This window comes from Lactuca serriola, chromosome 4 (genome assembly GCF_051521515.1).
Source record: "Lactuca serriola cultivar US96UC23 chromosome 4, Lser_US96UC23_V15, whole genome shotgun sequence".
NCBI lineage: Eukaryota > Viridiplantae > Streptophyta > Magnoliopsida > Asterales > Asteraceae > Lactuca > Lactuca serriola.
Window position 1 is genome coordinate 188132604 of NC_136411.1, and position 72089 is coordinate 188204692.

At 37.1% G+C, this 72089-nt stretch overlaps 1 protein-coding gene across 1 annotated transcript; it reads right to left on the minus strand.

The window, feature by feature from the left end:
- Window positions 1-10302: 10302 nt before the first annotated feature.
- Window positions 10303-42520, minus strand: LOC145099074 (protein FAR1-RELATED SEQUENCE 5-like). The gene is made up of 5 exons (XM_079036660.1): window positions 42409-42520; window positions 11702-11958; window positions 11277-11566; window positions 10621-10879; window positions 10303-10329 (listed from the first exon to the last, which is right to left on the minus strand). The coding sequence occupies exons 1-5, from the start codon at window positions 42518-42520 to the stop codon at window positions 10303-10305; spliced, it is 945 nt and encodes a 314-aa protein (XP_078892786.1).
- Between the last annotated feature and the right edge of the window lie 29569 nt (window positions 42521-72089).

Below are 72089 nucleotides of genomic sequence, written 5' to 3' on the forward strand. Positions count from 1 at the left end.
CTTTGATGGTACTTTTCCCTCTCAAGTCTTTTCACATCTCGTACGACCAGTAGTCCTCGTAAAACCGTTGCAGCTCAGGAGTCATAGTGGCTACCATTATACACGACACCTTTCTTATGCAGAAGATTTAGTTTTATCTATCTCTTTGAGTTTTTCATCGAGGTCAAATTCTTTCTCCTCGCACCGGAGGGCCATGCGGATGTTGCGCATCCAATCATTGAAATGGGACCGATCGGCGATGACCCTCCCACAAATGTTCAAAAGAGAAAAGGAGTTTGAGGGGTTCGAGCTAGAAGCGTTGTTTGAGCCAGACATCTGAAAAAGAAAAGAGACTGAGCTTTGATTAGATAATCAATCCTTAATATAACACCTAAATGAAATATTAAGGCTAAGACCCAACACTATAATTCACAATTCAGAAGAGGGATGTCGTAATCTAATTGCAAATTATACGAAGGTAGGTAAATGACGATTTACCAATTTCAATCATGAAAAACGAAATGAATATTTAGGTTTTAAATGAAATGAAATTCCTAGATTGTTTTGAGATTTAATGAACTTTTAATGGCATCTTTAATCTCGATTATTCCCTTCAAGTTTGTGACTGGGATACTGATATGTGTATTTTTATATATATTTTTATACATTATATCTTAATATTTTGGCCTTTATTATTCTCTTTTAGAACTAAAAAGTACCTACAATGCTTTGAATTATGATTTGTAGCTATTCGTTTGTCGATAAAGCATAAAAGAAAAGACTGAAGCGGAAATCGGGCTTAGAGGTTAAAAGAAAGGAAAAATGTTGGAGGAGCCGTTTACGCCCCGCGTAATGGACTTGTACGCCAAGCGTAATAGCCAAATACGAGTTAGGCCCAGCGTAATATATGGTTACGCCCCGCGTAACGGCTGGCATCCAGATAACTCAATCGCATACTAATCTTCACTACGCCCAGCGTAATCCGACTTACGCCCAGCGTACGTAATTCGGTTACAAGGGTAATAAAAAGCGATCATCAGCTATCCATAGGGGGGATTCGACTTCTAACCTAATTTAGTCGGTAATTAACTTCTGTTAAGCCGTTTTGAGGGTCTAGAAGGTGGCCGGGAGGCCGTTAAGCTAACGGGAGCGGAAATCGGATGGATTGGAGAGCGGATACATGTCGGTAATCATATGGGTTGTTAACGTGACCATGTTTAGCATTCCAATGTGTTACTATTATGTATTTAGTTTCTGATTTGGGTGTAAAAACCTTTTACTATGTGTTTATGATTGAATGAAACCTTGATTATTAGACTAATTGCTATATTGAATTGTTTGTTTATGTTTAATTTATCTTGCCAAGCTTTTTAAAAGATCCTTACGTGTTAATGATAATTATTTGTTGTTAATTATTAAGTAAATTGAGTTGTATGAACATCTGCTTGATCGCTTCTCTCTTATGATTTTGATGACCATCGAGATTATAAGTCTAGGAATAACGAATGTGAAACTATGATTAACTTGGAAATAAGTAAGTTAATGTGTGAGCCTTGTTTGATGACCATCAACAAGAGGTTAATTGAATGACTAATTTGATTAACTATTATTACAAGTCTTGCTCGATACAAACAGAACACTAGGAAGTATGTTAGTTAAATCAACTGATCACTGTTTGAATTGACTTGTTTGCTAAAGGATTAGTTATAGTGAACGCGAATCTAATCATTTTAGGAATCGGTGAACATGAATAAATCAATTTGTGTATGCAATTGTCTATGTTTTTTAAGGTGTAATTTATCTAAACTAAAGTACCTGAAGAGATTTGATTTCCTGTTAGTTTATCGAAGAGCTGTTAATTAATTGTTCGTTTGAGATTTATCAAACTACTTCTTTATTCTTTTCGAGTGACCTGTAACCTATAATCAAATATTTTAAATTAATTCACCACCATTCCCTGTGATCGACACCCAACTTACCTAAGCTATACAGTAATTTGACTAGGTACACTGCCTATAAGTGCATAGTTAGTCTAAGTTTGTTGGGTTATAAATATTAAAATTAGTGGGTACTTTTGTGCACATCAAGTTTTTGGCGCCGTTGTCGGGGAACGACTTGTAATTCACTTAGTTTATTTGATTATTCGTTATTTGTTTATAGTTAGTTTAGTTAGTTTTTATTTTTTTAGTTTTATTTTCGATGATATCATTTCACTTGTCGGGAAGGTTCTTGTTGTTAATTTACAGGAATTTGGGATCGTACATATTGTTTGACTTTACCTTTTGCATGGGTTTCGAGAATGCAAGCGATTAGGGGATTCTTGACCTGCTTAGCCTACTACTTTGTTGATTTGCCCAACTCAATCCATGAGGCGTAGTATAGCAAGGCGTATTGTGGTGGTTAAGTGGAAGACCGAGCTCTTGTTGTTCTTGTCTAGTTAGGTCACTTCTTTTTCTACTTTTTGTTAAAGGTGCAAAGAAAACAAAGGAAATATTCTAACGGGTCCCGAAAGTGGTTGTTTTCACAAACCAATTCTTGCGTGAAAGGGTTTTAATCAACCATTGTTGTTTGATCTCGACAAAGACAAGTGATCATGACGTCTCATTTTTTTATGTCACTCGTCGGAAAGTCATGGCTGTGTTGAAGCAATTAAAAGAAAAAAAAATTATATTTAGAAGCTCCCAAATTAATTAGTGGAAAAAGGAATTTCAAATAAGGAAAAGGAGATATTTCAGTTCAATTACGCCCAGCGTAAGTGTATTTACGCCAAGCGTACTCAACCTCTGATCGCGGATGACTTCTTCTCGGAGTTGGGGTTACGCCCAGCGTAACTTAGCTTTACGCCCAACGTAAATCGGCGACAGATTATGGCCCGAAGAACTCAAAGGACCAACCCACCCGAGGACGTGAGCGATCATCGTTTCTTACAATTTCAGCAAACTCTGAATGATGCAACCCGGGCACGATATGTCACCAATTTGAGTCTGTTGCTCACCAAGGAGATCGACATAGCACCATCATTCGAATGGGAATTCGCGACCCAGACTGGACTTGCTACGCTGATCTAGGATTTTTTGCAATACACGCACTCGGACGCGAGTGGAGTGCATTTGTTCGTATGTCAGGGATGGGCATGATTGTTCAGGATCCAGGAGCCTGTTTATCAGGAAATTTTGCTGGAGTTTCACGCTACAGTTTCCTTTGACCCTAGGAACACACCCGATGATAGGACATCCTTTTCCTTCAGACTGGGGGGTGTGAGCCGGGAGTGCAGTGTGATAGAGCTTGCCACTAGAGTGGGGTTATATACAACAGATGAGACGAGGAGTGTCCACTTCCCGGCATTCCTTGCTGATTGTCTCACGGACCGGCCAGATGACTATAATGAGAGCACTTTTTGGGCCGAGATTACAGGGGGAGTATATACGCCATCTACTGCACGGGGGAGGATGATTCGGTCGACTACATACAGACTGCTGCACCGTTTGATTTCCATATCTCTCACGCATCATAAGAACAGTGAGAGAGTGCCTTCGACAAACTTGTATTTCTTATGGGCACTTGTTACTCCAGGGATGCACCTGAACCTTCCAGTTGCTTTAGCCGCGTATTTGGGTAGGAGGGCCAGGGGACTTCGGGAGGATAGCCCGATTTGCGGGGGGAATTTTATCACGCGATTAGCTCGATCATATCAGTTGTTGACGCGTGAAATCACGAGATCGATGGTGTTTCATGATATGAGGCCGATGAGCCTTCAGTTATTGGAGTCGATGCGTGTACTTAAGCGGGGCAGAGATGGTGTCTTGCGGGTACGACCAGATGACGTGGCGGACGAGGAGGGTGCCGTCGAGCCACAGCCGAGACGGGTCCAGCAGCATAGACCTGCTCCTCGGGGAGCGCAGCAGGGACCTGAGTCGGAGATTGATATGCGTTACCTAGCTCAGCACATTGACCGTATTGACGTGGGGGTTCAAAACCTTGGTGAGTATGTTGCACACGTGGAGAGACAACAGCAGTGGTATGGGGATGCGTTGACCGCATTCTTTGCCCACCAGGGGTTTCAGTACTCGGTTCCTTTCCCTCCACCATTCCAGTCACGACATGATGGAGCCGGTACTTCTGGGTCACAACAGCATGATGACGGGGATGATTAGTGATTTAGTTATCCTTTTTATTTTTATTTTTTGTGTTATTTTTAGTTTATTTTTTGTTGCTTAGTATTAGTATTTTTATTTGGAATGTAATTAAGTTTAATTTATGGTGTTTTACTTTTTTTTCCATGTTGATGCTCTTTGGTTGTTTAGATCTCTGCATAATTTTCGCCCTTAGAAAGCTGGCAGTAAGTTCAGCAGCTAGGTCCGACTGTTGCTAGAGAGAGCCGTGTGAGAGTTCGAAGATTATAGTCAAGACCCACAGTTTGTCATAAGTATGGGGTGCATATTGATTTCGTGAGAGATTATTTAGAAGATTGGCATTTTTATTATATTTTGACTCTTATGATATGGATGAGCTGTTCCCACACCATAGAGTTTTATTTCGACGCGAGGAAGAAGTATCATCCCAGCTGCCACGACATGGTTGACACTTTCCTATGTTGTGGGGGAGTTTTCATCACGAGAAGAGGATGTCTTTCTTGACGAGACGATGTGGTGGACACTTTCCCACGTCATGGTTACGATACATTGCATTTGTTTTCAATCTTTTGCACCACATTTTCGAAGTCGGCAGTCCTGATTTTATTGGAAAATTCAGAAGCAACAGTTCCAGTTTTCAGTCTTTCAGCAATATTTGAAGCAACTTGTAGCAGCCCCATTCGATCTCGCCACAACTACCCCAGGGGAGTCTGTTCCTTTTTCTTCCTTTTTATGTGCTTAATTAGTTTTATACATACAATGAGGACATTGTATGAAATAAGTGTGGGGTAGGGGTCGAAAAAGTAATTTAAATTGAGAAATTAAAAATTGCTAGAGTTAGGGAAATTTAAAAAATTTATAAACTTGAAATAATAGTTTAATTTAGAAAAATCTAGTGATAATTCAAAATTATTGCTAATATGGTATGAGATGATCCGATGAGAACTCAAATGTTTAGTTGAGCCAATATACGTTATAGTGCATTTGTGGCCTCCCTTATTTTAGTGAAATCATGGAACAAAAACACAACCTCGCTTAGTTTGAGGGATGCAATATGTTTAGCATCGTGTACCAGAAATGTATCCAGGAAAATTATTATCGTTAACAATTAAAGGTTGAAGTTGAGCACCCCTGCTTAAGCATGTAAGTTTTGAGTGAAAAAAGTGAAGTACATGTAGAGAGAGAGAGAGAGAGCGAATTGCAAGAAAAGTTTGAAGAATTTTGGAGCAGTTAAAGTGAAGATCAAAAGATCAAAATTCCAAGAGTTCAAAAATTAAAGATACCAGAAATCAAATCAAATAAGGTGGTGAATTCAAAGAAATCAAAGATCAAATTATCAAGAAAGTGAAGAATTCAAAAAAACTCCATAGTGGTATCATAAATTGTAATTCTAGATTATGTATGCTTGGGTTGCTCAACCAAAAATACCTTGAGGTTAGGAGGTTTTCTGCGGATGGATTCAGAGGGATGCATAAAATGAGCATTGTTTGAAAGAAGTGGGCGAGTGTTTATGAAGATTGTGAGTATTTAAAGTATGCGGGTGTACTTTAGGGAAATTTTAGACACAAATGCATGCGTTGCGGTCTTGACATAGTGGCTGAGTTTTAAATGGATTGTTTAGTACAATATTGGTAAAATAAAAGTAAATTTTCTTGGGGGCAAGCAAAGACTAAGTGTGGGGTATTTTGATATGTGTATTTTTATATATTTTTTTATACATTATATCTTAATATTTTGGCCTTTATTATTCTCTTTTAGACCTAAAAAGTACCTACAATGCTTTGAATTATGATTTGCAGCTATTCGTTGTCGATAAAGCACAAAAGAAAAGACTGAAGCGGAAATCGGGCTTAGAGGCTAAAAGAAAGGAAAAATGCTGGAGAGCCGTTTACGCCCCGCGTAATGGACTTGTATGCCAAGCGTAATAGCCAAATACGAGTTAGGCCCAGCGTAATATATGGTTACGCCCCGCATAACGGCTGGCATCCAGATAACTCAATCGCGTACTAATCTTCACTACGCCCTGCGTAATCCGACTTAAGCCCAGCGTACGTAAGTCGGTTACAAGGGTTATAAAAAGTGATCATCAGCTATCTAGAGGGGGGGATTCAACTTCTAACCTAATTTAGTCGATAATTAACTTCTGTTAAGCCGTCTTGAGGGTCTAAAAGGCGGCCGGAAGGCCGTTAAGCTAACAGGAGCGGAAATCGGAAGGATTGGAGAGCGGATACATGTCGGTAATCATATGGGTTGTTAACGTGACCATGTTTAGCATTCTACTGTGTTACTATTATGTATTTAGTTTCTGATTTTGGTGTAAAAACCTTTTACTTTGTGTTTATGATTGAATGAAACCTTGATTATTAGACTAATTGCTATATTGAATTGTTTGTTTATGTTTAATTTATCTTGCCAAGCTTGTTAAAAGATCCTTACGTGTTAATGATAATTATTTGCTATTAATTATTAATTAAATTGAGTTGTATGAACATCTGCTTGATTGCTTGTCTCTTATGATTTTGATGACCTTCGAGATTATAAGACTAGGAATAACGAATGTGAAACTATGATTAACTTGAAAATAAGTAATTTAATGTGTGAGCCTTGTTTGATGACCATCAACAAGAGGTTAATTGAACGACCAATTTGATTAACTATTATTACAAGTCTTGCTCGATACGAACTGAGCACTAGGAGGTATGTTAGTTCAATAAATTGATCACTGTTTGAATTGACTTGTTTGCTAAAGGATTAGTTATAGTGAACGCGAATCTAATCATTTTAGGAATCGGTGAACATGAATAAATGAATTTGTGTATGCAATTGTCTATGTTTTTTAAGGTGTAATTTATCTAAACCAAAGTACCTGAAGAGATTTGCTTTCCTATTAGTTTATCGAAGAGTTGTTAATTAATTGTTCGTTTGAGATTTATTAAACTACTTCTTTATTCTTTTCGAGTGACCTGTAACCTATAATCAAATATTTTAAATTAATTCACCACCGTTCCTTGTGATCGACACCCGACTTACCTAAGCTATACTGTAATCTGACTAGATACACTACCTATAAGTGCATAGTTAGTCTAAGTTTGTTAGGGTATAAATATTAAAATTAGTGGGTACTTTTGTGCACATCAAGTTTTTGGCGCCGTTGCCGGGGAACGACTTGTAATTAACTTAGGTTATTTGATTATTCGTTATTTGTTTATAGCTAGTTTAGTTAGTTTTTATTTTTTTAGTTTTATTTTCGATGATATCATTTCACTTGTCGGGAAGGTTCTTGTTGTTAATTTACAGGAATTTGGGATCGTACATATTGTTTGACTTTACCTTTTGCATGGGTTTCGAGAATGCAAGCGATTAGGGAATTCTTGACCTGCTTAGCCTACTACTTTGTTGATTTGTCCAACTCAATCCAAGAGGCGTAGTATAGCAAGGCGTATTGTGGTGGTTAAGTGGAAGACCGAGCTTTTGTTGTTCTTGACTTGTTAGGTCACTTCTTGTTCTACTTTTAGTTAAAGGTACGAAGAAAACAAAGGAAATATTCTAACGGGTCCCAAAAGTGGTTGTTTTCACAAACCAATTCTTGTGTGAAAGGGTTTTAATCAACCATTGTTGTTTGATCTAGACAAAGACAAGTGATCATGACGTCTCATTTTTTTATGTCACTCGTCGGAAAGTCATGGTTGTGTTGAAGCACTTAAAAGAAAAAAAAATTATATTTAGAAGCTCCCAAATTAATTAGTGGAAAAAGGAATTTCAAATAAGGAAAAGGAGATATTTCAGTTCAATTACGCCGAGCGTAAGTGTATTTACGCCAAGCGTACTCAACCTCTGATCGCGGATGACTTCTTCTCGGAGTTGGGGTTACGCCCAGCGTAACTTAGCTTTACGCCCAGCGTAAATCGGCGACAGATTATGGCCCGAAGAACTCAAAGGACCAACCCACCCGAGGACGTGACCGATCACCGTTTCTTACAATTACCGCAAACTCTGAATGATGCAACCCGGGCACGATATGTCACTAATTTGAGTTTGTTGCTCACCAAGGAGATCGACATAGCACCATCATTCGACTGGGAATTGGCGACCCAGACTGGACTTGTTGCGCTGATCCAGGATTTTTTGCAATACATGCATTCGGACGCAAGTGGAGTGCATTTGTTCGTATGTCAGGGATGGGAACGATTTTTCAGGATCCAGGAGCCTGTTTATCTGGAATTTTTGCTAGAGTTTTACGCTACAGTTTTCTATGACCCTAGGAAGACACCCGATGATAGGACAGCCTTTTCCTTCAGACTGGGGGGTGTGAGCCGGGAGTGCAGTGTGATAGAGCTTGCCACTAGAGTGGGGTTATATACAGCAGATGAGACGAGGAGTGTCCACTTCCCGGCATTCCTTGCTGATTGTCTCACGGACCTGCCAGATGACTATAATGAGAACACTTTTTGGGCTGAGATTACAAGGGGAGTATATACGCCATCTACTGCACTGAGGAGGATGATTCGGTCGACTACATACAGACTGTTGCACCGTTGGATTTCCATATCTCTCACGCATCAGAAGAACAGTGAGAGAGTGCCTTCGACAGACTTGTATTTCTTATGGGCACTTGTTACTCCAGGGAGGCACCTGAACCTTCCAGTTGCTTTAGCCGCGTATTTGGGTAGGAGGGCCAGGGGACTTCGGGAGGATAGCCCGATTTGCGGGGGGAATTTTATCACGCGATTAGCTCGATCATATCAGTTGTTGACGCGTGAGATCACGAGATTGATGGTGTTTCATGATATGAGGCCGATGAGCCTTCAGTTATTGGAGTCGATGCGTGTACTTGAGCGGGCTGGAGATGGTGTCTTGCGGATACGAATAGATGATGTGGCGGACGAGGAGGGTGTCGTCAAGCCACAGCCGAGACGGGTCCAGCGGCGTAGACTTGCTCCTCGAGGAGCGCAGCAGGGACCTGAGCCAGAGATTGATATGTGTTACCTAGCTCAGCGCATTGACCGTATTGACGTGGGGGTTCAGAACCTTGGTGAGTATGTTGCACACGTGGAGAGACAATAGAAGTGGTATGGGGATGCGTTGACCGAATTCTTTGCCCACCAGGGGTTTCAGTACTCGGTTCCTTTCCCTCCACCATTCTAGTCACGACATGATGGAGCCGGTACTTCTGGGACTCAACAGCATGATGACGGGGATGATGAGTGATTTAGTTATCCTTTTTACAGACCGCTTCCTTAAACACCCCTTATAGACCAGCTTCGTGAATGAGGTCTACTAACGGTTAGACCGACTCATCTTATATATATATATATATATATATATATATATATATATATATATATATATATATATATATATAAGTGTTAAGCTTTTGATATTATAATAGTATAAGGGTTGTAATTTAAACTTTTAAAACACTAGGGTTTTGGAATTTAATATATCAACATTAAAACTTTTTAATCAAATTTTAAATTCCAAAACTTGAGGGCAAGTTATGAAACTTTTCAAAACTTTTTGGATCAAATTTATAACAATTAAATTGTTCATATAATTTTATCCTTATCAAAATTTGACCTAATCCAATTTAATTGGTAAGATAAATACAAATCAAATTCTACAAATTATTAATTCATCACATAATCTTTTAATTATCTTAATATTTGACCATTATATTTCAATTAGATGAGGATATTCATTACCATATCAGAAAAATTGATTTTAATCAGTTAAAACAACTTATGGTAATTATCCTTATCTAATTTATGCTTAAAATCCGAAAATTTTGCAATCAGACGAGTCAACTCGTCGAGTTGCCTCAACTCGTTGGTCCCACATTGGACTCGTTGAGTTCATCTGGCAGAGTCCAGATTTTGACTACTTTCAGCTTTGAAGATCTTGTTGCAGATTAGTGCCTCAATTGTTGCACCTCTAATGAGTTAAAAACACCAAGTAGTAATTGGAAGAATATGAGAGAGGTTGTGAGGCTCAAAAAATCGGCTAGAGTTCTATTGCTAATAGCATTCGCCGATTTCAAGGAGCCAAGGGGTTCCTTATATAGCTAAGTTGCTAGGGTTTCATGTAAAACCCTAATTTGATTGCTTAAGCCTTAAGCAGTCCAGTAGATCCTTCCAGAAGGCCCCCTTGGCGAAATCTACGTGGGCTACACATAGAATTTCGTCCACCCTTCCTAGGGATCCATAAGCCCAACTTGCAACTATCATATAAATGCAATATCAGTCCCCATAATTTAATCAGTCTCTTTTGATTACCAAATTAATTTTTGATCAATACTAATTAAATAATATGATTTCTCAATTAATATATTATTCTTATAATATATTAATAAATCATAATTAACCTTTTTCCCCATAATCCATCCTATCTAATTGCTATGGTGAAGGCAACCCAAAAGGACCATGCTACTATCGGGTCAAGTACATACCAATTATAGTTATGGGCTTAGACACCTAATCCAACAAATCAAACTTAGAATAAAAAAACATACCTTATCAGAAAGTTTTTTGTTGATGTGCCACATACGTAGTCTATGTCTAGACTGAGAAATGATAATATTAATGGCATTCTTCATTTCAACATCTTGATCAGTTACAATCATACATGGCCAACTACCAAGAGCTTTTACAAATACTTTAAGGAGCCATATATATGATTCTGTTGGCTCATTAGTTAGTAATTCAACCCCAAAAGTTACACATCGCCTATGGTTATCAATTCCAGTGAATGGAACAAATACCATACAATATCTGAAATAATTAATCAAATGTAAATAATGACAATGGCAATGAAGTTTAATAACAAATTCTAATAATTTGTATGTAATGCAGGAAAAACATTCACAATGTGAATGATAATGTGATATAAAATTCACAAAAATGTGATCATTCACAACGTGAATGATAATGATAATTAAAATAAACATTAAATTAACAAGATAAGAATGTGAATGATAATGTTAATTAAAATGAACATTAAATTAACAAGATAATAATAAGAATATTACTTGTTGGTACTATAGGTGGCATCAAAAGATAAAATATCTCCAAATTCTTTGTAGTTTCCTCTTGATGCCTCATCAGCCCAAAAGAGACAAGTAACATGACCTTTACTATCTTATGATCAAAAAGGAAGTTTGGAACATACTGTACTTTATCTTTCATTCTGTCAATAAGCATTTGTGCATCACTTTTACCAACTAAAACATTTAAATCCCTTTTAAAGTTCTTGAAATCAGTTACAGTTCCACCACTAACATTATAACCACCCTTAATTGAACTTAAGAATGTATAAGCTCTAGCGACACAAATGTTATAAGCTCCAAGTCTGTGAATGAACGATTGTTCAACAACATCAAGCTTCCGATTAACACGTAACAAATGAAGATTTTCTTTTAAAAGCAATACATGGTTATGTTTTTCCACAAACACATATACCTAAAATTGCAATGAACCAAAACAACACGCTTGAAAGTTATAACAACTGGACATCCATCTTCTTTGATGATGTTTTCCTTTTACGTTTTAGTTGCTTTTCATTGTTAGAATCATGATTAACACATTCAGAAAAACCTGATTTGTACATATCACATATCTAAGTGAAATTTCTCCTTTACAATGTTTTATTGTTGACATACTAGCACCAAATCCAACTTCTTTAGCATACTGCAAGTAAAACTCAACACCGTCCTTCAAAGAATTATAAAAATCTTTCTCTTTTGGCTTCATCTCATCTGGAACCTCAGGAATAAACATTTCATCATCATTAGAAGAAAAATCACTTTCATTCCTGAACTGTTTTGATTCACAACTTGATGCATTACTTTTGCCTATATTAAATTAATAAAATTATTAAAAATAATCGCATGGTGATCCTTAACTGAATAGATGAATTGTAACACCGTAAATTTTCAAACAATTTGTTTCATTTTAAAATCACAGAATTCTCATAACACATTTCTCAAAAATCTCATTTATTTAATTTGCAAAACGTGACTCTATAATTGTTTGATTGATAATCTAGGATCCTTAAAACATAACTCTTTCTCTGGTGTGTACATTCAAGCCGGTGCCTTCCCGGGATCCTGAGAAAACCTGGAACACATATCACATAACACGGTAAGCACGAAGCTTAGTGAGTTCCCCAAAATACCACACATATCTCAGTAGCCTTCATGGCTATACTCAGATAAGACCCTCCGGTCAATGTGTCTCAGTGGGACTCTCCGGTCCCAAAACTCGGGTGGACCCCCCGATCCTAACTTTATAGGCTCATAATAATAAAACTCATCATAAATCACAAAGACATAATGCAAAATATCACAACACACAGGTAAGCACATAAGGTATCTCGATCACACAAATAAACCACTCACGGTATGTATAGTGAGAAGACTCACATCGGATGATGAACAACCCCTATAAACGTTGTTGCTGCGCACCGACCTCTACCCCCGAGCCAAACCCACAATTCACCCAATTAGGAACTAAGTCCAAACTATCACTCATTAGATCTAAAGGTAGTCCACTAACCAGCCCATCAATAACCTAAAAACCATTAGGCCCACCAAGGCCCACTAATAAATGGGCTCTCCCGAGGCCCAACTCTTAAATCTAAATGGCAAGCCCAACTCAAGGTTCCAAAGCACAAACACACACACACACACACACACACACATATATATATATATATATATATATATATATATATATATATTGTAACGGCCCGATCCTCAGGTATTAATTAATTAAGAATTTAGGGATGAAGCTCTACTCGACGAGTTGGTCGACCTACTCGTCGAGTAGCAGCGGGGTGAGAACAGGTGTTTAGTAACCTACTCGGCGAGTCCATTATTGGGACTCAGCGAGTAGGAGCTGGCAGATGAAACCCTACATCTCGGGGTTTGCACCCCTATTTAAAGGAGCCTCAGCCTCTTTTGGGCCTCCGTACAGTCTTTGAGAGCCCTTGAAACCCTAATTTGTGTGTGTGTGTGCTTTGGTGTGGGTTTGAAGCTTGGAAGAGAGGATCTTGGAGGAAGGAAGCTAACAGTGCAAAGGAAATTGAAGCAAGAAAGGAGTGGGAAGCGGGTTTTGCCTCAACTAGCATCGTTTGAAGGTATCAAAGTGCCATTTTTACTTCCTTTTCTTCCCTTTTGTTGAGTTCTAGGGCTTTTTATGGATTTTCAAGTTGGGATGTTGAGCTATGGGCTAGATCTGAAGTTGTAACTTCAGATCTGGACCCTCCTTGGATGCTAGAGTCATAAAGTTGTTGTATTGGTTGTGGTGGAAGTCCCTCTTGGACTAGAAGCTCCATTAAGAACTTAAAATAGACATTTGGAGCCTTTATAACCATGCATGCACGTAAAGTTTGCAACTTTACGTGGTAAGTATGCCCTAGAATCTTGGATCTGTGATTTGGAGCCGCTGCATGGCTCAAACCAAGTCTGTATGGAAGGAGGACTGGATGGACTCGGCGAGTCGCAAGAATGAACTCGGCGAGTCACATGAAGATGGTCATTGAACTCGGCGAGTTGGAAGAACAATTCGGCGAGTCCGATGAAGATCACCATAAAACTCGACGAGTTAAAGAACAGCTCGGCGAGTCGGATGGCTTTTCCCTAGGATATGCATGCGTATGTACCCATCGAGTGGCAAGGAGGAAACTCGATGGGTGACCTTAAGGATTAATCAGGATTCGAAGGAACTCGACGAGTCACTCCGATGACTTGGCGAGTTGGAATGTGTTCCATGGACTCGGTGAGTGGCCGAGTGTACTCGGCGAGTTGAGGTCAACATGGACTGTTGACCTTGACTAAGGATTTTGACCTTGATCAGGAATCACTAAGAGGTTATGAGGTGTCTCATAAGAGTGAGAACTTATGAGTATATTGTGCTATGGTTATAGGTGGTGGAGCTGGTGTCAAGTGATCTGATAGTTGGAGTTTGCATTTGAATCGACATCTGCAAGGTGAGTTATCCTCACTATATCGATAAGGTTTACAGCACCAAGGCTGGCCCTTTATGATTTACATCCTGGTCTAGGATGGGTGTTATGTGATTGCTATGTTAGAATTCATCTTGTTTAGGATTGTTATTATGCTAGAGATCGGTTAGATCGGTTGTCATGGTATGCTACATATGATTCTGATATGTTAGATCGAAATCAGGATAGATAGTATGATATGCTTTTATGATCTGTAAGGATTGGTATGTTAGTGACCTGTTAGGTCGATGCTCTAGTTACAAGTGAAACTCTATGATTGATGGTAATTGAGATAGATATGTTTGATATGTGTATGTGCTAGTATATGATAGTATGCGTACATGGTTAGTTGTTGGTTGGATGGGTTGAGGCGGTCCTGCTTTGTGCTGAAGGCCAACGCATCCTCTGAGTGGCTCGGGGAGACTGTAGGCCCACGCGGCGGACCAGTCATGCCGAAGGCTCGGGATAGATTCATATACACTGTAGGCCCAGTAGAGCGGACCAGTCCGGCCGATGGCCCAGTATGTATGCTGATTGATTGATCATTATAGCTTTGGTTTCTGCCAATGTGGTATTAGTATTTTGGGGGTAGCTCACTAAGCCCTCGGGCTTACAGTTTTCAGTTTATTTTTTCAGGTACTTCAGGAGAGCGGGGGAAGGCAAACGCGTGACCGTACCGCTCCTCATCCTTATGATCTATTTTGGGACACTCTGATGATAAAAGAATTGGAAATGTTTTGTAAAAACAATTACTATTTGACTCTTTTGTTAGTGTTAAAAGTTTAAATTTAGCGTAAATTTTATGGATGTTACATATATATATATATATATATATATATATATATATATATATATATATATATATATATATATATATATATAGAAGTAGGTTCATGCGAAAACATAAATATCTTGCGAAAACGCAAAAACATATTTTATCTTATAAAAATTAAACACATGTACTATAAAAAATAAATTTATTAGCAATAAATTAAAGATAATAAGTTTACATTGGATTGTGTTATGATAAGATAGATTTAAAAACGTCTTTAATAATTACTTTTTTTTTCTCACGTCCTTAATCATTTTTAAATTCAAGTTGTCATAATAAAAATGTCAAAAATCATACTTTGCTAATATGACACAATTTCTCATCTATTATCGATTATCATCATGTATTTCAAAGTTTGGATGAATTATTGTCCAAAAAGATAATGTTGAGGTTGCACAATCTCATAGGTTTTCTTGTTTTCGCATTTTCGCAAGATACACACACACACACACACACACACACATATATATATATATATATATATATATATATATATATTCCTCTAGTCCAAAACTCTATTGCAAGAAGCCCAAACTTTAGGCCCAACACTCAAGGCCCAAAATGAGACGTAGCCCAAAAGTCCACAGTGAGGTTACACAAGGCGTACCTCCCTTGGTACGCTCAGCATACTCACGAATCGAGATTGGTCATCGGGGACACTTGGTCAGTACGCGAGATGTACTGGGATTACGCACTTTCTACTCATTTGGTCTTAATTAGTTAAGACCTTGGCTCATATCACAGATCTGGACTGCTTAATAGCTCTTACTCCATAAAGTCAGTGACTTTAAGCCTTGGCATGGCTAATAAGGTCACAAACACACAAAACTCTCACTCTTCTATCATAAAATTCTCATATCTCATGCATGGCTTGATTCCAATGTCCAAGTATTGAGTTTTATGACCTTACACCATTAAATACACTCAAAGGGGTTGATCAAAGTCTTTGGAGCTCAATATCTCATAAAGTCTCCAACTTTTGGGACAAAACCCTAAAATACTCTACTAAGATGCACAAATCAAAAGAGTGAGAAAGCTTGAAGCTTTATACCTCTATATGAAGCTCCCAACATAGATATCCTCAGATCCAAGGGCCTGGAATCTCACTCCTTCTCCAAATCTTCTTCTTCACTCCAAGAACACACAAAAACACTCAAATGCTCTCAAATGCACTCATAAGCTCCATGAACGAAGGTTTAGGGTTTAAGAGGGCTTGCAATCTGAGGATGGTGGCCAGGAATGAGGCCATCTCATTCTTTATATAGGGACACCCCTCAACTAGGGTTTTTCATTCAGTGCCTAGTACGCCCAGCGTACTAGGTGGCTCCGCTTAAAAGTCACGCACATGAGTACGCTAAGCATACACACACGTACGCCTAGCGTACTCAGTTGCTACCTTTCTTAATATAGGGACTTATCCAACCAAAACTTCAAACTCCCATAGATTCCTCGATATAACTCCATTTCCAATGAACCTCATATCCACAGAGAGGTGACGAGATGCCCTACGCTCTTAGCAACTCGTCGCAACCCCGAGGCTTCCTCATGCCCGGGTTGCAGCCCACGAACCCTAATATGGACGATCTAAAACATGATGTGACAATTCTCCCCCACTTAAATTAGATTTCGCCCTCGAAATCACTCCTTATCAACACATAGATCAAACCCAATAACCCGAGAAGCACCACCAAAAGGATGTCATATCATACAAAAATCTCTTTCAAAGACACCTAAACCCCACAGGAACTCCCAACCCCGAAGAAGGATAGAGCCTTCTACCACTGCGATACTCGATCTGACTCTCCAGAACTTGAAAACTCTAGTGGTCTGTGTCCCTGCCATACCTCCCTCGAAAAATTCTATCATGTTAATCGCTCATGGAATAACAGACTCTCAGAACACTCTACCAACTATGATTCTCTAATTGATACCGATCGTGACTTAAAAGGAATGGAAAGGTCATAACCCACTGAGGACCCACCGCCTGAACAATTATCAGAACTCTTCTGAAGGAATGATCCTCAAAACTTTTTCCTCAGAAAAGAAAGCGATCACGCCAGCTCGGAACGATCCTCTGAAACCCTTAATCATAAGCCCCAATTCATCTCAAATGTCCCTTCCAACACTAAGCACTAGGTCAACTCCGACTCAATAATTGATCCTCCAAAGGTTACCCACTGCACACCCAATAAAAAAACTTACCGACTCCTTCTCGCAATGACTAGCTCAGCTCATTGTGACACACAAGTCACGAAGATCGCTTTACCCCAATTGAATAATACAACCCCATCTGAAGTCGTCTCACCTCCAACCTCTATCGTCTACCACCCACTGGTTCCATGCGTCTCGCAGTTCTTCCCATACCAACGAAACTGGCCCACTCCGGTCTGAGACATCAGATGGAAATCATTACCCTCAAATGAAACCCATCTGCGAATTTGGAACCTCATTTCACCAAATCAATACACGAAGTGTCCTAAACTCAACTCGAGAGTCTGATTCCATAGCAGAATTGGAACCACTCATTTCCAATCTGATACTCAACCCGAACTCACGATTCACGAATTTATGCACACACCATCTCTCCATTTCCTTCCGATTACAATAATCTCTCCTCAACCCGGGAAACAACAATCCTCAGTCGTCACTGAGACCCTAGTCTCGCCTTTGGTCCGGCAACCAAGTTCCCGAAGACTCAAGTGGTAAGGCTAACCAAGCCTAATAACTCCTCTACGTCATACTCTAACTAGTGAATACTATAGCTCTAGGTAGAACAATATTCACTCTTATCGACTACTGAGTGCTATGGTTCCCCCCGTAGTCCTACGACACCCCCTCACTGACTCGTGAATGCTACGGCTCCCTACAATATCACAACACTCGCTCGCTAACCAGTGAATACTGCGGCTCCCCGCAGTACCACGACACTCTCTCGCTGACTAGTGAGTACTACGGCTCCCCGCAATATCATAGGACTCTCTTATTGACTCATAGATGCTACGGCTCCCCATAGTCTTACATCACTATCTTGCTCACCGACTCACCATGGGCTCACTCCATGGTTTTCCTAATAATCCCAAGCAATTACTCCCACTCGGATCCACTTGATCTCTTATCACCCCCATAATCTCATCATCAAGCCATCATTACACCGAGTTCACCAACTCATGCTCCGCAGCTCAACATAGATAAGTGCTTACACCCATCCAACTTATGCACCACCACTCTTGATGTAAGTTCTTGTAGGCAAGGCACTAGTCTCAACACAGATACACCCTTAGACAGTCCCATTCCAGCGACATTTAAATGACAGGTTCCCACTGGAACAAAAGTCTCTAGGTACTCCACTCGCCATCCCACAACTCGATTCTCAACATGACCAAAAATTAGGACACTATACTCGGGTACCTCGGTACACCATCACAGCATCTCATGATGTCTTGCCTCAACCATTGATCTTCCACTTACGCAACTCGAAACCTCAAAATACTCCCATCTCACAAATTGAAACACGGAGGAATCATCAACGACTAAAAACACGTTGACGAAAATCCGAAGCTCCACCCTCTACTGATCACCACCCATATAAAACTACTCATACCGACTCTGAAATTGGTTGGCAAATCAATTGTTGCCCCTCCTGGAGTATGGATCACAATCTATACCTATACTCGCAAATCTCAGCTATTGCACCTTGAACTCAGCGACCCAACCGCCTCGAACTCAACATTTGCAAACCCAAAAATCTCTAGCCTCAATAAATTCTCAGACCAACGGCCACCTGCCATGGATTCACTCATCCTTCCTTAAGCACATACTCATACATCATCCCACCTTGCACCTCGCCTCATCCACCAATAACCCAGGTCTCATGTGTCCCCACCGCGGATCTCCATAACTAGTTCTCTAACCACACTTGAACGGATTGATGATCCTCTCAATAGAATACTCAGTTCTCCCCCACTCAGGGTTCGAACCATCACCAATTGGCATACCAACAATCTACTCCATAGACTGTTTCACCAGGTATATCACACTTGACTCTTGGAACGTACCACACAATCACTTCAATGATCTTCCCGATAGAAACCAAGCAACTCCAAATATCCCGTAACTCAGACAAAAATCTCAGAATCATCCCAACGTGTCTTCCTCTAGACATCTTGAAGTCTCAAACCGACACAACCCCAAGTGTTTCGAATTAGTCCTGACTCTCAATCTGAAAAGAATACACTTTCACGCACCTCGTCTCTGCTTCCTCGGCCAACCTCCCATCGTGGGAATCATCATAAAAGAAAAAGACCTCACTCGCATAGTCGATACACAACGTAGACAACGAGGGCCAACGCCCCAATATACTCCTCTTAACCATCTGAAACTGTTGCTAAAAGTATGCCTCCCTCAATAAGGTACCTCGTTGTTCTCTTCCATCTTAGTCCCACAAATGACTCTCTCATGGTATAAGAAATACCTCGCAACAAACGTACTGCCCAAAATACTCTAATGAAAAGGTTGGAACCCTATGCTACCCTACGGGGTTTACCTCCAAACTCTGAAACCGGAAGCTCATTATCTCTTTTGCTTCTCCCAGGAAACGGGGACAGCGCAACTCTTGCCACAGAAGGTGACGTCTCATCTATCAGTCGATTGCTCACTCAGACCGCGATCCTCCAATAAGTATCATCTCTACTAATCACTAAGTCTTGCGACTCGCCGACTCCAACTGGCATCTCGCCAAAATCTCTCAGAAACTAACTCGATTTCCCTCTCAAGGTATGCTATATAGAAACTCGTTCGACAGGGCCCTCTGGCCCCATACTCTATCACATCTGATATCAGTCTAATCAATCACAACGAGATAACTGGTAGAACCAGAAGCACTAACCGCCACGAATCATGGTACTTGAACCATGTGATCACGTCTCAATCTGCTACGAATCATGGTACTCGAACCATGTTATCACCTCTCGATCTGCTATGAATCATGGTACCTGAACCATGTTATCACCTCTCAGTCTGCTACGAATCATAGTACCTGAACCATGTTATCACCTCTCAGTCTGCTACTTAGAACCTCTGGAATTCTCCCTGTTTCGAGTACGGGTCCTCTGCTTTTAGTAGTACGGGCCCATACTACCTGCCACATCTACCCATACTTTCCACACGGATTGTCCCTGATTTCCTAAGTAGCTGCTCAACCTTCTCGATCACCAATCTCGTTAAACCTGGTTGCTCCGTAGTGAATACTCTCCTCTATCAGCATACTCATCTGACTAAGGTCACTACCTAGGCTCTTCCTAGGTTCTCTCACTTCTCTGCCATCAGTTGTTGAAGAACTCCTTATGACGCCAGCCATCTACCTCCTGAATATCGTCATATTTACTTAGTAGCTGACTCCCATCATCAAGAGTTCCACAAAGCACAAAGCAAGCAACATTCGGGCATCGAATAATCTCTACCAACATGTAAAACCACTCTATGTTACAACCCCACTTGCTCTACTCACACTCAAAAGGTATCACTAAACTCAAGCAACTCTACCCCTCACGGGTATCTAACTACACACATGTGATTATTATTACAAATATATCTTAAATTTTCAGTAATTATTCACGAAGTGAGACCATTATGTGTTTTTCTTTTTTTGTGTATTCACATGTATCCAATTTTGTTATATATTTCAATCAACTTATGATTTTATCTTATGATTTTGACATATATAATTTCCCTAAAAATATTTCTACATAAATTTCCAAATCCGAGTACTCCCCGAGTACTCCCGAGTACTCGCTACTCGGTAGTCGGCCGAACAGGTACCGAGTAACGAGTTCTACAACCTTGCTTAAAGCTCTCTCTCTCTCTCTCTAAAAGATTCATGTTGGATACTCTTACTCCACACATACTCAAAGCAAATCACAGATAGCAAAATTCCTACACTAAGGCATCACAAATCAGGCAACTCTAGCCCTAAAATATGAAATACCTAGCCTATCTTCTAGCATGCATCACTAATATCTTAATAATAACTCATAATACAAATAAGTAAAGATATTTTGGGAAATCGCCATCCGGGCTCTGGCTGATTGTACACACTGCTCCTTCTCGTTTTTCACTTAGAAACTCTTGCTCGTTTTAGAAAAATCATTTCTTCTGAATTTTTTTCTCAGATCCTCAGTTTGAGTCCAGATATACCCGAAGGTGCATCCGAATCCCTCAAACCAAGGCTCTGATACCAACTTGTAACACCGTAAATTTTCAAACAATTTTTTTCATTTTAAAATCACATAATTCTCATAACATATTTCTCAAAAATCTCATTTATTTAATTTACAGAACGCGACTCTATAATTGTTTGATTATTAATCCAGGATCCTCAAAACATAACTCTTTCTCTGGTGTTTACAATCAAGTCGGTGCCTTCTCGCGATCCTGAGAAAACCTGAAATACATATCACATAACACAGTAAGCACGAAGCTCAGTGAGTTCCTCAAATACCACACATACCTCCGTAGCCTCTCATTGCTATACTCAGATAAGACCCTCCGGTCAATGTGTCTCTGTGGACCCTCCGGTCCCAAAACTTGAGTGGATCCTCCGGTCCAACTCAGTAACCTCATAATAATAATACTCAACATAAATCACAAAGACATAATGCAGAATATCACAACAAGCAGGTAAGCACATAAGGCATCTCGATCACACAAATAAACCACTCATGGTAAGTATAGTGAGAAGACTCACCTCGGATGATGAACAACCACTATAAATGTTGCTGCTGCGCACTGACCTCTATCTCTGAGCCAACCCCATAATTCACCCAATTACGAACTAAGTCCAAACTCTCACTCATTAGGTCTAAAGGCAGTCCACTAACCAGCCCATCAATAACCTAGAACCCATTGGGCCCACCAAGGCCCAATAATAAATAGGCTCTACCGAGGCCTAACTCTCAAATCTAAATGGCAACCCCAACTCAAGGGCCCAAAGCACACACACACACACACACACATATATATACATATATATATATATATATATATATATATATATATGTATGCATGTATGTATATGTATATTCCTCTGGTCCAAAACTCTATTGCAAGAAGCCCAAACTTTAGGCCCAACACCCAAGGCCCAAAATGAGACTTAGCCCAAAAGTCGACAGTGAGGTTACACAGGGCGTACCTCCCTTGGTACGCTCAATGTACTCACGAATCCAGATTGGTCATAGGGGACACTTGGTCAGTACGCGGGGTTGTACTGGGATTACGCTCAGTGTACTACCCAGTTTCACTCTTTCTACTCATTTGGTCTTAATTAGTTAAGACCTTGGCTCATATCACAGATCTGTACTCCCTAATTGCTCTTACTCCATACAGGCAGTGACTTTAAGCCTTGGCATGGCTGATAAGGTCACAAACACACAAAACTCTCACTCTTCTATCATAAAATGCTCATATCTCATGCATGGCTTGATTCCAATGTCCAAGTCTTGATTTTTATGACCTTACACCACTAAATACACTCAAAGAGGTTGATCAAAGTCTTTGGAGCTCAATATCTCATAAAGTCTCCAACTTTTGGGAAAAAACCCTAAAATACTCTACTAAGATGCACAAATCAAAAGAGTGAGAAAGCTTGAAGCTTTATACCTTTATATGAAGCTCCCAACATAGATATGCTCAGATCCAAGGGCCTGAAATCTCACTCCTTCTTCTCCAAATCTTCTTCTTCACTCAAGAACACACAACAACACTCAAATGCTCTCAAATGCACTCATAAGCTCCATGAACGAAGGTTTAGGGTTTAAGAGGGCTTGCAATCTGAGGATGGTGGCCAGGAATGAGGCCATCTCATTCTTTATATAGGGACACCCCTCAACTAGGGTTTTTCATTCAGTGCCTAGTACGCCAAATGTACTAGGTGGCTCCGCTTAAAAGTCACGCACATGAGTACGCTAAGCGTACACACACGTACGCCCAACGTACTCAGTTGCTACCTTTCTTAATATAGGGACTTATCCAACCAAAACTTCAAACTCCCATAGATTCCTCGATATAAATCCGTTTCCAATGAACCTCATATCCCCGAAGGGGTGACGAGATGCCCTACGCTCTTAGCAACTCGTCGCAACCCCGAGGCTTCCTCATGCCCGGGTTGCAGCCCACGAACCCTAATCACAGACGATCCGAAACAGGATGTTACATGAATAATAAAATGAAGTATTTATACAATTCACATATAATTTTCTAAACGTAAAACAAGCTTAACAAAGTAAACTCACATAATACTAAACATAGAATAAAATAAAGAAATAAAAAACACTTACTACATTCAACATGATGATCAAAAAAGATGATATTAACATCTGAAGGAGAAACTTCCAGGTAAGGATGAATTATCACCTACAATTTGAAAAACATAACATTTAAACATCGATGTTATGCAAAGACAACAATATAAATCGATAACTTTGACTTAACAAAAACCTGGTGATGTCAATGTCGATTTCAATGCAAAATCCGTAAAAGTTAATTGCAAATCCATACAACCTGAAATCGATGAATGAATTAAGAAAACAAACAACAATACATTTTGATTTCAATATTGAATCAATAAAAGATGATTCATAATCCACAAAACTTGAAACCGATCATGATTTTAAACTTCTATCAAAAAGCACTTTTCTAGATCGAATGGGATAAACAACAAGCATAATCGAAGATTATTAATATCGATTTCAATGAAGAATCGATGAAAGATGATTTTGAATTCATAAAATTTACAATCGATCAATACTTCAATCAAAAGAAAAAAAACTTTGTTAAACCAATTGAATATAGGTTAAAGAAATAAAACAGTACCTTATGCAAAGTCGATTACTACAATTTCAATGAAAAACTTCTATTATTACGATTTCAATGAAACACTTCTACAATGAAAATCTTCTGATCGTCGATAAAGATAATATAAGAAGGAGATGATATACGAGTTACATAATTAGAGATAACGACCGTCAGTTAGATTACTATGCAATACCAAAAATACCCTTGGGTGACTAATTAATAGAGTTGGACGTGATTAAATGATGATAAAGGGTTAAAAAGCGTTCCTTGGTTCCATGGCTTAAAATGGTTCCTTGAACCAGACTGAAAAAACAACCACAGTCTAACCCGGAAACTCAAACCCGAACAAGGAACACTAACCCTAACTTGAACCAGACTGAAAAAACGACGCATAACTCAAAACTCAAACTCGAGCAAGGAGACCCTAACCGTAACTCGGACCAAAACTAGACAATAAACGACGCAGGACTCAAATCTGATACCATGTTCAAGAACTCAAAGAAATTACAACATTAACAAATATTTTATTAATTTAAAATACGATCCAATTTGTTTTTCATCCATTTACAATCACAAAACTCACTACAAATTCACTCTCACTCATACAAAATACAAAAACAATAACATATTACAAAACACTAATCATAGAATTAAAACTCATGATTACTTACAGAAGAAACCCTAAAGATGAACCCTAATTTTAGCAAAAGATACAAGAGAAAAGTATGACGAATGATTAGGAATGTGAGAGTTGAATGATCCCTTTCAGTTGCATTTCATCAATATATAGTTCCGGTATTAAACAGAGCTCACACAGGTAAAACCCGATATCAAACCTATATATAAGATTCGTAAGTTTTATTATCTTTCATCAAATCCGCACACCCTATAAAATAAGAAAAGGAACCAAAAACAACCCTACACATAAATCTACTTTAAATACAGTTCAGTAAATTACAATTCCAACCCTGAAAACACAAATTTTTATAATGTTAATCTTGCAACATAAAAACTTATTATTTCAACAACGGGCCTCGGAACTTACCTAGTTTATGTGTGTGTGTGTACACACACAAACACACACACACACACACACACACATATATATATATATATATATATATATATATATATATATATATATATATATATATATATATATATATAAGAGTTCATTTGAGACGAACATAATTTTGTGAGACCGTGAGATAAAATTTTTTTAGTGAAATATTCTAATATTCTATTGTTTGCAAAAATAGAATATGCAATATATTCTAACATTATATGTTTTAGAATATTTCAATATGAAATATGTTAAAATTATTGTTTTAGAGTATTAAAATATTATACATATTTAATTTTTATGACCACTAGAATATTAGAATATTTCACTAGAAAAAAAAATGGTCTCACGGTCTCACAGATTTAAATCGTCTCACATAAACTTAACCCCATGTATATCTCTTTAAGTTGTCATGTATTTTCTCCTTTCCATGTATATCTCTTTATAAATCATATTTATTTGACTAAAATGAAACCCTAAAGGTTAAAGGCCACTTAAGTTATGTTTGACGTACTAACTGAAAAGTTAGTTGTTAGTTGAAAAATTAGTTGATAGCTCAAAAGTAGTTGTTAAATAAAAAATTAGCTGATTGCTGAAAAGCTACCTGATAAAAAATGACGTTTGGTAAACTAGCAGAAAAATATGAAATGACATAAAAGGAAATTTAAAAGAATGTATTTTTATAATTAATTAAGGGATATATGTTAAATATTTTAAAAAACTCCTAAAAAGCTAGTTTAAGTAGCTTTTTAAAAAGTTAACTTATAAGATATTTTTGACTTACTAAACATGACAATTTAAAAAAGCTCAAAAAATAAACTAATTTTTCAAATAATATTTTTGACTTACTAAAACAATTTAAAAAAGCTCAAAAAATAAACTAATTTTTCAAATAGTTGTATCGCATCAAATACTCACACAACCTCATACAAAAACTATAAAAATAAAATTGTCCCATTCCACCTTCTTGCCAACAAAAATCTTAACCATTCTGTGCTATCAAATTTTGTTCGATATTTTTAGTATATCACGTCGCTATCTAAAAAGTTTTAAAATATCCGACCAACTTCGTTAATTTGAAATTAAAATCAAATGTTTGTTTTTTAATACACGAAAAAGGCTGTTGACAATGTTAGTGCCTTAGTGGCAACAGCATATGTTGTCTCTTGTGTATAAAATGAATTAACCTAACAAGGAACATTTAAAGTTATACATTTTCCTCTAAATATTAAAAAAGTCCACCCTAAAGGAGGGAAAAGGAGCACCGTCAAAATTTTAATTTATTATATACATTAAATAATATTTAATATTAAAATGCAAATAAATGTTGTTTTGATACCGATTGTACGTTCTTTGTATTTGTTCGTTTCACATGTTTTTTTTTTCTTTTCTTAACGGTTAAAAAAAATACCTGATTTGAAATTTTTAACGGTTGATTATATATATATATATATATATATATATATATATATATATATATATATATATAATCAACCGTTAAAAATTTCAAATCAGGTATTTTTTTTAACCGTTAAGAAAAGAAAAAAAAAACATGTGAAACGAACAAATACAATATATATATATATATATATATATATATATATATATATATATATATATATATATATATATATATATAAATATAAGTTATATACAAATGAATGATTAGGGCAACACATATTTGAACCAATGAAAACATGACAACACATCACTTCCACAATAACTTCCACAATACATTACTTGTGAAAAAAGAAATAAACACGTGTCATTTGATTATTGGTTCCGGTAGATGTTGCCCTAATTATTTGTTTTCCATAGAACTCATTCACACACACACACACACACACACTAGCCGTTTACCCGCGTCAAACGACGGTATATATATATATATATATATATATATATATATATATATATATATATATATATATATATATATATATATTAGCCGTTTACCCGCGTCAAACCACGGGTCCAAATAATTTGTTTTAGCAATTCATTTCTTTTCGGCGAGCGATAATTAGTTTCAATTCAACGATTATTTGCATTAGGAAACATGCTATACTAATAATAAGTGAGAATGTATTAGCAAGTATCACTAAGCATTAGTTTCAATTTAGCGATTCATTTTTTTTTTCGATGGACAATTTATTCATGGCTTCAATTTTAAGATGACTCGTCGTTTAAAAAATCATCCAAAATAATTTTTTGTTATCTTATAAGTTTTGATAATTTACTTTCACCTTTCTAATAATATATTAAATCTTTTTTACTTGTTTATTAAGAAGCTAACTTCAACAATTTATACTTCCAATTTTTAAAATATATTCTATTATTTGGATAGTTAATTTGAAAAAAAAAAAGATATATTAATAGTAAAATGTATTTTGTTAAAGGGTGTGATCGATTATAATGTGATCACATATTATTTTAATGGGCAAATTGAAAGCAAATAAAATATTATAATAAAAATTATAAACGCCTATTAAGCATTAAATAAATCATTTGTTTTTCAATCTATTTTCAATCTACAAAATTCTCTTTTTATTTTAAATTTCCAATAACAATAATATTAAAAGCATATCAATACATATTATAGATGATATAGTTTTAAATATTCATGATATTCATTTTAATTTAGTTTTCTAAGTAAATAATTCATTAAAATGATAGATAAAAAATTTAGAATACACATGTGACTATACAATAAATATTTTAAAAGAAAATTAAATACTTTTATGACACAATGAATTGTTGGAATCGTTTGTTACTTGATTAAAAATATACATTAGAAACCATGTAATAGTGAGTGACGAATACAATACATGACCTTTTAAGTAACGTTTAAATATCATATGCTAAATAATAAAAATGAAATATAAACAAAAACATTCGAGCCTTTAGGATGCACCGCAAAATAACTTCAAAATAACATCATTGTATGGTTTTTTTGCAAACTCATCAACTTTAAATGTACCAAAGGATGTTGTTTTGATAGTTGTTAGTGGGGGTTTATATTAAACTCTGCGATATCAATAAAGTTTTATCAAGATGAGAGAATTCATACAATAAAAAATGGGTGTTCCGCAAAAATAATTTGAAAAAAATAAAATGAACAACACATATCAACATAATCAACAAAAATGCAGGTAAGATTATGACGAATTTTTCACTATGAAAACTGATGAATTTTACAATGGGAAAATAAAAACTCGTATAACAATCTCACAAATGTAAGCAATTTTATTTTCACATCTTCACTTGTTCAAGGTCTAGTTAAAAAAAATACTCGAAAATCACTAATAAATAAATCAATTTATTTTTAAATCACTCCAAACAACTTAGAATAGCCACTTACAGATTTAAGATTTCTTCCACCGAATCATTTATAAAGTTTATTAGCATCTTTTGTATAAAAAGAAAGGTATTAATTTCTAAAATTACACTCTCACATAACAATAAATTGCATGTTGGTTTGAAATTAAGTAAGAAAAATATACTGTACAGTATAACAAAAAAATAGTGAAGTACATTAGTATTTTCCAATTTTCTGAAAAGTTCAAACTATTTCCAAAACTCATGACGAAAACCTATTTTCTTCATAATCATCGGTTGACAACGAAGACTAAGTTTCCTTAAAATGTATCCAACAAAACATAAAAAACATGCCTCCAAGTTCATGAAAATAAACAAAGGAAACAAAAAACAGTTATTGACAAAAAGAAAAAAGTAGGTTGTTATTTTTTTTAAGAAAAAATCAGTTCTATACTAAAAATGAGTTCTTTCCGAATCAAATAACAAATAAAGAAAGGGAAATCAACCATTAGGCCAAAAAGAAAAGAAAACCAAGTAGAATGCGATTTCACATAATTGAAAATTAGAGTACTTAAATGTTAGTAATGTTAGAGTATGGATGGACATAAAAAGAAGAGTTCACCTTAAATAATCACAAAAACATGTATAATATGATCTCAACCATGTATCCTTTTTTAAACCATTCGTTCTCAACCACTTCAACAATTTTCTGTGAAACAAAAACTAAAATATGGATTAATATTTTTAGTTAATACATAAAAAATGACTATATGAGCTTACTATCATAGGATTAGGATCTAAAATCCTTTTGATTAGCTTGTTTAACATCTTCTTATTCAAAACAATGGTTTAGCTAGGCTTAATGTAACAACCGAAAAATACAACCAATTTTAATTTTTTTTTTTCAAAAACAACTTGATTCCATTAAATCTTTACAAAAGGTTTTCAATACAAAACATTTAAGTATTCCCAGAATCACATTACTACAAAATCATGAGGAGCGGTACGATCACGCCTTCGCCTTGCCACGGTCTCCTGAAGAACCTGAAAAACATAAAACCACAACTGTAAGCCCGAAAGCTTAGTGAGATATCCCCAAAATACCAACCACTTATACCATACACGCATAACATGCCACAACATATATGATCACAAAACAGCCATGCACTTCGGGTCTACTGTGTGACTGGTCCGCCACACCGGCCTACAGTCCACCTGGTCCACCCTCTGAGTCTAACCATAAACCTCGAGTCTACAGTGTGATTGGTCCGCCCGTACCGGACCTTCAATCCACCTGGTCCACTCTCTGAGTCTACAGTATGACTGGTCCGCCCGCACCGGGCCTTCAGTCGGCCTGGTCCACTCTCCGAGCCTCGGCATGTCTGGTCCGCCCTCTTAGGGCCTACAGCCTATCCGGACCGCTCGCTGGGCCTTCAGAACAACCAGGCTGCCCTGGGTATCTTGGCCTACAGCACAAAGCAGGACCTGCCTCAACCCAACTCCAGTCCAAACAACCATGTGCACATATACATACAATCATATAGCAATTCACAGTCAACAAGCAGATCAAACAGATCACATAACATATCATCATCCTAACCAGGATACCAACCTAACAGGTCACTAGCATAGCATCTCCCTATCTCTCAAGATACCGATCTCAATCAAGTCTCTAACATATACCATCCTAGCTCTCAGGATGCAAACATATCAAAGCAGAAACATAACAACAACTACCCGGATCTCAATCTGATAAGGGCCGGCCTTGGTGCCTTAGACCCTGTTGATATAGTGAGGATAACTCACCTCGCAAATGCCGATACTCTGAACTGAAGAAGCAGAATCTCGAATCACCAACTCACCGCAAATCCCAAACTAACCATCATAACAAAATAAACATTAGGCCAAGCATACATCCACTTATCGGGCCAAGGCCCAAGTCCAAATCTTATACAAAGTCCAATATTGGCCCAATTTACCAAATTGGGCCCACCTCACCAAATGGGCCTAGATCCAATGACCATAACAATAATTTGGCCCAAGATACTCTATCCATAAATTCCCAGACTTGGCCCAATAACCAACTGTCCACCAACGGCCCAAACTCGAAGCCCCAAAATGAAAGTCCAACAGGAGGAGTACGCTGGGCGTACCCTCCTTGGTACGCTGGGCGTACAACAATGAATACACGAATGAGGATCGGGGCTTTGGCCCGCTACGCGGGGCGTACTCTAAGGCTATGCGGGGCGTAACCCTGATGCTCAACAAATCCACATAATGACTTAATGGTTTAAGCTCTCAAGCCCAAACTCAAGATCCTTAAGCCAAAAATGATTAGAACTCATAAAGTCTCAGACTTTACCACTTGGGACGTCCTTAAGCTCTTAATCCAAGGTCTTAATCCATTAACACCTATATATCTCACACATGGAACAACTACAGCCCTTGGGACCTCATTTTTCTCACTCAAGACCTCCCCAAATGTCTGAAAGGACAGATATTCTTGACCAAATCGAAATATGCAACAAGGTGAGGACTTTTGGGACAAGAATGGGGACAAAGCTTCAAAATACATAGATCTATACAATATGAAGGTCAAGCAAGAAGCTTTATACCTCAAACAAGCTCCAGAGGATGGTATCTCTTCAGATCTACAAGCTCCAATCATTCCTCTTCTTCCTTGACAACTTCTCTTTTCTCCTTCAAGCCTTTCTTTTGCCAAAATAGGCTTCCCAAGGTCAAACACACCCAAATAATGGAGGAAATACGAGATTTAGGGTTTTCTGAGGTTAAGGATGAGCATAAGGAGGCTAAGGGGTGAACCAACATGTTCCTTATATAGTGGTTGTCCCTAAATTAGGGTTTGGAGTTTCTGAGAGTACGCTGGGCGTACTCACCCGGCCATCCGCAACTTATCGCTCCCTTACGCTGGGCGTACGTCCAGCTTACGTTGGGCGTACCCAGCCAGACTTCACCAATAAATGCATGCATGCCATGCATGCATGGGACCCTTTTCCACTTATACCACCATGATCTATAAACAATGATCAACTTCAAAACACCGCCACTCCTCTAATCTAAACCCGCTCCCAAATAACTTTACATTCATACGGGTGACGAGAAGCCCAATGCTTCTAACACATACGCCAACCCGAAACCTTCTCGGATGAAACTCGTTTCTCGCAAAAGGACCAGAATTAACCTTCCTCTTAAATCTCAGGGACTCATACTTAAACACTTAAAGAACGGGGTGTTACAATTCTTCCCCACTTAAATTATGCTTCGTCCTCGAAGCCTGCAGCAACTCTACTTCAGAACTTCCCCGCATTGCACCGCCTGAAATCCACCGAACCAGGTTAACCAAGACTCAACCATCGAAATACGAAACCCAACTCTATCTTCTTTGCTGACAGGATGACACAACTTCAGCCCTAGAGCAACTCCCACGAGTTCTCCACCGCAATCTCATAACCACACCAAACTGGCTCTAGTGTCCTCGGGTTAGGAAAACCCCGATACACTGATGACACTCTCAAACATCCTTCCGGATGAATTTTCACCACAAAAACAAATCCATCTGGAATTCCGGGATTCCATCCATGCATTCCTGCCGAGCCTCAGCAACCATCCAACCCGGATGTGCTCCCATACAACTGCCGCAAACTCGCTGCTCAATGACCATAATTGGACCACTCCCATCATAACCCTGCGCTGCTACTTCCACCTTCGTGGATTCGCACTCTCTCTCGGAGTTACACTCCTCTCCCTTTCCTTACCAAGGAAAATCACTTGGCTGCCTTGTCACTCCGACAAGTGCCACGGTGCTCGCCTAACGCTACACCACTCCTTCATAGCGTAACCGCTATCTATCCAACACACATACTCTGACTCTAATCGCAGGGACTCTCAAGCCCATGCACTATCTCAACTAATCAAGATCGCTACCCGGGGCCAGACCTTCTAATGCTATCACACTGCCACATACACAATCTATATCCTCGAACTGATCCAACAATTCCTGCAGAGTCTTCAGCATGACTGGACCGCCTCACTAGGCCTTCAGCCAATTTGGACCACTCTCAGAACCTTCAGCCAATCTGGACCGCTCTCAGCGCCTTCAGGTTAGCTGGACCGTTCTCCGAGCCTTCGGCCTGACTAGTACGCCCACCGGCCTTCAGTCTATCCGGACCGCTCAACTAACATTAATCATTCTGAACTATCTCTCCGGGAAATTCTCCCATGCATACCATTCTAGCCCTCTAGGGGTTCCGAACTCTATCTCCATCACACATACTCGATCCCGGCCCAAACCCAGGCCTTCCACAATTAAATGCCCTAGGTCTGTATCCCGCCCCGCATGCCCGACACTTACTCATACCAGCCTACACTCTAGGCTGACAGAACACTGCTGAATCCCAAACAGCTAAGCAACCCCACATGCTCATCGATCTTTCGGAGAATTTTCCAATTCTCCCCCACTTAGGGTACTGACTATCAACCATCGACCGCCATCACCGATCTCCCAAAACAACTCTGCACAAAACCAACACTTATACGTGGGCTGATTCCCACTAGCTCAAACAACCTTCACAGAAATCACATTCCCACACTGTTCATCCCGCTCGAAAGAAACTCAATCTGCAGCTAACCTCCTTAGGAAGCAGATGCTTTCCGTCATTCAGACCAAAAGCCAATTTCCACTAATCACCCTCATACATAATAACCAATGAAATTTCCATACAATAACCCATAACCAAACCACAACCCTCAAAAACAACAAATACCGCACCAAAAACCACACAAAGATACTAACACATAGACAATACTCCACAATAATCGCAAGAAAATCAATACAACAAGAAAGGAACATACCTGCGTCTGCATCCGAAACTGCTCTGACCTCCTCCGCTGTAAGCTGGAAAGCACGACCCTGAGCCCTTGGGGGCTCCGCTCCACCCTGACCTCCACCTGCGATCCTCAAAGTGGCCGGTGCTGGAGCCTGCACTGGTCCTGCAGCAAGTTGTGGACAGTTGACCCTTAAATTTCCAACCTGATGACAATGATAACAAATCCTCAAATCCCAAATCGGCGCTGACTGCCGACAATCCCTCACATAGTGCCCTTCCTTTCCGCACTTGCGGCATGCACCACCGGTCCTACAAACTCCGGCGTGACCCCTCCCACACTTCCCACAAGCGTGGCTGCTCTGATCTCCCACCCTATAATCAACGGTCTTGGACCGTTTCGGCGCTGGCTGCGACTGCACCGGAGCCTGCCTCAGCTCACGCAACTGCAACTTAATCTCTAACTCACGCCGCCTGGCGGCCTCCTGCAACTCCAACAAGGTCTCGCACCTCTGCGTAGACACAAACTGTCTGATATCCCTCTTGAGCATGCTCAGATATCGAGACATCTGAGCCTGCTCCAAAGCGAACTCAGGGCAGAACATCACCCTCTCAGTAAACATCCTAGTGATCTCAGTCACCGACTCCGAACCCTGCTTCAGCTCAAGGAACTCCTGAGCCAATCTCTCCCTCTCAACTTGCGGAACATAACGAGTATTGAACATCTCCCTGAACTGATCCCATGAAACCGCGGCCCTCTACGCATCCGAATATGACCCCCGTGGTCAATCTCCACCAATCCTTCGCCCCGAGCCTCAACAGGTTCAGAGCACACCTCACCCTATGATCAGTAGGGCATGAACACGTGAACAAACACCCCTCCACGTCCGATAACCACCTCATAGCAACAATCGGGTCCTGAACTCCATCAAAGGTGGGAGGCTTCGTATTGTCGAAGTCCCTATACTGAAAGCCCCGACCAGCTCCTCCCCCTGCCACTGCTACAGCTGCTGTAGCCGTCGCGGCAGCCGTTTCTGTGAGAGCTGCATAGTGCTCATCAAAATACTCAGCCATGGCGGTCTTGATCGACCGAAACAGCTCCGACAACTCAGCCCGGAACAACTCAGCAATCTCATCACGCAGGATCTCACGAATCCTCGCATCCAACTCACACGTGCTCATCTGACCGATAACCTCGGGCGGTACTGACCCGCCCGGAACTCCCTCTCCTGCTCCCGATCCTGATCCGGATCCACTCTCATCATGCCTCGGAATCTCCATACTGAAAAACACCACACAAAATCTCAGACTCTTCCCACTATCCTGGGATCCAACTCTCTCAACCCAACCCTAGAGGTCATGGTTTCCCTGACACGCGTATGGGTCCTGTGCTTTGAGTAGTACGGGCCCATACTACCTTCCACACTTACCCATATTTGTATGAAGTACTACCACAACACCCTAGTGAAAACATGCATAATACCTCTCAACCCTCACCACTAGAGGAACTCTGAAAATCTCCCATAAGGAAACCCTAGGCTACAGGCATCACAAATCAGGCAACATTATCATGAAATCCTGAAGATCCCTAGCCTAACACTAGCATGCTGTTCTATCAAAGCTCAAAAACAAATAACATGCATGGTATTTTGGGGTTACTTACTAGCTCCGGCTGATCGTACCTCCGCATCCTCCTTTACTCATTTGAAAACCATTTTAAACTCTCTTTTGAAAACTCTCCTCGATTTGAGACTGGAGTCACACGAGTGTTTCTCCATTTCACTCAAACCAAGGGTTTGATACCAACTTGTAACAACCGAAAAATACAACCAATTTTAATTTTTTTTTCAAAAACAACTTGATTCCATTAAATCTTTACAAAAGGTTTTCAATACAAAACATTTAAGTATTCCCAGAATCACATTACTACAAAATCATGAGGAGCGGTACGATCACGCCTTCGCCTTGCCACGGTCTCCTGAAGAACCTGAAAAACATAAAACCACAACTGTAAGCCCGAAAGCTTAGTGAGATATCCCCAAAATACCAACCACTTATACCATACACGCATAACATGCCACAACATATATGATCACAAAACAGTCATGCACTTCGGGTCTACTGTGTGACTGGTCCGCCACACCGGCCTACAGTCCACCTGGTCCACCCTCTGAGTCTAACCATAAACCTCGAGTCTACAGTGTGATTGGTCCGCCCGTACCGGGCCTTCAATCCACCTGGTCCACTCTCTGAGTCTACAGTATGACTGGTCCGCCCGCACCGGGCCTTCAGTCGGCCTGGTCCACTCTCCGAGCCTCGGCATGTCTGGTCCGCCCTCTTAGGGCCTACAGCCTATCCGGACCGCTCGCTGGGCCTTCAGAACAACCAGTCTGCCCTGGGTATCTTGGCCTACAGCACAAAGCAGGACCCGCCTCAACCCAACTCCAGTCCAAACAACCATGTGCACATATACATACAATCATATAGCAATTCACAGTCAACAAGCAGATCAAACAGATCACATAACATATCATCATCCTAACCAGGATACCAACCTAACAGGTCACTAGCATAGCATCTCCCTATCTCTCAAGATACCGATCTCAATCAAGTCTCTAACATATACCATCCTAGCTCTCAGGATGCAAACATATCAAAGCAGAAACATAACAACAACTACCCGGATCTCAATCTGATAAGGGCCGGCCTTGGTGCCTTAGACCCTGTTGATATAGTGAGGATAACTCACCTCGCAAATGCCGATACTCTGAACTGAAGAAGCAGAATCTCGAATCACCAACTCACCGCAAATCCCAAACTAACCATCATAACAAAATAAACATTAGGCCAAGCATACATCCACTTATCGGGCCAAGGCCCAAGTCCAAATCTTATACAAAGTCCAATATTGGCCCAATTTACCAAATTGGGCCCACCTCACCAAATGGGCCTAGATCCAATGACCATAACAATAATTTGGCCCAAGATACTCTATCCATAAATTCCCAGACTTGGCCCAATAACCAACTGTCCACCAACGGCCCAAACTCGAAGCCCCAAAATGAAAGTCCAACAGGAGGAGTACGCTGGGCGTACCCTCCTTGGTACGCTGGGCGTACAACAATGAATACACGAATGAGGATCGGGGCTTTGGCCCGCTACGCGGGGCGTACTCTAAGGCTATGCGGGGCGTAACCCTGATGCTCAACAAATCCACATAATGACTTAATGGTTTAAGCTCTCAAGCCCAAACTCAAGATCCTTAAGCCAAAAATGATTAGAACTCATAAAGTCTCAGACTTTACCACTTGGGACGTCCTTAAGCTCTTAATCCAAGGTCTTAATCCATTAACACCTATATATCTCACACATGGAACAACTACAGCCCTTGGGACCTCATTTTTCTCACTCAAGACCTCCCCAAATGTCTGAAAGGACAGATATTCTTGACCAAATCGAAATATGCAACAAGGTGAGGACTTTTGGGACAAGAATGGGGACAAAGCTTCAAAATACATAGATCTATACAATATGAAGGTCAAGCAAGAAGCTTTATACCTCAAACAAGCTCCAGAGGATGGTATCTCTTGAGATCTACAAGCTCCAATTGTTCCTCTTCTTCCTTGACAACTTCTCTTTTCTCCTTCAAGCCTTTCTTTTGCCAAAATAGGCTTCCCAAGGTCAAACACACCCAAATAATGGAGGAAATACGAGATTTAGGGTTTTCTGAGGTTAAGGATGAGCATAAGGAGGCTAAGGGGTGAACCAACATGTTCCTTATATAGTGGCTGTCCCTAAATTAGGGTTTGGAGTTTCTGAGAGTACGCTGGGGGTACTCACCCGGCCATCCGCAACTTATCGCTCCCTTACGCTGGGCGTACGTCCAGCTTACGTTGGGCGTACCCAGCCAGACTTCACCAATAAATGCATGCATGCCATGCATGCATGGGACCCTTTTCCACTTATACCACCATGAGCTATGAACAATGATCAACTTCAAAACACCGCCACTCCTCTAATCTAAACCCGCTCCCAAATAACTTTACATTCATACGGGTGACGAGAAGCCCAATGCTTCTAACACATACGCCAACCCGAAACCTTCTCGGATGAAACTCGTTTCTCGCAAAAGGACCAGAATTAACCTTCCTCTTAAATCTCAGGGACTCATACTTAAACACTTAAAGAACGGGGTGTTACACTTAAATTTGAAGTTGAATTAGGAAACACAATACATCACAAAACAACATCACACATAAACTCCACCCTCTTGAACAACAATTTAGTCTCACATATCCTGATAAATGTTTAAAATGATGCAGGAGATTTGTGGAGACGTGTAATTGGCTATCTAGATGTTGATTTGTGAGAAAAATCTACCTAAAAGGATCTAAGTCATGCCAGGCCATTGTAATCGTACAACTGAACCACAAATCATGAAAATACAAACCAAAGCCCAGTGAATAATTTTGGTAATTGAACTTCAAAGATGAAACATGCTCCCATAAAGAAATGGAATTACAATTGTATGAAGGCTTTGATACCATTGGTTTTGGAGTTGCAATGTATTATTTTATCTATGAAAAAAGTTGTACATTAATAAGAAAAGGAGCACAAAACCAATTAAAATCAAGGGCAAAATGGTTAGGATACACACAACTCGAGGTATAGGGTCCAGGAAACCTCTAATGATTTTCGATATATTAAAATTACACTCGTTATAATATTTACCTCCTTCTTTGAGAAGGATTTCTTCGAATCCTTGTGAATCTGTTTTTCGTGAAATAGATTCCTCTTGCTTCTTAATCAATTTCTTAGTACACATCCATCAGGTGTTTCTGTTTAGAGAAAAGCACAGAGAAGGGCGAAGGCATCCACAACCAAAAACACTAAATCAATGATTAAGAGATAAAACTTTAAGGTTCATAAGGGATAGTACTGGAGAAAAGGGAGCATGAGGTGGTTGTTGAATGGTGGTGAATGTTGTGGTGTCTTCTGTGAATGTTGGTGACGATGGTGTGATTTCAAAATCTGCTAAATGGGTGATGTTGAAAATCGAACATTTCTTCGGGTGGTGCTGAAAATCGAAGATGGTGGTCATTGGTGTTTAAATTTCAATCTAGACCATGAAATAAACACACACACACACACACACACACACATACAGAGTTAGAAAGAGATAGTGGTGAATGAATCCCTAAATATTGTCGCACAACCTTAAAGCGTTAAAGAAAACTTAATAATCAACCTGAAGCTGTGAAGAAAAAAAATGAAATCATGAATTTGTGAAGAGAAAACTTACTTATCTTGTAGGAGATACTGGCGGAGGAGGAAAATGTGGATATGAGAACAATAATTGGAATAAGAGGGATATAGATTAGGGCTCTTATCAGAGAGTTTGAGAGAACAGGTGGCGAAGGGTTCTTCCACAAGCAATGCCTATTAATCGACTTAGATAAGTGATGATATATAGAGAGACAAAAGATGGCAATTAGAGAGACATAAGAAATTGAAGTTAGCAATTAGAGAGACAAAGAGATTTAGGAGAAACGATGACTGATGGTATGTAGATGAAATTAGGGTTTTCCACGTTTAGAGAAGGTACTACCGTCAGTTACAATTAGAGGAGCTTGTGCAGACGTTTTCATGATGCTTAATAGGATTGTACATGATGTTATAATAGGTATACCTCTTAATTATTAAGAAATGGGCAATATGCTTAATAATATAGTAAAGATATATATATATATATATATATATATATATATATATATATATATATATATATATATATATATATATAAATTCAACAAAGAACCATTTTAAACCATAAAACCAAGGAACCATTGTAAGTCCCCAAAATTGCTTGTGTATCAATCAGATCCAATTGATGGTGCGGAATCCCAATCAATTGGATGATGTCAGATTAATATAGAAGAGAAGGAGAAGAAGAAGATTAAGAATCTAATGATGTATTCAATATGAATGATGCTCCATACAATAGATTCTCTTTCACACACACTTCTTCTCTCTAAGTTTCTCTCTCTACAAGATGCTCTCTTCTTCTCACCTTTTCCCCTTAACCGTACACTTACATGCACTCCTCTATTTATATGGACCTCCGTCCATACACATGTGTACAGCCGCACACCCTGTGTAAGGCCGCACACAGGGTGTGCGACTGTACACACGTGTACGGCCGTACACACAAACCGCAAACACATACAACATTACATAAAAATATATTTTCCTAGAAAAGCAAAGTATAAACCATATTTTTGACCCAACAATCTCCCCCTTGGTTTATAACTTTCTTTTCTAATTGACCCAATAAGCTCCCCCTAAAAAGTAGCTGGCTTTTTCTTATTAATCTTCATTGGGAGCTTGGCTTCAACATTAATCTTCAAATTATTCACAGCTTCAAGATGAACTTGATGAATCTTCAATGAATGACTTCATCTTGAGCGGTTGGGTTTTTCTTCAAAATTTGACATTGAACGCACGTCGGGTGAGGAGGCTTGATTAAAAGATTCTTGAAAGATAGCACTTTCAGCTTGAGAATCTTCAGAGAGAACAACGGAGAGAAATAATCTTCTGGATCACTTCAGCAGGTTCATAGATTGCAGCAAATTGATTGAGGAGGCTTCAATGCAATCTGTCACATAATCTTCAAGTACAGCTTCACCATGCTTCTGGGGTTGATAGATTGAATGTCGAAAGAATAATCTTCATTTCTTGCTCCTTCGAATGAGAATTCTTCGATGCTCACGAATGAAGCATTGGCTCAGAAGATCTTCAATACAGTCTCCACGAGTCTCATCTACGCCTAAAATCACTTTTCAAGACAAAACAAAACTAAAAGAAAAATTAGCACAAAAAAAATATTTTTGGATTTTTAATATTTTCTGGAAAAATAAAACAGAAACAAAATATTTTTGGATTTTCTGATTTTTCTGAACAAGAAATAAAACATAAATAACACTATTTTTGGATTTTTAATTTTCTGATTTTTGTTTGATTTTTGAATTATTTTTAATTCTCCTCCTAAAATATAAATTAGAAGAAACTATGACAAATTTAACAAAAATAAAAATGATATCTAACTTTAAGAGAGATTTGGGATCAAAGTTTTTAGACAGCCTTTATCCACTTATCGGTACCTTTCATATTCACATCTTTGTCTGGTCGATCGTCGGTATTGTTGTCCACTTAAACACGAAAAATTGTGACAAAATTAGGACATACTATAAGTGACAAGACAATGTGATCCTAAGTTCCTAGATATTATATCTGATCCTAAGTTTCTAGATACTATATCTTAAGGACCATTAGCTGACGACGACCAGGGATATTGTTGTCCACCTAAATTGAGCAGCGAGATCTATAGACAATCTGTATATGTTCAATTTTAAGTGTACTAGAACGTGTTTCTCGCTTCCTGATATGCCCCAGCCATCAAGAACTTCCAAAGTACTCCTTACATCGGGTAAGCAGACAACCATTCAGAGAGAAGATAGATTCAGAATTGTATTACTTATTACTTATAACTTCAGAGGGGTTGAGAAGTAGAAGGTTGCATATGCTGTGTACCAGGTCGGATTAGAAGTCGCACAGAGGAGACAACATATGGCTAACAGATAAGAAGTCTTTCACATATATAACCTGCAGAGAAATAGAGTTGCATATGTTGTGTACCCGGTCGGATTGGAAGTCGCGCAAAGGAGACAACATATGACTAACAGACGGAAAGAAAGAAAATGATATTCTACAGACCTAATTTATCGGAATTTACCAGTCGCCCCATCCAACCGGAATTAAGGACAGAATCTGCACATCGAGGAAAAGTTAAACCACGGTTCCAAGTACGGGTTCAATTAATGTGGCGAGTAGATTCGATATATCTCCCTGCTCAACCTATCCGAGCGTCGTATTGTCAGGCTGAATGGATCTAACTAGGTCAAGATTTGTCAAGTCTATAAATTTCCTAAGTTCAACTCTGCCTAGTCAAGTCCATTTAAAAAAATTTCGTGCCTACCGACGCATCAAACCAGAGCATAGACCCTTCAACTTTGGGTATGTTACGCAGACTCAGGTTGCCTGTTATCACTTTATCATATCACTTCTCAGAACATCTCCCTCAAGCAGCACATTTCATAACCAACAATTTTTTTTTGATTATCTGATTTTCTAATGTTTTTGGATTTTTAAAATTTTCTAATTTTTGTTTTGTTTTTATTTCTCCCCCTAAATTTGTGCATAAGAGAGAAACGAAAGTAAATGCGCAAATTTAAACTATCCTAAAACAAAAATTAGTCTTTAAAGTGAATCAGGTTAAGAAAAACTCAAGAGTATAGAGAAGAAAACGCAAACCGTAAGTCACCGATTGAATTTGCATCCAGAAGGTCGGAGAACAGCACGCGTAAACTCAGAACAGATCCGAAAATTCTTCATGTCGTTAAGCACAAACGCCGTTTGTGATCTCTTCCTTTCTTCCTTTCCCGCCAAGGACACATACTCTCAAACAAATGTCTGAATGTTGTACAGTTGAGAGATGCCTCCTATCAAGTGCCTGGAGCAGCCACTATCAACGAACTGAAGTCTGATGATAGGCCTCCATAGCTGTTCCGACACCGAGCAGGATCAGTTGGTCTTTGGAACCCAGTCCATTTTGAAACTGGGTCGACCTTTGTCATCTTTGCACGATACTCTCTCCCATGACATGTCCTGTTTATCACAAACAGAAGATGAAGAAAATTAGAGTCATTAGTTGATTTGGGAGAGTGAGCCTTTGGAACCCATTTATAGTTGGGTTTAACCCATTTCTTTTTCGATCTGATGGGTGGCTCAGCACTTGATTTTGAACTTGATGTCGGCCGTTGAGATGACTTTGATTTTGGCTTTATGGGAGCATCTCTTGGATTTGGCTTCTTGGCCGACATTCCCTTCTTGACCTTGGGAGTTGATTTCTTGGCATTGTGGGGTTGATTTGTGGCCTTCATGGCATTCCAGTCGCTATTTTCTAAATGTGGCCTTGAGGGGTTTCTTTTGGAGTATCTCCCTCTTGGTGTTTTCTGCCAGCCATGTACGTAGTAGGGAACGTATGCGCGATTTGGACAATTTATGGCAATGTGTCCAGGTGTTCCACAATGAAAACATGTCTTTTCTTCACTGTGGAGTTGTTTCTTCCTGCCCCTGGTGGCGTATCCTTGCCTCGTTTTTTATTGTTCCCACGTGCACACTTGCAGCAAACACTCTGTTTAGCTTGAAATGGTGGCTTGTATTTACCAACAGCAGGTTGATCAGAAGCAACTGAGTTAGAAGCAACAGATTCAGAGTTCAAGGAGATGTTGGTTTGTTCAATGGTGTTCTCCTTGTTCTCATCTTCTGCTACTTCACCTGCACATGTAACAGAATCATTAGAAACGTTCACTTCATCCTTTTCTGGCACAACCGCAATAGGTTTCCCATATTGGAGATGTGCCTCATTGTCAATTTCTTCTTGTGTCATAGGGATGGATGTGTAGTTATGATTGAAAGGGGGAGGAACACTATCATACCCTAGACCCTTGTTTTGATTATCTTTGAATTTTAATTGGTTTTCAAATAAGGACTCGACTGTCTTACTTGACGCAGTGTAATTTTTGAAACTAACATCTGTTTTTCCACACTTAATTTTCAAAGCGTCAAGTTCCTTAGTTACAGCAACAAGTTTTCTTTTGATGTGATCATAATTCTCACACTTATTGTTGTAATCTTCTTGCAGTTTCCGGAAATCCTTGATTTTGGTTTCTAATTGAGCTTTTAACGGTTTTTGTCCTTTCCTAAGAGTATAGCCTTCGTATTTGAGGTCCTCATTTTCTCTTTTAAATAAATCAATTTGTTCGCGAAGAAATTTAATCGTAGCTTTACAAGATGGAGTACATGAAACTTCATTTACCGGAATTGATGTGGAACTCATTTTTTTTCTTTTTTTTTTTTAATTTTTTATATATATTTTTAATTGCACTTTGACTTAAAAACTGAGAAAGTCAACCTTAAAAGTCAAATTTAAAAAGTCAAACTCAAAAGTCAAACCGAAAAGCCAAATTTGAAAAATTAAAAGTCAAACGAGAAAGTCAAATTTTAAAGTCAAATGTCAACTTTTAAAAGTCAAAGTCAAAATTTTAAGTAAAAAGTCAAAAATAAAAGTTAAAATTTAAAAACTAAAATTTTGGTTGAAAATGGAAAAAAATAAATTTTTAAATTTTTGGGCTGATTTTGTCAAATTGTGAAAGTTTGGAACCGAATGGTAGTCTTTAAGAAGAAAAAACGGGAGTTAAATAACAAGATTAAGGCTAGAAGAGATGGTAAGCCGCTTGGTTTTTGGTCCAAGGGACCCGGCTTCGAATCCCGGCAGCCCCAATTTCCGTTTCGTTTTTCTTTTTAAATGCGAAGCTGCTGTGCGAATGGCTGCGAAGTGAGTACTAGAGCTGCGAAGCGAGGACGAAGCCACGAAGCCGAGGCCGATGCTGCTGAGCCGTGAACCAGATGCGAGACCGAGGCGAAGGAGCTGGACCGTACACGAGACCGCACACGTCCGAGTCGCACACACTGAGCTGCACACCGAGGTTGATGAGCCGCACACACCGAGCCGTATACTCCTGAGCTGCACACCGAGGCTGCTGAGCCGCACACCTTCAACCAGCAGCACTCCTTCAACCGGGCCGCACACCTTCAACAGATTCACGAAAAAAACGACGTTTTTCACCCCTTTTTTGCTCTAAAACTCAATCAAAAACTCGTTTTTATGAAAAATGAAAAGAAGTAACCCCCCTTATTTTTGCGAGATCTATCCGAAAACGCTATTCTCTTTTCAAAATCAAATCAAGTAAGCTCCAGATCTGACAAAATTGATTGATACAACCAAGCTCTGATACCAATTGTAAGTCCCCAAAATTGCTTGTGTATCAATCAGATCCAATTGATGGTGCGGAATCCCAATCAATTGGATGATGTCAGATCAATATAGAAGAGAAGGAGAAGAAGAAGATTAAGAATCTAATGATGTATTCAATATGAATGATGCTCCATACAATAGTTTCTCTTTCACACACACTTCTTCTCTCTAAGTTTCTCTTTCTACAAGATGCTCTCTTCTTCTCACCTTTTTCCCCTTAACCGTACACTCACATGCACTCCTCTATTTATATGGACCTCCGGCCATACACATGTGTACAGCCGCACACCCTGTGTACGGCCGCACACACAAACCGCAAACGCATACAACATTACATAAAAATATATTTTCCTAGAAAAGCAAAGTATAAACCATATTTTTGACCCAACAACCATTATGTTTTCAAATTTTAGATCTTATTATTTATTGAAAAAAATTATAAAAATATAGAAATTCATAACTTTTTATCTTCTTTCTATTGATATCAAATTTGATAATTTTTTTTACTTTTTTTATCTGTTCAGATTCACATTGTGAATGTACACTATAAATAATTAGTTTTGTATAAATTCACTATATGAATCTGCACAGATTCACAATGTGAGTCTGAACAAATTCACAGTGTGAATCTGTACATATCATTTTTTTTTATCAAATTTGATATCAATAGATGGAGAAAAAAATTATGATTATTTATATTTTTAGTTTTTAATGAAAATTTTGCTCTAAAAGTTTAGAAAAGATTGGTTCCTTGGTTTTAAGGTTTAAAATGGCTCCTCGCTGAACTCAGCCCATAATTTTCTAATATAAAGTTATTATTTAGGACCAATAATTATTTTAACATGGCCTAATATATTTATGTTATTTTAAAATAATATATTATAAATAATTAATATATTAAATGTTTATTAAATTATAAGATAATAGATATAATTTTATATTAATTAATATAGATGGTTAATATAGATGGTTAATAGAGTGAACATGGCACATACTGATTTTTCTTTTCATAAACCGTATTGATTTTCTTTTTCACATACCTTGTATTGTATATGATACAAAATTAGGGAAAATGACTTAGGAGGGTAACTACCTCTTATCCGTGTTCACATATTGACAACTTCTTCTTTTTTGTACATAATAAAGCTACTAACTTGTTTTAACTGTTTAAATTACACCAATATTACCGGTTAATACCTGTTTTAACCGGTAACTCAAAGGGAAAATGACTTAGGAGGGTAACTACCTCTTATCCGTGTTCACATATTGGCAACTTCTTATTTTTTGTACATAAGAAAGCAACTAACTTATTTTAACTGTGTAACATCCCAAAAATTATGACTAAAAATTTCGTTTTTAATTTAATACTAAAACCATAGTTTTCAAACCATTAATTTAATACTCCGGCATCGGGCCCCGCCCAACATCGGGCCTCGTCTGGCATCGAGCCCCGCTCGGTATACAGATCTGTCTCTTAGGCCCCGCCCACTAAACACATGCAATCATATAACATGCTAACACATAAAGAAACATACTCTACCGTATCACTGTCCTAAGAAACATACTTTGCTAATAATGAGATACAAAACTTTGTCCGTACTCAACTAGTTCCAGCCAGGGCATCAGCAGTGCAAGGTGAGTCTGCTCACTGTGTGAATGGGTTTAAGGCCACAATGTCAGCCCATGTAGTTTATGAGTAGGAAGACCCGGGGGTTAGCCCTAGGCATTGTATGCTAGTATGTTATTCCAGACCAAGGTCCAATGTCGGGCGGGTGCCCGAGGAATGTTTGCATGTTAGATTATATTTGTTGTCTGTGTGATACTTGTATGTGCCTGGTAAGGAGGTGAGTGTGGGCGAGGTCCCATATCTCATCACTAGCGGAGTACGGACGATGTTCCATATCTCATTATTAGCAGAGTATGTTTCTTAGGACAGGGATATAGTAGAGTATATTTCTTTATGTGTTAGCATGTTATATGATTGTATGTGTTTAGCGGGCGGGGCCCGGAGACAGGCGGGGCCTAAGAGAGACAGACCTGTATACCGAGCGAGGCTCGATGCCAAGCAAGGCTTGATGCCGGGCGGGGCTCGATGCCGGAGTATTAAATTAATGGTTTGACAATTATGGTTTTAGTATTAAATTAAAAACGAAATTTTTGGTCATGATTTTTGGGATGTTACACAGCTAAACAAGTTAGTTGCTTTCTTATGTACAAAAAATAAGAAGTTGCTAACATGTGAACACGGATAAAAGGTAGTTACCCTCCTAAGTCATTTTCCCTTTAAGTTACCGGTTAAAACATGTATTAGCGGTAATATTTGTGTAATTTAAACAGTTAAAACAAGTTGGTTGCTTTATTATGCACAAAAAAGAATAAGTTGCCAATATGTGAACACGGATAAAATGTAGTTACCCTCCTAAGTTATTTTCCCTACAAAATTACCATATCAAAATGTTGAATATCTGCGTTTTAATCTACTTATAAGTTTGACTTATAAAAATTGATAATAATATATACACATTTGTTTAAGATTTTTTTTATTATGAGATTTAAAAATTGACAAGAACATGGGTGATTTTGTTATAAGTAAAAAAAATTAGTAAAATTAATTTTTTCAAATATTAATTAATTTTAGTGTTGTTAGTTTTTATTTTTCAAATTTAATTTGCTGGTAATTACTAATTAACAAGTATCAAAAATGTATTTTTTTTTCAAAAATTACTTTTTTAAATATTAATTTCTAAATATTTGAAAATTTTCGTGGAATTAAAAAAAATTAAATTAATAAAAAATTACTCCAACGAATAATATATATATATATATATATATATATATATATATATATATATATATATATATATATATATCAAAATAATATTTAAAGAAAATTTTCAAGAAAAATATATTTTCGATGGATATTCATATTTTTTTTTCTGTATATGCATATTTAAAAAAAAATATATGCATATACAGATGCAAACATTTTTTTTTTAATTTTTTTACAAATCTCTTAGATATGCATTTGTAAAATTTAGTATTAAAATTGAATGTAAATAAAAATTCATTGATTGATTCCATTAAATATAGTTTATCATTAAACTTGTTATATATATATATATATATATATATATATATATATATATATATATATATATATATATATATATATATAGGGTTAGGTTATTTTGTTTTCACTATCTGTTGTGTGCATGCATGACTATATATATAGGTATTAATTACTTTCTTAAAATAACTAAAATGATTGGTCCAGAATCAATCATACAGGCACACAATAGATAATGAAAACATTTGAATATAACTATATATATATATATATATATATATATATATATATATATATATATATATATATTATAATATTAGACTGGTATGGTAATACAATGATATTTAAAATTTTATATAATATCCATGTAATAATAATTAGGAAGTTGGATACTACAAACCAAATATCCTATTACAAAAATATTAGTTACCAAATTTCTTAGGTAGATCGGTAACTTGTTATTTGATTTCTTGGTATATATATTTTATCGCTTACATGTTTTTTTTTTATAAACTAAAAATATAATTTAATTCTAATTTTTTTATGGATCTATCTATATTTCAGACGAGACTTAAACCATCGATGATACCGCCTACATGCTTTTGAATGCACTTCTCATTTTGAGTTAGGAGAAATTAAATATCCTTATATTTTTTCTTTCTATCTATTTTCTTATTATTTTTAGATGATGATAAATGTAATAAAAATTAATTGATTTTATTAAATATAACAAATATCACAGTATTGAATCGGTAAGATAACGCTAGAAAAAAAAAACTAAAAAAATATTAGATTTCTCTTGAGCTAAGTGAATTGAATTGTCGGTTAGAGTTTGGATAATCCAAACATATGTTTTTATATCTAGTTGGTGTATCTAGTGATAAATATTTTTTTTATTTGATATTTTTTCAGTTAATTCACCCTATTTTTTATATTACTTACGAAATTGTAGGCTGTATTAGCCTGAGTAAATTGAAAGTTGATATTTACACTTAGTAAATTGATTTATCCATATAAGATGCAATATATTTGTAACTATTGTATATGTTAGCAAATTATTAATTTCATGTGGATAAATCATTTTATTATATAAATGAAAAAATCAATTTCCAAATGTATTGAAAATAATGATAAATATATTAAAGTATTTGTTAATTAACTATAATGGCCCAAGCATTAACATTGAAATTAATTGTATATGAGAAGTCAAATCCAATGATTCTACCGAAGTCAAAACAACTCCATAGGTTACTTTTTCATATATTAATAAAAATTATTCGTTGATTGAATTCGATGAATATTGAAATTTTGTTTTGATTGTAACAAAATTTTAATAAATCTACTATTGTTATTTAGTTTAATTTAAAACAATATATTTCGTATATTATAATAATTTGTCGTGTTTCGAACATTATAATAATTTTCATGTTTCGAAACTTATTATTGTTTAATAAGAATCATCTGTTAGATAATAATGGTTTCATTTTATAAAATATATTGGTTTCAATTTGATGAAAAAGAAATTAGTGGATATCAGATGAAGATCAAATTAACTTTTTTTTTGTGAAATATGTTGAAGAACTGATAAGAAATTTGATTTTTTAAGAATTCAATTGAATTTAAACAAATTGTTGAAGATTAAGGCATGAAAAATCTAAAAGAAAAGGCACTTTTTTTTTTTTTTTTTTTTTTTTTTTTTTTTTTTTTTAAGTTCAGAAAACACCAAACCAAGTTTTTGTTAGGAAAGAATTGGACATGAAAATACATCTTATTTAACTTCAATTGTAAAGACTGATAATGTTAATTCTTGTGATGATTATTTTTGGTCAGCACAAATTGATTATGTTTATGAAACAAAAGTCAATTCTTGTGATGATTAATTTTGATATGTATAAACTGATAATATTGATAAAACCAACGTCGATTATTGTGATGATTATATATTGTGAGTACAAATTGAGAATGTTTATGAAACAAAAGTTGTTTATGAGAAAACATCCTGAAAAGTAAAAATGATATATATTTTGGAACATTTGAATGACGTGTCCAATTCATATAAAATTGTTGAAATGAATGAAACTTAAAATGTGGAATGTGTTGCAAAAGCTCATGATGTGTTGACAGATTTAAAAAGAAAATATAAATAAATGATCATCAAAAGCATTTTATCAATAAAAAGAAATAAAAGAAAAAGGCAATGAATTTTCAATATAAAAAGAATTTGAAATAAAGACAAAAATTTTGGAGATAGAAAGAGTCATTGATAAATTCTATTAAAAATTAAAAAGATTGTTTTTCGTCTAATGTGAAAAATTAAAAGTATGTCAATTCATCAAGATCTTTTAATCGAAAATATTATTCACCAAAATATACCAAAATCAAATCACATTATGATCCAAATTCTTTTTCGAGAAATCAAAATCTTTTTCAATGAAAACCAATACAAAACAAGTTTTTATTCAAAAGAAAGTTATTTCAAATGAGGATTCCATTTTGAAGGAAATTAAGACAAAACATAAGAAAGAGGAAAATGAATTTTTGAAAAGAATGATTCCAAAAGCAAAAGAATTTATTCAATGAAAAACTTCATTTGTTGAAAAAAAACATGTGTGATAAAATGATTCTAGTGTTTAAAAAGGTGAAAAATATGGATAATGTTACGATTACGACATTATTTTAGATTGACAAAACCAAAATTTTTCCTGTTATTAATCCAAAATCCAAAATCTTACATGGGCCCAAGCTGGTTTGGGTTCCTAAATTGGTGTAATTTCGCATGTGATGTGTGATGAGCAATATGATTCGGAATGATATATTGATAGCGGTTTATCTCGTCACATGATTGGTAGGAAATCACAATTAAGGGAGCTTCGGAGTATGAAGGATGCAAAAAGAGTAAAGTTTGGAAACAATGCGGCTGGATAAATAAAAGGATATGACATGATAACTAATGACGAATTTACAATTCGTAAGGTAGCAAATGTTGAAGGATTACAACATAATTTGATAAGCGTTTCTCTACTCGTTGTAGGTACTGGTTTATAAGTTTCGTTCTATGAGGAAGGTTCTGAAATCGTTCGTAAGGAATATGAGAAAGTAATTCTGAAATCCGAGAGGAAAGGTGAGATTTATCCTCTCAACATAAAGCCAATTGAAGGAAAATGCGACATCCCCATTTTTACGTCCTGAAAGACCATTTTTTTATGCTTATTTTAAAACAAGGTATTCTTTATATTGTAGAATTTGTCCCATAAAAACTATCTCCAAATAAAAATTTTCATTGATTACTAAAAACTTGGGATGCCATAATTGATATAAGAAATATAAGCATAAAAATAGTCATTACAGGCCTTACAATATCTTATTATACCAATGGCCTACATCGCCTCAAATCTCTTATCAGTTCCAAACATCACTATCTCTATACCTTTGTACCGTTACCTGTGATACAAATAAACTGAGTGGGTTAGGCTGGAAAACCTGGTGAGTACATACGATTTTTAACCCATAATAATATAATTAATATGTTTAATTATCTATTTCACATGAAACAATTAACTTGATTATCCATCCCTGTTTTCTTCTATATTCATCTCTAAGGACCCATCCAAAGGATCATCATGAACTCCGTTGCTGACAGTATTGTTTCAGGGATTTCTCTGCAATACATGTCAGTAAGTAGTAGAGTACATCATATGAACATGTAGTTCATCACCTATAGCCTGCAAACATATCTATGTTCTATTGGATTGTCTAGAATAGTATGTGGTTGTCATCTATACTCTGCTAGATGAATACATCGTTAGTAAAATAGTACTATTAAAGTTGTGGCATCTTATCATTGTTTTCATCTCTCATTGTACTATAAAAGTCATGGGATCTTATCATCATTTTAATTTCTCATCGCCCTTCACTGCCTATTGTATGATAATCATGAAAATACATACATAGTTTAAATCATATAAAACTTATCTTATAATATTTCATCTAACACATAACATCTTAGCACATAAGCACATATAGCATTTAATTATCTAAATACTTTATATCTATATGTAAGATGAAAGTAACTATGCTCTCACTTGATAAAGTGGATGACTTGAAATTCGAGCAGCATTTTGCCTTAGCACTTGGTTTTTCTTTTGATATAACCCAAGTTTAATTATCCCTAAGTCGTAGTCTAATATTCCTCCTGACTAATGATAGTCTAGATTCTTCAACAATCCTAATGTCTACATTAAGATTCATCAAGTAAGGAGCAACCAGGTAAGATCATATCGGAGGTAGGGTCCGTTTGGTATACAGATTATACTGTTTGGAAATCCCACATTAAACACCTCACCAAATCTAGCCTAGATATCACCCCCGTAAGTAGATCAATCAGTATTAGGACTTGGAATTACTGATAAATCTTATTTATAAATTCATAACAACGATTATGAATATAAATCTAAGTTACACTAAAAGCAATATAAGTGTAGCTTAACTTATAGAGATTTTATAACGAAGTGTCGGAAATTGCACTGGCAAAACTCCGACTCGAAAGCTTCTACTTGTCGGCCTCTTAAATACTTCATAGCCTAGCTGAATACCCCAAATCCTAAGGAAACATCGAGATTTGGGTTATAGAGAGTTCAGAGAGAAAAATTGTGGATTGTGTAGAAGAATTGGGGGGGGGGGGTGTTGCTATTTAAAGGCAGATTTTAACCACACATTTCGTGCTTTTCAAGGTGCGCGCCATGCTAAGGTGATGTCTCCCCTGCCGTTTTATGCCACATGTCAGCTTCTCTGTGGTCTGCGTTGCCACCTTCTAGAAGCGTGTGTCGCTCCTTTGTGTGCATAACGTCGACAAGAAATTTTCAAAAATCTGTATTTTCTTCATATAAGCTCCGTTTTTTACGTTCTTTATATCCACACATAGCTATCGATGAGATCTACAACTTTAATTTTGACTCTGTTGGCTAATTCTCACTTTATTTTAAAGTTATATTTTTAACAGACTTAGACAGTTATCATAAGTCTCTCATATGACCTCTGTTCCCAACTGTCTTTATATAGACGAATTCCTATTCACGATATCTTCGATTATCGTTTAGATTGTTTTGTCTAACAGTCAACCGAACTGAAATTCAGTTTCTGTATCGCACACTGTTATACTGAATCTTAGAAAATTGATAACTTCTTCATATGAAGTCAGATTTAGGCGTTCTTTATATGAAAAATCTCGCTTTAACGGCTACTATGACTTTTGTTTAGATTACTTAGGCCAATAAGCAATCAATCTCCGATTCGTATTTTACGTCGTACTTTTATCGTAAGGACTGAACGTAAAACTTCAAATGATCGTAACTTCTTCATACGACGTCGGATTTAACCGCTCGTTATATCCTCAAGATAGTCATTAGGACTACTACTATTAAGATATAACACCCACATGTTTATTTACCTAGTCAAAAGTTGTTGTATATCTCCACAAATATCTACCGTATATATCTCATTTAGTTAGTTTTACATTGTATTATATAATAGGGTTATATTCATTACTCTGTATATGTGAAATTAATAATATTAATTCCTCTTCATCTATATTCTTTATATGGTATCAGAGCTCGGCTCTAAAGAAACCACACCCAAAATTCTCCTTCGTCTTCACGATCATCTTCTCCCAAACAAACATCTGAGATGGGTGACAGAACTGGATCTTCTCTCACTGTCAGCACCTTCCTCAAAGATATCACGGTTGTCAATTTTCCTGCAACCCTAAAATTGACATCCACAAATTATCTTGGATGGAAAACGCAAATTGAAGCACTTCTGCATGGCCTTGATCTCTTTCGATATATCAACGGCACTTACCCAGCCCCATTACCAACCACTGCTATCGACGATACAATCACTCCTCACCCTGATTACCAGAAGTGGTTTAGACAAGATCGCCTCTTATTTGGTGCTCTGGTTGGAAGCCTTTCTCCACAAATCGTTCCCTTAATCACAAATGGTACACCCTCTCTTGAAGCCTAGAAAACCCTAGTCGCCACATACGCATCTCCTTCACGAGGCCATATTAAACAGCGCCAATATCGCCTCAAACAAATCACCAAGACCCCAAATCAAACTATCACTGAATATATGCAGAACAACAAAACAGTTGTTGATGAACTTGCAATTCTCGACAAGAAACTTGATCAAGAAGATGTCATTGATGCTGTTGTCAATGGATTGGATCAAACTGCTTATAAACCTATTCTGGACGCCATCCATGCACGAGATTCCACCATCCCCTTCAACGAACTCCATGAAAAGCTCATCAATCAAGAACTTGCTCTTGCCCAACAAACTCAAACCACAGGAATCCACCAACCTGCCTCAGTTTTCTACACTCAAAACACCAAGAAGCAATGGCCTCCTCGCCAAGACAACAATGCAGGTCTTCTTCCTACTCCCACCAAACAGACACCTCAAGCAACATGACAACAACCCATTTTGGGAAAATGTCATTGGTATCATCAAAAAGTGCATTCACTGAGCAACTATTTCACTTTCAAAAAGCATTTTCCAACTACTTCTGTACCCCCTCCCTCTAATCGTTCTATGCAGGTTAAGATTCCTCAAGCTTATCTCATGAATCCAACACATAATCCAAGTACAACAAATTGGCTGTTTGACAGTGGGGTAAGCTTCCATGCTACAAATTACCTAAATAACCTCTCCATCCATGCTCCATATAATGGAACTGAAGAATTGGTCATCGGTGATGGTTTGTGTTTAAAAATCTCTCATATTGGCTCTCTAATTCTTCACACACCTCACACTCCTTTAATCCTTAAACATGTCCTCTATGTACCCTCTTTGTCTCGCAATATCATCTCTATGTCTCGATTATGTATTGATAATCACTTTCTAATTGAATTCTATTCTTTTGTTTTTGTCATCAAGGTCTTGGCAACCAAAACCCTTATGTTCAAGGGCACAACAACAAAGGGGATGTATGAGCTCAAATCATCACTGAAGCCTTGTTGGATTAATGTCTAAGTCCATAACTATAATTGGTAAGACTTGACCCGACTCGACATGGTCCATTTGGGTTGCATGGCATCGGGATAATTGGATAGACAAGATGAGGAAAAAGGATACTAGTGATTTTATACTAATATATTATAAGTTCTAATATATTAATATATAATCTTATTATTTAATTAGTATTGATCAAGAATTAATTTATAATTAATTAAGTGATCAAAAGGAACTAATTAAATATGGACTCTTAGATATATATGTATGATGGGCCAAGTTCATTTAAGTTGGGCTAAGCTTTCATGGATAGTCCATGGAGTGTTTAACCCATGGATCATAAGAAATGCAAGGTCATGGGTATTAGGGTTTAACCCTAATCTCAACACTATATAAAAGGGTCCTTGGTTGGTGAAATTGGCACTAGTGGGTACACTAAGAGGGCTAGCCGATTTCACTAGAGAGAATCAAAGTATCCTTATTCTCAAGGTTATTCCAAGAGTTCATGGTGTTGTGTGAACCGTTTGAGGTGTCACACTTGGGGCACTAGGCACTCAAGCTTCATGAAGACAAGCTACATCAAACAAAGGTATGTATTCTATCCATTTGATTACCCAAGTATCAAGTATTGTATGCTAGATAGGGTAATACCTTGTAAAGTTCATATTTGCATGTATAATAGAGAAAACATAGATCCAAGGTATTTAGGGTTGTATGTACACTTAGGAGTGTTAGAATGCTCAAAACCCAATAGTGGTATCAAAGCCTAGGCTTGTTTTCTTGTTATACTTGCAAAATTAACTAAAAAATCGAATTTGATGCTGTCTGCACAACAAACTCGTCGAGTCCACTGATGGACTCGCCGAGTCCAAGGCAAAAAGCATCCAACTCACCGAGTTGGTTCGTGCACTCGACAAGTTGGACCCCCAGACAACATATATTCGATTGTTTTGGCTGGAATTGGACTAGGAATATTACCCTAAGATGTTTTTGGACTTATAAACTTGTTTTTGATGTGGTAATGTTCATGCTAATCCAATTTCAAAGATAATTGTCAATAGATTCATGTTTTGTATTAGTTTAAAAGTTATGCTAATTACATGAAAAAGTTTGATGTGAATTATCTTTGTTCACATGAGTTGCTTAGATTAATAGATAAGTTAATTGATTATGTTTTTTCAATCCATTTTAATCTAAGAGATGATTCTAAAATGTTTTTGTGTAACTTGTCCTCAAGTTACATGAAAGGTCACATTTAAGTTTATTAAAACTCATAAAAGTTGGCAATGGTTACAAAATGAAGAGTCTTGTTCTCATTAAATGGTTTTATGACTCCATAACTTGTCCTCAAGTTATGGAGGTTCAAGAGTCACTTCATTAAGTAAAAAAATGTGTAACCTTAATTAATTCCATAAGTTACAAAATAAAGAAAAGTTACATTCTTTTATTAGTTTAAAGTCTTCCATAACTTGTCCTCAAGTTATGGAACTTGAAGAGTTTTTTTAATTAAAACTACTTTAAACACATAAGTTATGGAATTAATTAGTTTTGAATAGTTTCAAAACTTTCCCTCAAGTTTTCGAAATTGAAAAGTTTTCACTTATGAATACTTTAATTCCAAGTTAGCCCTTAGAATTTTAAAAGTTAAAATTCAACCCTTATACTTTATAATATTATAAGTTAATAATATTTATACATATGTATAAGAGTAAAGTCAGTCTTACTGTTAGTAGGCCTCATTCACGAAGCCAGTCTATAAGGGGGTATAAGGTTACTGCCTATAAAATGGCAGTTTAATGGGTGTCCACTCTCACCCACCGCTTCCTTGACCGGTGGAGGGTCATTAGCTGAATGGGTAGGACAAGGACTAGAATTCTCTCTTCATTAAAAGTATTAATGATAAATACTAAGTAACTAAACTCTTATGAATTCTCAATCTTAGTTACTTAGGAAAATGTGAATAAGGTGTTAATCCATGAAATTACACTTTGCACTTTGTTTAAGCCGTTAGTGGAGCGTGTGTGGTTAACCGGCACACTAACCTGGACTTAACAAGGTAGGAAAAGAGTAACTTAATATTTATCATAGTATCGGTGGAGCGTGTGTGGTTAACCGGCACATCAATTAAGTGGTAAATATTAAGGGTACCAAGTATATTTGCATGGTTACTTCACACCTTGTTTTCTGATCCTCGGTATCCCAGTCACAAAACCTAAAGGGCACACTCGAGATTGAAACATGCCATTGAACAGTTCAATGAATTTCAAAAGAATCTAGGAGTTTCAAAAACCAATTAAAACCTAATAATACATTTCGTTTATCTTGGTGGAAATTGGTGAATCGTCATTCACCTACCTTCAAATATTTTATAGCTTGGATTACGGCATCCCTCTTCCGAGTTATAAAATAATTTGTAGGGTCCTAGCCTTAATATTTTATATTGGATGTTATATTAAGGACTTTTAATCAAGAGTAAATTACTGAAATCGTCCCTGTGGTTTGGTCAAAATTGCACGTTTGGTCCCTAACTGTTTTCTTGCACTCGGATCGTCCCTGTGGTTTGATTTTGTCGCGTTTTTCGTCCCTGTGGTTTGATTTTGTTGCATTTTTCGTCCCTTACATACATAAAGTTAGGGACCAAACATGCAATTTTTACCAAACCATAGGGACAAAAAACGCAACAAAATCAAACCACAGGGACGATCCGGGTGCAGAAAAAAAGTTAGGGACCGAACGCGCAATTTTGACCAAACCACAAGGACGATTTCAGTAATTTACTCTTTAATCAACTATCTTGAATATCTCCCAAAAGATGTCTAGTTCAGACATCTATGATCTTCCCAAATCTCTTGGAACTTCCCTTCCTCCGCCTCCTCCAATTATTCTCCCTAACCCACAAGTTCGCGGTCACTCAAGCCCTATTGACAAGGAAAGGTCTAGGTGTGCTCACATCTTGGAGATGAAGTCACATATTGACAAGCCGGGAGAGTTGGGTGTCAAAGTCTTGAGAAAGTTGGTGGTTCAATCACTTTCTAAGTCACATAGTGAGTTCCTTTGGGACTCCTATGAAATAGACTACGACAAGACCCTTAATGATCTTATCTATTTGCTTGGTGCTGCTGAATCAGCAATGATTTGGAAGGCTAGTAAAGCAAATTTGATTAAGAAGATTGACTTCCCAAAACTTTATGGACATTGACAATGGTGACACTGGAAATCCAGAAAAAGCATTCTTTTCCCAATAGAAAGGGATCAGCTATAGTCAACTCGGTTGACCAAATGGTAAAGAGAAAGGCTAAGTCTGTGATAGTCCCATGTACCATTACCAAAGCGTCCATATGCTAAATTGCCAAAGGAAGGGGCATTGAGTGCGAAGCTGCCAAATTTACCTAAGGATGTTAAAGTCAATAAGTTTGACTCTACTTCAGGTAAAATCCATTGTGTAACTCTATTAAGCTCCTATTTGGAGATTCTTATTACATAATGTGACTAAGTCACATGGTGATGTTATAAGAATCAAAGAAAAGAGATAAAGCTTAAAGGAAGTATATGTTGATTCTGATCGCGAAGATGGATTTCGATCGCATGGTTCGGTGATCAGAATTTTGAGCTGTTACTTAGGAGTTATGTAATATTGCTTAGGACTAGATAACAACAAGTTTTTCATAGGGTTTTGCATTGTAAGGATAAGTTTTCCGCAAAGTTTTAAAATAAAAGGAAAATATTTGATTTCATTTATTTTAAGTATCCTTATAATGGAATTTGTGACAAAAGTGTTGCTTATATGATTCCATTGATAGCAATATTGGAAAATGGATTTGATCCTTTTGTTTGTGGTGGTGTCTAAATTTACCAAATAAGCAAAGATTCTCATCACCCAAGGTTTCAGTTAGATAGAAACTTGGAAATCATGCAAGTTGTATAGTATGATGAATGAGAACTTTCAGCTTTGGAAAATTAAGACTAGTTCCTTGTTCACATGTATATGTGAATCAAGTGAAAGACTAGGAGATCGAGTACACATTCTTGTGCACTGATCAAGTCCATCACAAAAGATCTATAAGACTATTCGTCATGATTTACTAAAGTTTAGTAAATATGGTTACACTTACAAGTTTAAGTGTAATTCTGATACATTGGAAAATTTTCGATGTATGACAAAACAAATGAAAAGAATCAAATTAGGCAGAAGGATAAAAGTTTCTCAAATTTGAAAAGATGGGAGAGTACTTTAGTATCACGTTATATGGTCATCTTAATGATTAAGAGACCTTATCACAATTTATCCTCTAAGTACATTCTTATGACTAAGAAGAGGAATCTTGAATTGTTGGAATGGTTAAATCAAGAAGATGAGTCATACTTCGTTCCATTACAAGTCTTAGAGTCATACTCCAAGACTATAAGTTGAGTGACATATCTTAAAGAAAGGTTTAAAAAACTTGTCAAATGTAAGAGTAAAAGTGTCCTACTCTTGTACATTTGACATTGGTAGTTGTGATGTTTTGGATAAAATAAAGATCAACTTAGGCCAATTGTGTGAAGTGTTTGTCTTGATAAAGAATCCGCACTATCTCTTGAATATTTGGTAAGTGAGTCTTATGTGTCAAGAGGATAGTGGGAGTCTTAAAGATCCTGAAAGGATAATCAAGAATAAAAACCTGTAAGTTTATCGCTAGCACACGACGTGAGGCTTATAACCTATCGTGTTGACATATTTCTATTTCTGTGCCCATTCCAGTTAAAGTTGGCTTTGCATATGAGTTCTTAGAGTTCTCAATTGGTTGCACAACAACTTGGAAGCAATGACAGGCCCTTGAGCTGCCAAATGGCAAGAATTTAAGATTGCACAAGTTTAATCCATATAAGTGTGGATTTGTCAGTAACCATGTCCTGTGATTATGGTTTTGAAAAATTCATAAGGGTAGGAAATCATACACCAGAAAAATCAAAGTGTCATAAGGTTTCTCTTCGATTCATGAAAATGATGGTAAGGAAACGCTTTCACTAAGTAGATTTTAAGTAGATAGCGATCTTTGCATTCTCAAAGTCGTTAGTAGAGCACACTAACATGGACTTATGAGAAATAGCAAAGGTCTAAACAATTTAGACTATGATTACAACATCCCTTTTCATAGTTCTGAAATTGTTTAGACACACTTGTGAGCTATCTAAGAAAAGGTGTGTGATTTTGATAAAGTCTTATCAAAGCAATCTAGTATCAGAAATCTAAACTTTGGTAAGAAAGTCAATAAAGTATTGTTTTTCTAGAAGTCCAGGTGATTTCTGAGTACATGTCAAAGCTAGTGGGAGCATAAGTGTTATGCTAATAATCATCATATTAGTGGGAGCATGATAATTATGATAAGTATTGCAAGATATCAATGTTAATTATAGAAAACAAAAGTTTCAATTCGTGAGGTTGCAGGGGTTGAAAAAGTTGTTTTGCTATAATTAAGGGAGAGGAAATTATACTTCATTTCAATTCTAAAAGCTTAGATTGAGATTTTAATCAAATTTAGTCAAGAATATATATGAATTTCATGTTGGAATGGCTCAACATAAGGAAAATTCTATATATGGGTTCATTATTTGCGTTCTAAAATTCGATTGTGATTACGACATCCCTTTTCATAATCTGAATTATGAGAACTTGCAAATTGAAATGGAAATATTATAGCAAAAGACTGGTTTAGTCTTTATGTGAGACATCATGAATTGTGTCCCATATGCTTCGGATATAGGATCGATTACATGTGTTATATTCGTCCTTTCTAAAATTTTCCAAATGCATGGGGCATTAAGAAGGGAAAAGGTCTAGAATTGGATATGACTAAAAGGATTAAGCAATTGTTGAGGACAATCTAAGGTTTACCAAATATTGGTTGCTCAGGGACAGTTGGAAGTATAGTTTTAACTGTGGAAGGACCATATTGACCTAATCTGAAAAGAGGCAATTCTTGTTCAGAAGGGGTAGTCAGAATGGGAAGGTGGAAGTTGTTCAATAAATCTGTGTAAGATTAGGAAACTTAATGCAAGAAAGATGTTTCCAAGGCGTTGATCTCCTTTGGAATGCTCTGTAATGTTTGTTGTCAAGTCTTTGTGACTTTGTGCATAATCATTACAAGAGAATCAGTGCATATAAGTTTATAATCTAACATATTGATAGCTTATTTTATTTCCTTATTTTTATTAGTTTATTTTAGATTTTTAGATCTTTTTATCATTAATGCATTGTAATTTATTTATTTTTCTTTAGTATGGATCATACCGGGTGCTTGTTATGTTGCATGAGATATTTTGTAGGTTTTTCGGTACTTGTTACGGTTGCGGGTTGATTGGAGACGGGGTTAGTGGGCTTCTGAGGCATTATCGGGCTTGGCGGAATCAAAGAGGAAGAATTGGGCTTTGAAAGTTATTGGCTTGGATTATTTGGGCTTGTGAAGATGGATCATAAATTTCTAATTTTGGGCTTGGAGCATCCATTTGGTGGCTAAATGATGATTGGTGCATTTCAAATTACATGGACAAGGGAGGGGGGACCAAAGGAATCTTTGGTAGTGGAAGGGTGGAGTGGCTTGGTGGACCAATAGCATTACTGTAACATTTGCGTGGGTGGAGTTTTCGTCGTGCGGGTACCCACGCAACTGCCCAGTTTGGGCATTTTGGTCATTTGGCTCACCATAACTCTTGGGGATCAGATCTAGAGGCTCATTCACGTTTTTCCACCATTGGAGACCTGCAAGAAGCGATTTTGGGAGCTAGAAATCATTTCCTTTCATCTTTCCAAATCTTAGGTAGTTCCTTTATGCAATTAGATTATTGTTCTTGTTACTTTGTTGCCATGAGTGGCTAATACTCTTATTTGGTTGACTTTGGCTGAAAACCAATGAATGTTTGTGGTTTTTGAAGGATTTATGTTGATTATGAATTTATTCCATGTTTATGATTCTAGTTTGCAATTCTTATGCTTAATTGATGCTTTGATCACGAGCTTAGTATTTGATTGAGCAATGGTTGATTTATTTCATTGATTTTGCATTGGATCATTGAATTTATCTAGAACAAAGGATTTATGATGGTAGAAATCATCTCTAGTTTATGAATCATAACTCCTTTATGGATGTGTAAGCATTTGACATCCTCTAGGAATTGGGGATTCCTTCATTCTGACATCCTCTAGGAATTGGGGATTCCTTCATTCTTATGGATAATTGATTTCTTGGGATTAATTGCTTCAATTGACCCTTGATCTTAATTAAGAAGGTGTGTTGTGGGCTTCCCCAACCTCCATACTACCTATGAGGAATCTTGGCATATCATGCTTCATGATTGCTATAACCAATTTGGGATGAAGGATAAGGTTTGTATTGGATCCTAATGATAAACACACAAATGTTCATTGTGTTGAATTGCCTTAGTTTTTTTTTTGAACCGGCAAATCTAATCTACTCCTAAGCTAACAACACCTATTCCACCTATGTCCACAACGGGACTTGAACCCTCGACCTCAAAGAGGGAGGGAACCACCTGATACCGCTGGGCTACAAGCCCTTTGGTCATCTCATCAACTTGCTTAATTGCCTTAGTTAACCAATTATGTCCAACCTTTGAGCATCTCATCAACTTTCTTAATTGTAAGGTTTTTAGTTATTCAATTATTTTAGTTTTCAAGTAATCAAACAACCCCCCCCCCCCCCCTTTTAGTTTAATTGTAGTTAGTTAGTTTAAATTTCATTAGTTCTATTAGATTGCATTGGTGATTGAATACAACCATTTCCCCGAGGATCGATACCCCTTTTTACCATTATATTACGTTTATTTAGCAATCAAAGGGTGTAATTTTCTTGGTGGGCTTGACATCCCACCAAGTTTTGGCGCCGTTGCCGGGGAAATTGGTTATTGTTATTTGATTGTTTATGCCTAGGTCTACAAGAACTAGTGAACTACTCTACAATCCGGAAATTGAAAGAGAAGCAAAAAGGTTGAAAAAGTTAGCCAAACAAGCAAAGCAACAACAACTATTTCAAGCTTCTTCCTCTTCTCCACTAATCAACATAGAAGATCAAGTTCATACTTCAAGTGATACCGATACCGAACCGAGTTCTCCAATTGTTGGTCATTCCTTTGAAGACATTCCGTTTGAAAACCACATAGCCATGAATCACACTCCACCTCACAATCCCAACCCAAACCCAATCAATCAAGATGCCAATACCCCACCCCATCAACCAAGACAACAACCACAAGAACCTCTCATTGATATGCCACCTTGGAATCAAGCCCCTCCTCAAAACCAACCCAATTATCAACCACCACCACAACTACAAAACCAACACTTTCACCAAAACAACCATTTCCCCGAGGATCGATACCCCTTTTTACCATTATATTATGTGTATTTAGCAATCAAAGGGTGTAATTTGCTTGGTGGGCTTGACATCCCATCACAGATTTCGGTAAATGGCATGAATTTGGAATTCCTGCATTTGCCATAAGAATTCGGCACTATGAAATTAGAATCATTTAAATTATGGTTAATTGATTTATTTCACAAAGTAAGGATCATAGAAAAACATAGAGTGCATACTTGGTGTATGGCAAAGCTTTTGTTTAGAAAAACATAGTGCACATGCTCGGAGCATGGGACAACTATTGTTTTAATTGAAGTATAAAGTTGATAGCTGAAACAGTATGCAATGAATAATGTGTAATCATATGGTGATAAATAAAAGGTGTTTTATTTATATTCATAAGTTCTGAGACCATATTTGATTCATTTATTCTTGTGTTTCACTTTGCATGTTTTGACTTCCATAATAACTAGGTTATTCTTCCGGAATGACTAAGTTATTCAAACCATACACAGTCGGTCATATGTTGGAAGTAGATATGAATCAAGACTGTCATGGGTTGGCTTGTAGAGGTCCAAGTTGGTGGACAAAGTTGTGCTACAACACTCATGAGTGCTCATAAGTTCTGAGTATTGGATTCAACCTGCGCTCATTGGAATCACTTCATGGATTTTATCACGAGTGATCATGAGATGATAATATCTTAAATTCTTCAAACCTAGAGATATGACTTGTTACTATGAGTTGGTTGTACATTGATTGCATGAAAACGAATTGGTAACTCGATGTAATAAAACGTGCCTTTGTGTATGATTCAACAAGTAGTAGAACAAGCCATATGAGTTGAAGTTTATCCATTCCTTTTACCTCCGGGATAAAAGCAATATTTGTGGTCCCCTCAATGATTTAATGATGATACATGTGAGTGCTTGGCCAAGCCAGGACTGATTTGATCTGTTCAATCAGTCAGTCATCATGAATCGGAAATCGGGAAACAACAGATGGACAGAGAGAATGATTTATAATCCATGTCTCAGTCCATATGATATGTAGAATGGAGGAATATATGATCACTTATCTAATGGACAAGTCATTGACAAAGGTCAGAGATCATCGACAAGGTCAGAGTTCAACGGAAGCTTTTGAGAGCTACAATTGCCAGTCGGTTCTTGAAGTCATACGCAATAATAGTTCTAGATTTATCCAAGTGGGAGACTATTGGATTAATGTCTAAGTCCATAACTATAATTGGTAAGACTTGACCCGACCCGGCATGGTCCATTTGGGTTGCATGGCATCGGGACAATTGGATAGACAAGATGAGGAAAAAGGATACTAGTGATTTTATATTAATATATTATAAGTTCTAATATATTAATATATAATCATCTTATTTAATTAGTATTGATCAAGAATTAATTTATAATTAATTAAGTGATCAAAAGGAACTAATTAAATATGGACTCTTAGATATATATATATATATATATATATATATATATGTGTGATGGGCCAAGTTCATTTAAGTTGGGCTAAGCTTTCATGGATAGTCCATGGAGTGTTTAACCCATGGATCATAAGAAATGAAAGGTCATGGGTATTAGGGTTTAACCCTAATCTCCACACTACATAAAGAGGTCCTTGGTTAGGGAAATTGGCACTAGTGGGTACACTAAGAGGGCTAGCTGATTTCACTAGAGAGAATCAAAGTAACCTTATTCTCAAGGTTATTCCAAGAGTTCATGGTGTTTTGTGAACCATTTGAGGTGTCACACTTGGGGCACTAGGCACTCAAGCTTCATGAAGACAAGCTACATCAAACAAAGGTATGCATTCTATCCATTTGATTACCCAAGTATCAAGTATTGTATGCTAGATAGGGTAATACCTTGAAAGTTCATATTTGCATGTATAATAGATAAAACATGGATCCAAGGTATTTAGGGTTGCATGTACACTTAGGAGTGTTAGAATGCTCAAAACCCAACAAGCCTACCATTTTCACCATGCACCGAACAACTTCATCCATGTGGCATCATAGACTAAACCACCCCCAAAATAAAGTTTTTCAACAATTGTCTTCCTCTCTTTCTTTTCATTCTAGTTCATTAGACAGTTGTAATTCATGTTGTACTAATAAAAGTCATCATTTTCCATTTCACAACTCATCTCTTACATCTTAAAAGCCTTTAGAACTAATTTTTTTCCAGATATATGGTGCACTCCAATAGAATATTTTGATCATTATAAATATTACATCATTTTTGTTGATCACTTCACAAAATACACATGGCTTTATCCCATGAAAAAGAAATCTGAATCACTCAACATATTTACCCGTTTCCAATCCTTGGTTGAAAACTATTTTCAAACCAAAATAAAACAATTATTTTCGGATAATGGTGGAGAATATATAAAACTCGCCACTCATCTTGCCTCTCATGGTATCTCTCACCTTACTTCTCCTCCACATACTCCTCAACATAATGGGCATGCCAAACGTCGACATCGACACATAGTCGAGATAGGCCTAGCTCTTCTCTCTCACTCCAATATTCCAACAACTTTTTGGCCTTTTGCCTTCACCACTGCAGCCTATCTCATTAATAGAATGCCCACTCGTAATCTAAAAAACCTCTCACCCTTCTATTGTCTTTTTAAAAAGGAACCCAACTACTCAAAATTAAGATGTTTTGGCTGCCTATGTTACCCATGGTTACAACCATACTCCCCCTACAAACTGCATCCTTGCTCCACTCTATGTATCTTTGTTGGTTATTCTCCAACACAAAGTGCCTAATATGCATATGACCCCGTCACAACTAGGCTCTACACCTCCAGACATGTTGTTTTCATTAAAGAAGAATTCCCTTTTAATAAACTCACAACCTCATCTACATCCACTCCTACAATTAATCCTAATCATTGGATACCATTATCTATTCCTATCACTCATACAACACCATCACTACCTTCCACACCCACACCAAATAACTCTTCTCATATCCATCCACAACCTAGCACACCTCTGCCACACAACTCTCCCCCTCCTTCTCCTCCAATAAATAATTCTCCTCCTCCTTCTCCTCCACCTCCTCCCCCCCCCCTTCATTCCGAATGCATACACGACCCAATCCTAAACCCAACACAAAATACTACAACTCAAATTTTCATCTATATACGGCCTCTCCCTCTTAACCATCCGAACCTTCTTCTATCTCTCAAGCCCTTAAACATCCTTCATGGCGTAATGCCATGCAAGAAGAGTTTGATGCACTTATAAGAAATCAAACATGGTCTCTCATCCCTTCCTCCCAAGCTCCAAATATGGTTGGTTGCAAATGGGTTTATCGAACAAAATATAAACCCGATGGTTCTATTGATTGCCTAAAAGCAAGACTTGTAGCTAAAGGATTCAATCAAAGGCCTGACATTGATTATGGAGAAACTTTTAGCCCTTTTCTCAAACCAGCCACCCTTCATCTTATTCTATCCCTTGATATATCCTAAAACTGTCCCTTGAGACAATTAGATATCAATAATGCATTTCTGCAAGGTCATCTTCAAGAAGATGTATTCATGTCCCAACCCCAGGATTTGTTAATCCATCCTTTCCTAACCATGTATGTAAACTCCACAAAGCCCTCTATGGCCTAAAACAAGCATCACGGGCTTGGTAAAATGAGCTCAAAACATATCTCATCTCACTCGATTTCAAACCAACCATCTCAGAATCCTCCCTTTTTCTCCTCAAAACACATTCAACCTTTATTATCGTCACTGGTCCCTCTCCAAATCATCTATCTCGCTTTATCACAAATTTTTCCACCAAATTCTCTATAAAAGATCTTGGCTCCCTGTTATACTTTCTGGGCGTTGAAGTCCTTCCACATCCCTTTGGTATTATTCTCTCCTAACACAAGTACATACTTGACATACTCAAAAGAGCAAATATGAGTGATTGCAAACCTCTCTCAACACCGATGATCAATACTGAACCCCTTCGACTCACTGGCGGTATACCCTTGGCATCACCTACTGATTATCAAGCACTTGTTGAAGCACTTCAGTACCTATCCTTAACAAAACCTGACATATCCTTTGCAGTAAATTGTTTATCCCAATTTATGCATGCACCAACATCTCTTCACTGGGCAGCCCTAAAACGATTGCTTTAATACCAACATGGCACTCTACATCATGGAATCATTTTACGTAAAACATCTCCTCTTACACTTCGTGCTTTTACTGATGCTGATTAGGCATGTGACAAAGATAATTATAGAAGCACTACTGGTTATATTGTCTACCTTGGCTCTAATCCAATCTCATCGAGCTCAAAGCGTCAAACCACTCTTGGAAGGAGCTCCACAAAAGCAAAATTTCGTGTTGTGGTTTCCACAACCACTGAAGTCCATTGGCTTACCTCCTTATTAAGTGAACTTGGTTTCCAATCTGTTATAACACCAACCATTTACTATGATAATCTCAGTGCCACATCCTATTCTGCCAATCCAGTTTTTCACTCAAGGATGAAGCACCTTGCTTTAGATTTCCACTTTGTCCGAGAAAAGGTTCAACATGGCTCTCTTCGAGTCCAACATATTGCAGGTGGTGATCAATTAGCAGATGCCCTCACTAAACCTCTTCCAAGCTAACATTTCCACTATCTTATTTCCAAGATTGGCCTCATCTCTGGATCGTCCATCTTGCGGGAGCATATTAAGATATAACACCCACATGTGTATTTACCTTGTCAAAAGTTATTTTATATCTCCACAAATATCTACTATATATATCTCATTTAGTTAGTTATTGTATTATATAATAGGGTTATATTCATTACTCTGTATATGTGAAATTAATAATATCAATTCCTCTTCATTTGTATTCTTTATAACTACATCTTTAGCTAAGATTATTTGTTATATCTTAAACGTCTATCTCGAATCTGCGGGCGTTACAGAAAACCTTCTATCTTTTTACATGTGAAAGCATCTTCGGAGGATAATTGGTTAGGGTATAGACAATTCTCGCATCTCAATTTCAAAGATATTAAAAAGATTGTTCTTGGTGATCTTGTACGGGGACTTCCTCTACTCAATTATTGAAAAAGATCATTTGTGTGCCATAAGCGAAATGGGAAAGCAAAGAAGAAAAAGTAATTTATCCATTATGAATACCAAGATCACTGAACCACTTGATATAATTCATATAGATCTTTGTGGTCCATCTTCAATTGAAAGCATTGATGGTAATAAGTATATATTTGTTATTGTTGATTATCCAGGATTCACTTGGGCGTTCTTTCTTAAACAAAAGTCGGAGACAACTCAAAAGCTAATACATTTTGTGAAGTAAATTGACTTGCAGATGCGAAAGCCTGTTCAGAAGATTTGAAGTGAAAATAGAAATGAGTTCGAAAATCAAGCATTTGAAGATTTTTTTGATGAATAATGGAATTAGTCATAATTTCTCATCGCCTTATACTCCACATCAAAATGGTGTAGTTGAAAGATAAAACTCTGTGAAGCTGCAAGGACAATGTTATCATTTGCAAATCTCCTATTGTATTGTTGGGCTGAAGTGATCGGAGCTACATGCTTTACTCAAAAATTTTCTTACATCAGTAAACAATTTCTAATTACTCCTTATGAAATTCTAAATATTCACAAACCTAATGTGAAATTCTTTCATGTTTTTGGCTCCAAATTCTTTTTTTTTATAATTCAAAGGAAAATCGCAACAAGTTTAACATCAAAACAGACAAAACAATATTCGTAGGCTATTCTCTTGCATCAAAAGAATACGGAGTGTTAAATAAGAAATCAAATAATATTGAAGAAAGTTATTATGTTTCGTTTGATGACAAGTTCATCAAATCATTTCAAAAAAACGATGCTCAATGTGGAGAAATATTTCCTTCATCATGTTCAAATACAATTCCTCTCATGACACTATTTGAATATTTTTTGAATCTATTTGATGAACCTGAAAAGGCAATCCCTTCTAAATAATAAGTTGTTGACAATTAAGAAGATGAATTTTTGAAATTGGTTGATGAAGTAATCACAAATGTTGAAGTTCATGATGAAGAAGATATTTCCACAACAGTTAAAGCATACTCCAGTTGAGCGGGAGAGTATGGAAATTACTGAAGTTTAATCAACTGAACCAATATCTACTTCAACTGAGAATCAAATTAATGAAACTCATTTTTATGGGGAGAATATTCTTAATAATTATTGTTTAAAGGGGATAATTTAAATAATAATGATCATTTTTAGGGAGATGAATCTTTATTTGATGTTGATGTCCAGGTGGAGAAATCGGAAGACAATGATAATGATGATCATTCAAAATCTAAAGAAGTTAATTATAAAATTATTCATGAATATGATTTGAATTATCCTCCATTAAAGAAATAGACAAGGGATCACCCGAAATCACAAGTGATAAGAGAAACATCAACTAGTGTTCTTACACGAGCACAACAAAAGGAGAAACAAGCTTCATTAAATAAAAATCAAGAATTTTGCATGTATAGTTCATTTATATCAAAACTTGAACCTAAAAATATGAAAATTGCTCTTGATCATGCAAATTGGTTAAGAGCTATGCAATATGAGTTAAAGTAATTTGAAAGAAACAAGGCCATGAGATTGATTCCGACACCTCCAAATTTATCTGTAGTTTGTCTGAAATGGGTATTTCGGAAGAAGATAGATACAAAAGGAAATGTTGTGAGAAACAAGGCACATCTCATAGTTAAAGGGTATTATCGGGAAGAAGGCATAGACTATGAAGAGACATTTGCACCGATTGCGACATTGGAGTCAGTTCACATTTTTCTAGCTTATAAAAATCACAAGAACTTTGAATTCCAAATGGATGTGAAGTGTGCATTTCTTAATGGCAAACCTGAAGAAACGGTTTATGTCGAACAACTACTAGGGTGTAATGCCCGTAGATCAGGGCTAGTCAATTTAGAGACGATAGGCGTCAAAAATGAAATTTTGATGAAAGATTATTTAGAACGAATAATCTTAATTAAGTTATAGTATATGTTACAAGGTTTCCGTACATATAAAGAACGCCGAAATCCGAGTTATAACGAAGAAGTTATGAGCTGTCGAAGTTTCGCGACAGAACCGGCATGGCACAGCGCGACGTAAAAAGTGAATTTACGTTAGAGCGATATTTAGCCTTAGCAATCTAAATGAAAGCCGTGGAATACATTAAACCATGAGCGTGCATAAAAAGAACGCCCAAATCTGACTTCGTATGAGGAAGTTCTGATTTTTCGAAGTTTCGACTTAGTAGTATGCAGCTCGAAATACTCGATTTGAGATCGAGCAGTTTTTAGCCGAAACAATCTAAACGAGAATCGAAGATCTCGTTGTTGGTATCGAAGCGATGAAAAGTTAGGCAAGAACGGACGTCAAACGAAGAAGTTATGATTTTATAACGAAGTTTTCCTGTCCGGGCCTACTAAAAATAAATAATAAAAATAAAGTCAAAATTAGCCAACGAAGTCTAAACGAAAGTTGTAGAGCGTAGTCGCACCTATGCGTGGATATAAAGAACGTCGAAAACGGAGTTCGTATGAAGAAGATATGAATGTTCGAAGTTTATTAAATAATTAATATTTAAATTTAATTATAAAACCCGGTATTATCCGAAGGGGGAGTCACCAGGCATATCCGAAGTACGCCCAGCGTACTGCTGTAAGCCCCGCGTACAGCGAAGCATGACGACCTTTGCACTCGAGTTCTTCGGATGACGAACGCAATGACGATTTCGGACCAGTACGCCCCGCGTACAGGCGTACGCCCCGCGTACTCCGAGGCTCCAGCCTCCTATAAATAGGATGCGAGGGTTCCGGGCTTATTTGCTCATTTATCCTCGTTTTTGTGCCGAAGCTCTGCGTGTAAACCCCCGAAGCCATCCCGACACCCCGAATCTCATATCCAAGTTAAGAAGGAAGTTTTACGCTCCCGAGATCCCGAGAAGTGCGATTCCCGAGCCGAAGCTCTGCCCGCGAGAAGTTCGATTTTTGTGGAGATCTTCCAAATCTACCGAAGAATACTACTTCTGCAAGTCGTAGTGCTGTCCGATCATCTTCTAATCAGGTGAGTGTATACTACCTTTCATAAACACGATAATAATACAAGTATGGTTTGAGTGTATTAAGTATATTGTTGTTTATATGTGTGAGTGTGTAGTTACTTTCTTCTAAACACGATTATAATATAAGTATTGTTTGAATGTATTACGTATATGTTTTGGGTGAGTATGTGATCACTTTCTTCTAACACATATATATATATATATATATATATATATATATATGAAGTATTTGCTATGAAATACGTGCTATATGTTTATATATTGTTTGTTTATCTGAGATGAATATGGAATGGATGAACTATATAGGTTTTAATGAGTTAAACTGTATAGATATTTTGTATTTACAAATATGTTGGGTAGGACATGGGTAGATGAGATCCGAGAGTATGGATCAGATTAAGAGGTTAGTTTTAGATCCGTGAGTATGGATTAGATCAAGAGATTGGATTTAGATCCGAGAATATGGAATAGGAAAAGAGACAAACTTGTTATTAATCCGGGAGTATGGATTAAGACATACTAAATTGTCCCTAGTCCGGGAGTATGGATTGGGCACAGTTTAGATCCGGGAGTATGGATTAGAACATGATTTAGGTATAGTAAATTGTCCCTAGTCCGGGAGTATGGATTAGGCACAGTTTTAGATCCCGGAGTATGGATCAGACCAATAGGTAATCTTGTTATAAATCCGAGAGTATGGATTAAGACATAGTTAATTGTGCCTAGTCCGGGAGTATGATTGGGAACAGTTTTAGATCCGGGAGTATGGATCAGACCAAGAGATTAGTTTAGATTCGGGAGTATGGATCAGACCAAGAGATTAGTTTAGATCCAGGAGTATGGATTAGACCAAGAGGTTAGTTTTAGGTCCGAGAGTATGGATCAGATGGAGAGATTAGTTTAGATCCGTGAGTAGGGATCAGATAAAGAGGAAAAGTTTAGATACGAGAGTTTAGATCGTGTCTTTGTGAGGATCGATGGGGTGGGATAAGAGTTGCTTTTACATGGTGAGATTATATAAGTTTGGATGTTCTATATATATTAATATGATATAACATTGTGGGTTGAAAACCCTATATGCTCACCAGGCTCCCAAGCCTGACCCACTCAGTTTAATTGTATCACAGGTATCGATACGAAGCTGCTTTGCACTGAGAGATTAAAGGAGATGTAAATCACTAGTGTAAATGAATGTATGTTCTGTTTATGCTTATATGTCTGTATCGGAACATGACATCCCGGGGTTTTATTATTAAATGAAAATACATTCTCTTTGAGAAATGTTTTGATAAGTTATTATCATATCTTGTTTTGGGAACAAATTCCGCAAGCATTTTCTTTAAAAGATTACTCTGATTTTATAAAACAAAGCATAAACAAATCGGTCTTTTCTAGCCGAGAAATTAGGGATGTCACAGTTGGTATCAGAGCATTAGTTTAAGCGAACTAGGAATTTGTAGGAAATTTCTAGACTTAAACTTAGAATGCTAAGTAATGATTGTGAGGAGTGTGACTAAAATATGTTAGGTAGTACACCTAAATTGACACAAGCACTAGTTTATTTTAGGAATGATGCCTA

What these genes read in the sequence shown, in the direction of transcription:
- LOC145099074 (XM_079036660.1), bottom strand. Translation starts at nt 42,520, where the DNA reads ATGACACAAGAAGAAATTGACAATGAGGCACATCTCCAATATGGGAAA. An exon ending in ATGTGATATGTACAAATCAG is followed by an intron (nt 11,567 to 11,701) that starts GTTTTTCTGAAT and finishes TTGCAATTTTAG; the next exon opens with GTATATGTGTTTGTGGAAAA. An exon ending in AGAATGAAAGATAAAGTACA is followed by an intron (nt 10,880 to 11,276) that starts GTATGTTCCAAA and finishes TAATTATTTCAG; the next exon opens with ATATTGTATGGTATTTGTTC.